This window comes from Colletotrichum chrysophilum, assembly GCF_026319265.1.
Source record: "Colletotrichum chrysophilum strain AFK26 chromosome Unknown scaffold_240, whole genome shotgun sequence".
NCBI classification, from domain to species: Eukaryota; Fungi; Ascomycota; class Sordariomycetes; order Glomerellales; family Glomerellaceae; genus Colletotrichum; species Colletotrichum chrysophilum.
In genome coordinates this window covers 1-53,549 of record NW_026517527.1, presented here as the reverse complement: position 1 = coordinate 53,549, position 53,549 = coordinate 1, and the positions used below count along the sequence as shown (strand labels likewise).

General features: G+C 54.0%; 16 protein-coding genes and 1 non-coding gene across 17 annotated transcripts; 6 read left to right on the top strand and 11 right to left on the bottom strand.

Annotated features, from left to right (window-relative positions):
* Positions 1–4,232: 4,232 nt before the first annotated feature.
* COL26b_013602 (uncharacterized protein) lies at positions 4,233–5,405 on the top strand (the record flags this gene model as incomplete). The annotated part of the gene is made up of 1 exon (XM_053186197.1): positions 4,233–5,405. One exon carries the CDS (start codon positions 4,233–4,235, stop codon positions 5,403–5,405), a length of 1,173 nt encoding a protein of 390 aa, XP_053029873.1.
* A 207-nt stretch (positions 5,406–5,612) lies between these two features.
* COL26b_013601 (uncharacterized protein) lies at positions 5,613–7,471 on the bottom strand (the record flags this gene model as incomplete). Its single annotated transcript, XM_053186196.1, has 3 exons — positions 5,613–6,284; positions 6,332–7,125; positions 7,222–7,471. 3 exons carry the CDS (start codon positions 7,469–7,471, stop codon positions 5,613–5,615), a joined length of 1,716 nt encoding a protein of 571 aa, XP_053029872.1.
* Positions 7,472–8,244: 773 nt separating this feature from the next.
* Positions 8,245–8,829, bottom strand: COL26b_013600 (uncharacterized protein; the record flags this gene model as incomplete). Its single annotated transcript, XM_053186195.1, has 1 exon — positions 8,245–8,829. One exon carries the CDS (start codon positions 8,827–8,829, stop codon positions 8,245–8,247), a length of 585 nt encoding a protein of 194 aa, XP_053029871.1.
* A 1,570-nt stretch (positions 8,830–10,399) lies between these two features.
* COL26b_013599 (uncharacterized protein) lies at positions 10,400–11,488 on the bottom strand (the record flags this gene model as incomplete). Its single annotated transcript, XM_053186194.1, has 2 exons — positions 10,400–11,427; positions 11,455–11,488. 2 exons carry the CDS (start codon positions 11,486–11,488, stop codon positions 10,400–10,402), a joined length of 1,062 nt encoding a protein of 353 aa, XP_053029870.1.
* Positions 11,489–14,507: 3,019 nt separating this feature from the next.
* COL26b_013598 (uncharacterized protein) lies at positions 14,508–15,069 on the bottom strand (the record flags this gene model as incomplete). Its single annotated transcript, XM_053186193.1, has 2 exons — positions 14,508–14,840; positions 14,899–15,069. 2 exons carry the CDS (start codon positions 15,067–15,069, stop codon positions 14,508–14,510), a joined length of 504 nt encoding a protein of 167 aa, XP_053029869.1.
* Positions 15,070–21,814: 6,745 nt separating this feature from the next.
* COL26b_013597 (uncharacterized protein) lies at positions 21,815–24,307 on the top strand (the record flags this gene model as incomplete). The annotated part of the gene is made up of 3 exons (XM_053186192.1): positions 21,815–22,072; positions 22,129–24,046; positions 24,099–24,307. 3 exons carry the CDS (start codon positions 21,815–21,817, stop codon positions 24,305–24,307), a joined length of 2,385 nt encoding a protein of 794 aa, XP_053029868.1.
* Positions 24,308–24,805: 498 nt separating this feature from the next.
* On the bottom strand, positions 24,806–25,699 carry COL26b_013596 (uncharacterized protein; the record flags this gene model as incomplete). The annotated part of the gene is made up of 3 exons (XM_053186191.1): positions 24,806–25,463; positions 25,534–25,654; positions 25,678–25,699. 3 exons carry the CDS (start codon positions 25,697–25,699, stop codon positions 24,806–24,808), a joined length of 801 nt encoding a protein of 266 aa, XP_053029867.1.
* Positions 25,700–26,966: 1,267 nt separating this feature from the next.
* On the top strand, positions 26,967–27,536 carry COL26b_013595 (uncharacterized protein; the record flags this gene model as incomplete). The annotated part of the gene is made up of 1 exon (XM_053186190.1): positions 26,967–27,536. The coding sequence occupies one exon, from the start codon at positions 26,967–26,969 to the stop codon at positions 27,534–27,536; it is 570 nt and encodes a 189-aa protein (XP_053029866.1).
* A 441-nt stretch (positions 27,537–27,977) lies between these two features.
* Positions 27,978–28,072, bottom strand: COL26b_013594. The gene has a single exon. It is a non-coding gene; the product is annotated as a tRNA-Ile (tRNA).
* Positions 28,073–29,153: 1,081 nt separating this feature from the next.
* COL26b_013593 (uncharacterized protein) lies at positions 29,154–30,854 on the top strand (the record flags this gene model as incomplete). Its single annotated transcript, XM_053186189.1, has 1 exon — positions 29,154–30,854. The coding sequence occupies one exon, from the start codon at positions 29,154–29,156 to the stop codon at positions 30,852–30,854; it is 1,701 nt and encodes a 566-aa protein (XP_053029865.1).
* Positions 30,855–31,344: 490 nt separating this feature from the next.
* COL26b_013592 (uncharacterized protein) lies at positions 31,345–33,543 on the bottom strand (the record flags this gene model as incomplete). Its single annotated transcript, XM_053186188.1, has 2 exons — positions 31,345–32,636; positions 32,685–33,543. The coding sequence occupies 2 exons, from the start codon at positions 33,541–33,543 to the stop codon at positions 31,345–31,347; spliced, it is 2,151 nt and encodes a 716-aa protein (XP_053029864.1).
* An 826-nt stretch (positions 33,544–34,369) lies between these two features.
* Positions 34,370–35,833, top strand: COL26b_013591 (uncharacterized protein; the record flags this gene model as incomplete). Its single annotated transcript, XM_053186187.1, has 4 exons — positions 34,370–34,419; positions 34,474–34,693; positions 34,752–35,301; positions 35,352–35,833. 4 exons carry the CDS (start codon positions 34,370–34,372, stop codon positions 35,831–35,833), a joined length of 1,302 nt encoding a protein of 433 aa, XP_053029863.1.
* A 163-nt stretch (positions 35,834–35,996) lies between these two features.
* On the bottom strand, positions 35,997–37,528 carry COL26b_013590 (uncharacterized protein; the record flags this gene model as incomplete). The annotated part of the gene is made up of 3 exons (XM_053186186.1): positions 35,997–36,612; positions 36,660–36,801; positions 37,342–37,528. 3 exons carry the CDS (start codon positions 37,526–37,528, stop codon positions 35,997–35,999), a joined length of 945 nt encoding a protein of 314 aa, XP_053029862.1.
* Positions 37,529–40,431: 2,903 nt separating this feature from the next.
* Positions 40,432–41,670, top strand: COL26b_013589 (uncharacterized protein; the record flags this gene model as incomplete). Its single annotated transcript, XM_053186185.1, has 7 exons — positions 40,432–40,460; positions 40,570–40,643; positions 40,699–40,721; positions 40,783–40,820; positions 40,887–41,024; positions 41,091–41,510; positions 41,601–41,670. The coding sequence occupies 7 exons, from the start codon at positions 40,432–40,434 to the stop codon at positions 41,668–41,670; spliced, it is 792 nt and encodes a 263-aa protein (XP_053029861.1).
* A 175-nt stretch (positions 41,671–41,845) lies between these two features.
* On the bottom strand, positions 41,846–42,911 carry COL26b_013588 (uncharacterized protein; the record flags this gene model as incomplete). The annotated part of the gene is made up of 3 exons (XM_053186184.1): positions 41,846–42,445; positions 42,512–42,715; positions 42,828–42,911. The coding sequence occupies 3 exons, from the start codon at positions 42,909–42,911 to the stop codon at positions 41,846–41,848; spliced, it is 888 nt and encodes a 295-aa protein (XP_053029860.1).
* Positions 42,912–43,481: 570 nt separating this feature from the next.
* Positions 43,482–46,262, bottom strand: COL26b_013587 (uncharacterized protein; the record flags this gene model as incomplete). Its single annotated transcript, XM_053186183.1, has 1 exon — positions 43,482–46,262. One exon carries the CDS (start codon positions 46,260–46,262, stop codon positions 43,482–43,484), a length of 2,781 nt encoding a protein of 926 aa, XP_053029859.1.
* A 3,141-nt stretch (positions 46,263–49,403) lies between these two features.
* Positions 49,404–49,892, bottom strand: COL26b_013586 (uncharacterized protein; the record flags this gene model as incomplete). Its single annotated transcript, XM_053186182.1, has 1 exon — positions 49,404–49,892. One exon carries the CDS (start codon positions 49,890–49,892, stop codon positions 49,404–49,406), a length of 489 nt encoding a protein of 162 aa, XP_053029858.1.
* Positions 49,893–53,549: the final 3,657 nt, after the last annotated feature.

Below are 53,549 nucleotides of genomic sequence, written 5' to 3'. Positions count from 1 at the left end.
TCCGAATATTCCGATGTCGGATTCCAGCGAGAACACACCGACTTTTTCTATCATCATCATCATCATCATGATGGATTGATCAATATATACACTCATTCAATTATCCTCAATGTTGACTGCCTCATACACACTCTTGTGACACAACTCCTCTGAGTCCGTTTCTCATCCCGGACTCCATGCGCATACCACCTGTTTGCCAACCAACGCCGCCTGAGGCCGGGCATAGCTGCATACGTACTATGAGATATAAACTCTTGGGTATGTCTGTGGATTTGTCTGCCCGGAAAGAGCTTGCAAAGGAAAGATGTGAGTACGACACACCTATGAAGACTGCGTAGAAAATGGGTTACAACTTGAATACCTGATGAATGGAAAGGCTTCGTGATGGGCTTGAAAAAGGCTGTTTTTATGTTGTATCTACCTTAGGATTAGTAAACTGCGACAACACCATCAATCTTTTGACTTTAGATTCGGTAGTATGGTTATAAGCTATCTCCAGGCCAGACGCATGACGCAACGTGTACTCGATGACATTGATGCTGGTCTGAATTGATAACCGCAAGATTGAGCAGATGCCATAGAGAACACCTCAAATCTCGCGCGCGCTATTCTTGACTCCCCAGGCAATCTGTACTATACAACAGACTTTATGAATTGGATTTACAAACTATCACAGCCTGAATGGAATAAATCTCATAAATCCGCGACTGTGGGGCGAGACTCGGAGGAGCCCCACATGGGTAGGTTTCAATGTACGGCAACTTCGACAACTTGCCTTTTCCGACACAAACGGGAAAGTGCTGGGCAGTTTAGGAAGTCGACCATGTCAAATGACTCGCCATCTACTCAGGATTGCTCGAGGCCAAGAACGATCGAAAAGTACGATCTACAACAGTCTATTGTTATATCTCGTCGCACTAATTATAGAAGATAGGAGGTGTGGCTTGGTGTTCAAGATATGGCGTTATCTTCCACGACTCGGAGCTGCGAGCAGGACAACAACTATAATAACCACGAAGAAGAAGCATCAATCGTCTCCAAAAAGGCATCCTTCGATCACTCTAGTCTCTCGACGAACCAACCTGACGCCACTCGATTTCATTCCTTCAATACCCAAGAATGCTCTTCCAACAAGCACTTGTTTTTGCCTCCATGGCCCTCGGCGTTTCCGCAGTGTGTCAATCTGTTTCTACAATGTGCAAAGGGATGGGAGGGCTCGAAGCCCGTTTCGACCAAGGATGGATTTGCGCAAGTGATATGGAACTTCCTTGCCTCACTGGATGTATCGCCAACCCGAACAAAAACGAAACTCAGGGCGTGACGGGGGTTGTCAAATGTTGTAAGCCCTGCACGTGGTAAGGCAGTACCCATACTACGAACGTTGACGGCATTCAATCTTATCAAGTTACAGATGCATGGGCAAAGTCTGATAAAAGGTTTCTGCACCCGCCTTCGAGGTTGAAACGAAGAAACGGATCCACGTTGGATCTTCTCGCCGTCACAGATTAGCCCGATGGTGTAGAATAGGGCTGGCCGAGAAGGACCTCTAGTAGGTATTTGAGCGTTGCGTGTCACAGCTGTTTATCAATGTATTCTTTCATAACTTGAACAGTGGCATCTATTCTTCCGGTTGTTCACATGAAGTTTATCGAATCAGATTTGATGAACGATGGTTGGAATTTCATGACTACGCGAAAGTATCTAACAACCCATCTAGGGGCCAAGATCGCTGTCGTATCTTCGCAGCGGCGTAGCTGGAGACGATGGCGTCCGGGTTGGAGTCCCGAACTCGATCATATGTAGCTCTCTAGCCTGTGAATTCGATAGACATCCTGCATAATCACCGCGAGGGCTCCCTGCGGGAGTCATGTACGCCATCTCCGGGAAGGACAACGGTGTCTGGTTGCCAGCAGACTTATCCGACAGCTTTGAGAGCCATCTCCGGGACCCTTGGCTGGAGTTGCGAGAACGATCCGAGCAACCGAGCAGGGGCCTCATGATGGGTATGCAGGCGCATATAACAGCGGAAGTTGGCTCGGCGATGCTGAACAGGACAAGGGGAACGGCGTCGAAGAATGGGTCTGTCGAGTTTATTCCTAAGGGAAGGTTGACCATCCTCACTACTGATATCGCGCCGGTGCTGGAGGACCGCATGTCAGCATGAATCTTTCGAATTGCCATATAATGGACAATTCGCTTACAAGATACCAACGGCAAAACTGGCAATGAGTCCAGCCTTTTGCATCGTCGCAAGTTTTAGACTACCCACAAGAGGGAGTGGAAGAATGAAAATGATGATATCGGTGGCAAGATGTACTGCTGCGTTCACATAACCCCATATCAAGAAAGCGCTTTGGTCCGAGCTGGCGGCGTACTGAGGGTCCAATAGTTTCTTGGTCACGAAGACTCCTGAAAGAAGCATCGATGCCACGATGACGGCGGTTGCAGCCAGCATCACGTCGCAGAATAGTTGGACGGAAGGTAACGCAAAGGCCCGCCGGTACTGGAGTAGAAAGGTAGCTTTGATCGAGGCGAACGCAACTTGATAAGTGAGAACGGTTGTTATGAGGAACTAGTCAAGTCAGTAAAACGCTTAGGATTCGAGCATCAAACCTACCTTGTTATCGATAGCTAGGCGTTCGGGAGCTGCGTCCCACCAGTGCAGGCCAAGAGAGCCTTTTTCCACATCTAAGTGGGAGATGATGTCAGCCTTTATATCGCGGATACCTGACGAGGGAGATTGATCATTACTAAAGTAGACGGGTATGGCGAGACCCATGACGAAAACCTTCACATTGTCAGTCAAAATATTAGGATCCATCTTGGTGAGATTTACCCCTGATAATATGTACGATGAATCATCCCAGCCCCATGCCTTCAGCATAAACCCCCTGATGTAAACTCGGATACCCATGAATATGATAACGAGCGCGAGGAGGGCTGATGTGACCCCGACAACTAGTCCCTGTCGATTGTCATGAGGAAGGGACTCCGGTGAGCTTGGGCTTGGAAACGGCCCTGTTGTTGTAGTGTTGAGCGCCATGACGGTGGGGATTTACGGCCGAGATGCGGTCGGGCTGGCGGCCAAAGGAGCCGTCAGGCCCTGGAAACGCTCGCTCACGACGGGAGCGAAAGGCAGCTGTTGGTCAAGCAGTTTGCTGTGATGCTTGCCAAGGCAGGATTGAGGTGCCAGAAATTAAAATACACTTTTCAAACTGGCAAATCGGACCAATTGACGATAGTTCACAGTACGTATGCACGTTGAAATGAAGAAAGGGGAAAAGAGTCCTAGACACCCAAAAGCCAGGGAGAGCTCTCCAGGTCAACACAAAATGTTCCTTGTGGCGGAATCCCAGTGGCTTGGCTGAGTTGGCGCTACTTGTTATCGACACCGGAGTTGGAAAGCAACCTGCTCTCGCAAACGCACCAGGATCGCCCTCTGCCGGATCCAGACTGAATGCGGCTCCAGACGGGAACGGACATGCCACATCACTGCCTAAAAGTCGAGGACGGTACACACAGCAATCCTCGATCACGTTCTAACGGTCTGGGATGTTCCGCTCTTTGTCCCGGCTTTTGCGAGTCCATAGTGGTCTAGAATCCATTATAGGCGTATGGAAAGAAGAGCTCCCAAGCGGAAGACTTTCAACGGACACCTTACCATTCTGCTGGAAGTGGACTTTTTATCATGGATAGTTTATGTTGAAATCCAGGCTTGAGAGAGCTACCAGACCTCGAGATCCATGTCAATATTGGGCCTATCCCGCCTTCATATGATGCTGCCTATGAGTCTTTGAAAAGAAGGTCTGGAAGCGCTTTTGAACGCAATTCTGCCGCCCAATATGATTTTCAATCATACACGAAGGGGTACAAGTGATAGCTAGATCAGTAAAACTCGACGGATATAGTCGCTTAATATCCATACAAGCACAAATGACATCTGTTATTCATCTTAATACCCATGTAGTGGCCAGGCTGCCAGGGAACAGATGGAGTGCAGCTGTCAGGTCGGTTCAGCGACCAGGGTGATCCCTAGCGCGGGGCTAAAAGCTACCCGACGTAATGACGTGCAGTAGACGAATCTTTAGTGGGATGCACGCTAACTCAAGACCGTCAGCAAACACCTTGCGCCCGCCACCGTCCCAGTCCCCAATCTGACAAAATCATCAACCAACACCCACCTCACGCGGTCGCGGTCTCCCCGCGTCCCACGAAACGATGAACGCGTCCACATGTCCCCTCACGCGCCCGACACTTCGACGACCTCGACCAGCATAGCCTTCGCCGACGAAGACGAGCCCTTTACCCCGAGACCTCTCATCCACGATCTCCTGCGAACCCGCTACTGCATCCCTGGCTCCGTCTTTCTTGTCGAGCAAATTGAGTCGCTTCCTGTCGCCCGTTCGACACGCTGGAGAGCCGTGAGACTGTTACTCGGGGATGGCGAACTGTGCATACAGGCGCTCCTGCGTGGAGAGGTGCATCGGTTCTTGGATACGGGAGCTGTGAGGGTCGGGTGCTACGTCCGGCTGGGCGAGGTGACGGTTCATTTCCAGGACGTCGCTACTGAGGACGAGGGCAACGGGAAGACAAGGCAGATGGTGTACCTCATTGTCGAAGATCTTGTCACCGTTGGATGGCATCGCGCACTCACCGAGCCTGACGCAAAGCCATTGAGGCCTGAAGCGCATTCACCAGAGGAGGACATCATTTCCGACAGCGACTTGGACATTGAAGATTTCGAACCACCGACAACACCGACCAAGGCTCACCAAGCTCCAAATACTCCAGCCCCGAGGCAACTCCCACGCCCTACTCCGAAGCCAGCTCCCAGAATGGTTCGCGAGACCGACGAGGAGGACGACGACGCTGAAGATGGGTTCGAGGTTATGCGGGTATCAGAGACGAAGGCAACACAACGCCGAGCTCAAGCAAGAAGCATGGGAGGACCGGTTGCCCTCCCACGTGACTGGACCGATCCGAGCGTCCCGTTGAAGTTGACGAACCTCAAATCCATACCAAACCTGCCCTTCAAGCAGAATTGGTCCGTCAATGTCCTCGCCGTCGTCGCCTCGCTTTCCGATGTCGAACCTTCACACATGCCGCCGCATACTCAAAGAACCGCACGATTAGTCGACCCGAGCACTAGCAAGCAGGTCATCTTGACCGTGTTTCTGGACGCGGAAAACTTTTGTCCTAACGTTGGTAACGTGGTGCTGCTAGTCGGGGTCAAGAACCACCGGTTCGACGGGGGTTGCTTGAAGAAGTATGTCAGCGACCGGCCTATGCCCGGCAATAGGTGGTGGTTCGAGGAGCCTCGACAATTCGGCTGGTGCGACGTGGACGGCCTGAAGGCATGGTGGGAGCAAAAGCAGTTGCAAGGGGCCGGCTTGGACGGCACATGACTCGAGAGAGGGGATGGTGCAGCAACGTCAAGAACGTCAAAAGCCTTGGTATTGGTTTCAGACACTACGACGGCTAGGCCGTGTTGGATCGGACTTGCGAATCCGACAGAATTCCTGACAGCTGAGGCTGTGCTGTTGTGATGCGACCTAGCACGACTATCACATTACACAAGAGAGCTTTTCCACGGGGACATGATCCGTCAACGTCTAGCTAACCCCCCACGCGCCGAGAACATTCCGTCTACCTTGCGAGGTGTTTCCACCACTCTGCATCTCCAGCCTCTTGACTCGGTTCACTAAAAGGCCCACGCAAACGGGGCCGATGATGGTGCAGAGAGAAATGGCCCAGGTCACGATGAGGAAGAGCTCCGATGGCTCCGCGGGGCTCCCCGAGCTGCCGCTGAAGATGCCTGTGCTTTCCGCGAGAGCGGAGATTAGGAAGCCGATTTCCCCGCGGGCGACCATCGCGAAAGCGAGGATGCAGGCCGGATACACGGAAACCGGCATTTCGGGCTTGGGTGACGCGTTCTTCGGGGTCGGCTCAGTGTGCCGGTCACCCAAGGGCTGGAGGGGGAGGTCCTCGGCCTGGGCCACCCCTTCTCCGGTCTGCGCTTGTTGCGCCGGTTCATTTGGGGATGATTCCGACGCGGCACTCCCGGCACATTGCGCACCAGGCGCGAGCTTCTTTGACTGTCTCTTGCCAGTCCCGGAAACTTTCTTGATGAGGCGTTGGACCGTCTGAAGGGGACTCGCGAATGAAAGCAACCAGATCCCGCAGAGCATCTTGCTGATGATCATGAGAATGGTGTAGACCAGTCCCCGCCACACGGTGGGACCTGAGAACATTCTCGTGATGGGCACAGAAAAGCCGATGGACGCCTACGTTGGTTAGCATAGATGAGAAGCAGGTGAATGACAAGACTCACAAAGAAGAATGGTTTCAAGACTCGCTCGACCGCCTGGTGATAGTAGTGCTCGTAGATTTCGCCCCCCGAGTTTTCAGCCGCCGGCGCACTCTCCGTCGCTGGTGATGGCACGGCACCGTTCGCCTCACGAGGCGAAGAATCTGATTTTACTCCCTCTTGGCTGGCACTCGTCTCAGACTGCTTAGCTGCACCTATTTCAGGCAGAGCTGCAGCATGCGGCACCTCGGAATCCCACCAGCTGACCGTAGCTCCGGCAACATACGCAGCCAACAGACTCGACGTCCCAGCAAAGGTACCTCCAATCACGAGGCCGAACAACCAGAGCGTGTGGATGACAAATGCAGTCTGCCTCTGTCGTAAAAGCCGGTCGACCCTTGACCCAGGAGTCTTCTCCCGGACGGCATTCAGCCATACTGTAGCAGGCTGCACGATGAATCTACAAGCAGCCGGGACGACCACCGCGAAGCCAAGCGACACGAAGACGGGCCGAATGACAGTAACCGCATCGAATCCGCCGCCTCCTCCGCCGAGGTTGGACACGACCTGCACCATGATGAGGCCGACAACGTCATCCATCATGGCAGCGCTGGTGAGCACGACGCCCAACCGCGTGGTCGCGAGACCACTGGTCCCGAGGACGGTGAACGTGGTGCCGAGACTAGTCGAGCAGAGCGCGGCGCCGGCTGCGAAGGCCTGCAGGGGCGAGGCGCCGACGAGGGAGCGGAGGGTGAAGGACAGACCGATGGGGACGGCGATGCCTGTAATGGCGACGCCAGTTGAGAGTAGGAGGTTCGCTTTGAGGGATTTGAAAGATGTAGACAGACCGCCTTATTGCGTTATGCCAGTCAGCGAGTATGTTCCTTACTTTGCAATTGCTGGTTGAGACTCACCTTCATAGACAATGAGAATCAGGCCGAGATATCCCAGCTGCATGACGGCGTTCTCCGTCTCCGCGGACAGCCACTGCGCGCCAGGCGTGCCCCACGCGATGCCGAGGAAGACCTGCCCGATGAGGCCGCAGTAGACGAGCTTGTCGAGGCCATAGTTGACGGTGTTGAGCAGCAGCAGGAAGCCGGAGAGGATGATGATGGTGGTGATGGAGGGCTCATGGTAAGCCAGTGAGGATGCGGATGTTGCCATTGTAAGCCATTTGGGTTGAACGTACGTCGCGTACGTTCGACGCGTGTGTGTTGAGATACTTGCGACGAGGGAGATGAGTATCACTTGCTTGGGCGCGTAGGCGGTCAGCGTCGTTTTTGATCTGTCGATGATGGCAACACGGCCCAGGGCACTGTGTCTGAACCAGGGGTGAAGTCAGGTGAAGCTGCAAAATTGGCGCGTCCTGCTTGGCGTGCCGTTGTTCACCGTGATGAGCGGCTTGGCGAGTGCGCTAAAATCGTTAATGACATGACGTCATACGTACAGGGATCCAACTGAACGGTTGCTGACAGCTCGGAATTAAGACACTTTTAGATGGACAGAAGGCCGATGTCATCTGAAACATCGATGGCTACGAGCGAATGGCTTAACATGAAGAGCAACATGTAACACGTGGTTTTGGGGTTATGAATTCCATCAACAAGTAGCATTTGACAACACATGGGGTTTATCTTCAACAAAACAAGTAACAATCAAAGGAACACAGACGAGCTTTGCGAAAATAAAAACAATCAAATTCAGACTGTTCCAGCCAGGTATAAATCTAAAATCAAAGCAACGCCCCACGGAACCAAAACCACATGCCAATGCAAATCCATAGCCCCCAAACTTCCAGGCCCGCTGCCAAGTCTCGTGTCGTCCAGCCACGGTTTCTTGCCATCGCTCCCGATGAGTTCATCTCAGTCATTTCCATACAGACAGTGAGTCATAGCCAAGCCTCGCTTCCCACATCGTACACCCAAATCACCAAAATCCTAGTGAGACGGCTGTTCATGGCTGGCGGGCAGGATGGCGGGCAAGCTGGCGTTTCTCCTCCTCCGCTTGGTCTTCTTGCCGCCGGGCGGCGGCGGCGGGGTCGCGGTGCCGTTGGCGGGCGCCGCAGCGGGCGGGATCGCGCCGCCGCGGTTGAGGCACGAGGTGTTGTCCGGGTTCGCGAGGTTGATGGGCACCTGCAGGACCTGGTTGACGTCGATGAAGTCCGGGTTCGGGATGTTGTTGAGCTTGGCGATGTCGCAGATGCCCGAGTTGAAGAGGCGCGCGATCTGGCCGAGGGTGTCGCCCTTGATCACCGTCAGGGTGATTGTGCGGTTGGCGTTGTTGACGGGGCCACCGCCGGCCGGGGGCGCGCTCGTCAGCGGCGGGGGCGGCGTCGCGGCTTGTCTTCGCGTCGGGGGCGGCTCCGTCGGGGTGGTCGCCTGGCGGGGGTAGAACATGTGCGTGAGGCCGCGGGTGATGAGGCCCCGGGGCTCGGACTGGAGGTGGGTGGTGTCTGTTGTGGGCGTGGCTTGCGCGAGGCCTGAGAGGCCAGCGAGGGCCAGGCAAAGGATTGAAGATCGCATTGTTGCTGCGAGTTTGCGTTGGTGGTGTTGAGGTAGAGATTGTTGTTGGTGTAAGTCAGCGAATGGCCGGAGACTTGAGCAGAAGTCTTCTTACACACTGAAAGATGTGGGATGCCGGGGAGTTAAGGAACCAAAAGAGTGTCCGATACCAGGGAAACTGTGGTTTAGAATGAATGGCGTGGTCCTGGGAGAGGTGAGACGATTCCCCCCTCGTCTGTCAAGACAACTTTATATCGCACATATTACCACCATCGCCTTCACCCGTAAAGTGGCCGGCCGTCCCTTCGAGACAAGGCCAGACAGCCCCGTCGTCGCAGACGGAAATGCGATTGGCCGGATATTGGGGTTCGAGGTTGACGTGCCTATCCCAGCAGCAGAAAGACCATGTCATATCCACCTCAATGTGACCTGCTTAACAGACACTAAGCCCTGTCGCCCTACGAACCCCCGCGGCGGTAGAAGACAGATTAGCGGGCGCTAGCGACATTCTTCCTGAAGAGACAACGTGGTAGCCATTCTGAGAACCGCAACGTGAGCAGGCCGCCCGCCCACGCCGAAGATAGCGTATGGTAAAGCTAAAAATATGGGGTTGGGATGGACTGAGACGGCAGCGAGCGCGGGGTCGATTGGCTGGATTGTGTTGGTTGAGTCAGTTGTCGGTAGTTGGGTGTTGCAATTGTTGCAGAGTTGACAAGGAAGAGGCGCCGAAGATGGGACAGAGGGCCCAGCAACTTGAGACGGAGCCCACCTGTTCCCAGACAGTTGCACACATACTTTTCGAAAGTTTATCACGAACCACGACGTGGTGAAGGAGCTCTCCGGCCGCCCTTCGCGAGTCATATTCTGCGCGAAAGGCTCGCGCAAGAGGCCTGACTTGGCGCGGGAAGCTCAGGCTCCCGGACGCAGGAGTTCGAACACCACCCACTCCAGGAGGTGATGCCCAACACAAATCGTTGACGAAGTGAAACGAATTCTACGGATCTCCCTGCTTGTCAAAGTCTCTCAACTGTGAGGAAGAGGCTCGCATTTCCTAGGAGATACCGTCTCCTCGGTGGATGAAGCACTGCCACCCAATGATCTGGAATGATTTGCGAATGGTCGGACGAACTAGTGCGTTTTGGTGGCCACACCAATCGCGTGTATGATCTTCGACAGGGAAAGCTTCCTACAAACCTAAATCAACCAAGCCACTCTGCTTGGCTGTCGTGGAGCCCAAAATCTCTAATTCTTATCTGTGTTGCCAAGTTGTTGTCAATCTGGTGATAGAGGAAATGGTCAGCTCACGAGGTATCCATATTGCTGAAACTGGTGACAAAAAAAACATCTCAAAGATTCTTACAATTCGAGTTCGACTCGGCGACTGCGCCTTCCGGTATTTCGGCATCGACACTTGGAACTATGCGTCTCAAATAACTCACGATATCAAGTTGCGCATGCGATGCTGGCAGATGTTCATATTTGCGATGCGATTGCATGAGCGTTGTAAAGACGAGACTCGACTTCAAGGGTTTAGTCATCTGTGAAGCGTTGTTGTGACTACAACTGCTCAGCATCAACGCCCTAGCTAATTCTACAGCCGTTTCGGCCTGGGCTTGTAGGCTCTGTACTTGTTCAACCCCCCTTGGCCATGGTAGCGCGTCGTGACATGAAGCGACCAGACGTCCATGCCGATTATCCATGCGATGCAGCCCTGAAGGAGTAGTTTCTGGTGTTCGTAGTCCTCCATAGTTTCTGTAGTGGGCATGTTCTCAGACAAGTCGATAAAGGTGCTGATAAGCTCCCGGGTCTCCGCCCCTAGTCGATCCATGGCTTCTTGTACTCCAATATCGAACTCGTTCATCATGATCCTGACACCATTATGGCTGTCCTCGCCCTTGGCCTGCTCTTTGTCGAAGCTGTACATGTCATTCTGGTTGATGATAATTCTGAAGCACATGTCCATGAGAGACTGAATCGCAGGCTCCTCCCAAGACTCGCGCCGCACCTCGCACTTGATCAGAAGAAATGCTATGCTCGGATACATGCCAATCGTTTTCTGACGCACGGTCATGTACTCATTCCGGCTGGGTAGTGCAGGCAGTCTGCGGCGAAGGCCCGCCTCCTCAACGACGCCGTCCAAGTAATCATCGAACAAGCCCCTGAAGAGTTGCCAAGACTCATTGGTACCTGTCGCAAGATATCTTTGGGCAACGTCTTTCGCCATCAGCTCCATGGATGACAGGTGGCCCGAGGACGTTGGCTTGTTGTGCACAGCACCCGAAAAGGAGAACGCGTCCTTGACTATCAAGCACTGCCTTCGGACTTCTTCTTCGTCCCCGGTATCCGTCGTCTCATCGATGACAAAGAACAGAAGCATCACTTGCGCGGCTAGAAGGCAGGAACCCTTGTCCATGCGCGCATAGTTGATGCAAGCTATCTCGGGGAAGCTGGCGGCGACGATCTTGTCGACGAAGTTTTCCGGAATTCCGGAGAAGGACCGCATCCATGTCTCGGCCTCATTCTTAACGCTGTCGGAATCTGGATGCAGCTCTACTTGCCAATGCCATCCTTTCTCGGCCGGCCAGCGGGCCAGAAAGTCGGGAATAGTGATCATGGTATCTATTCCCCTATTGTTGAATGTCATACCGGACCTTATCTTGTCGGTGTAAATTTGTGCCATGATGTAAAGTACCGAAATTGAGTATGAGGCTTCGCCGAAGAGAGGATGAATTCAAGTTGCACACAGTACTACAGTTCGTCCACGAATAACAGAGTCTACTCCTGATCTCATACTTATAGGCAACATCTATGGGTAAGTCTGGGAAATGGAACACATGCTCATTAGTTATGTGAAAGCTGTCAATGTTATCTGGTTTCACCGCTATACTCTTGAACCCTTGGAAACGATCCGCACCATGGGCCATGGCCAGCACTTGAACTGCACTCATGTAGCGCTAATTCTCGCGCAACCTTGGGCGTATTCCGAAGAAGGAAGTTGTCATGCATGGACTCAATGATTATTGAAGCGATGCGCCATAAAATGAATGTGCAGCGTTACATTGAGACGGCAATCGTGTCTTCATCAGCCTTCGTCCCGGCGCTAGTACCATGTCTTAGGATGTTTGTCGAGTTAAGTGTAATGATGGTGCTGCGAAGACAAGCATCAGTACGAGCAAGAGCTCCACTGATTATGCTGTTGGTACTTAGTCGGTTCTTCAGCGACTTGACCAATCTCAGGGTTTCCATCGGACAACTAAATCGATTCAAAAGAGACTTGATCCGCGTCGAAGAGGCCGGATTGGGCGTATCTCCGCCTACCATATCACGAAACGATCGGGGCGTCCCACCAACGCGCATGAAGAAACAGGGGTCGGTGACTAGTTCAATTCGACAGAGCTGCAACGCGTAATGTAGGGCGATAACGACGTTACTCCCAAGGCCGACGGATCGCCGACAAAGTACCCAATGAATGTACGTGGACAACCCTCGACAAGCCCTGACAACCTTTCAGGCCCCTCATAAGCCAAGCTACAAAATGGAAGCTTCAAACGTATTCAAGAGTGAGTAGTGTAGTGTTGGTACAAGATAGTCGGACTCTTTTAGTTGGGAAATAGTTTATGTGAAGGTAGCTAATGGCGGTATAAGAGATACTCAAATCAGTACAAGAGATACTAAAATCAGTACAAGAGATACTAAAATCAGTAACTAATCACGTACCTTTACGAAGGCATTCGCCATAGCTGATTGACATTGTGACCGATGATGGGGCATTCCCAAGTAAGAGAAGGGTGCAGAAGTATCAACAGCTTTCGTGAGGAAATACTAACCTACGTGTTGAAAAGAACGTGGTTCACTGTTCCATAAATATGAAATAGACAACTGGAGTACTACACCTACATCTCTATTCACCATGTCACCATTAGGTTGATTGATTGTCACAAGCCTGCCTCCGCATCTCAAAATACACCTCCGAGCGCAAAGCTCTCTTCAGTCTTACGCAATATTTGAGACCGTTCGTACCGGAACTTTGCCACCTCATTGCGATTCTAGTTCTGCACCTTCGGCAATCTTTCTGAATGTACTTGCCTTCCGCCTACTTTGGACTGGCCGTCTGACGAGAGCAACTCAACATCACGATGACTTACCTTTCGTTGTGGTTGGGGGCAATACGATGACCGTGGCCGAGCCACGAAGTTACGTGGCATGATAGATAACTCGAACAATCTGTACCTAGTTACTTAGAAATGTGTAAGCCGGAGTTGTCGGAATCGCCACAGAGGGAGCTTGCTGTGGTTGCACAACATACGCTCACCACACCGCCAAGGCCTCTACCAACCACAGAACAGTTTTTTCATTTCCTGATTATCAGCGGAAAATCCACTTGCCGAAGGCTACGTCTAAATGATGTCTCCTTTCCTGTGGCAATTGCTTGAATTGTGCCATGAAATGTGCGGCTAAGCCCCGGTGACAGACCCCGTGACTGTCGCTGAGAGCCTCGCCAATGGCCTAGGTCACCCACAAAAGCTCTACCGTAGTACCGTACTGAATAGGTGGTTAGTCTGCCTTGCTGCCCAACAAATTCTCAACGTTTTGCAGTAGTCATATTCAAAGGCTTACGATTTGACATTTAAGTCAACCCATACACCCTTGCCGCTTCTTCCAATTTTTCTCACTGCATTCACCAAGAAAAACAAAAACAGTCCACTAATCCTTCTTTCAGAGTTTCCCACCTTGGCAAATTTGTTTCTAAGAACTAAAGGTTTGCCCAGCACGTTTCTCTTGTGCGACTCCGTTGCCAGCGTAGATACAGATGACACACATACTCACGCAAAGACAGGCTTCAAATGACAACTTTCAAATAATCAACATACCGCGCGATTCCGGAAGTACCCCATACGACAGAACCAAACCAAACGCTATGGGTTTTCGTCTCAAGCTAGCAGAAATTCTCGGATCCGAGACTCTGAAGAGTATGCACGACCAGGATCCTTCTGAGATCTTAGACAAAGTCGGCGAAGCTATAACGATGTTCATTTTCTCGTAAAATGGAAACAGTGTTCGGAGGCGTTGGAACACGTTAGGCATGGTCAACGTTCGTTAGGGAAGATGCGCTTTATTATAAATGGCTGATGGTGATGCACATGAAGGGGGGCCACGTGTAAGAGCTAGTACAATCAGAGGATGGAGTTAGCGTCAGTCTTTACCACATCAATCATTTTCAAACGACCTCGATTACTTTGACTTCTACACAACCATATCTGATGTTCATAGAGTTAGGGAGTAGGCTGCTCAAGACTTTATCTAGCCTCGGCTTGAAATGAGTCAGTGGACATTATCCCTAGTCACTTAGGACCACCACACTCAACCGGCTCGGCCCGTCCCCCACAGACCCCGTTTCCGGGTGGAAATCCCGGACGAATCTTTGCTTCATGCATGATCACTCTAGTCAGCTGAATCAGCCTGGCTTCAGTACCTTGGTTATTCACTCGTAGATAAGTTACCATCCTGCAGCCCTCGTCTGATCCAGTATACGTCTGTTTGACCTGTCAAATCTGTCTCACTCAATCCATGCAAGAACTAACTTTGTATTAACTCTCGCACTACAGAAATTTTCACATGCATCTTTTAGAATCGAAATTGACTTGATAATATGTATTTCGCTATTCTGCTCATACAGGCGATCTACCCTATCCAATCGTCTAGTCGGAGTCATCGCCGAGCTGCTCGTCCTCACCGCCCGTGGCACCAGCAAAGGCCGCCGTCGCCTTGCCGAAAGCAGCGGCACGTCTCTTCTCCAGGGCCTCAGCCTCGCCCTTGATGTCGGCCGGAGCCTTGGAAACCATGACCTGAGACAGCTCCTTGCTGGCCACCTCCGTCTTCTCGACGTTCTTCTTCACCAAGCCACCAACCTTGAGCTTGTCAAACTGGGCCTGATTGGCGACCATGGAGTTCAGTTGGGTCTCGGTTAGATCCACGACGGTGCTCATCTGGTTGAGGAGCTTCTTGGCCTCATCGTCGGTAGGGTTGAAGCTCTATTCAGATGTAAGGAGCGCGTCTCACAGAGTGGGGTAAGGTTCAATGGGGACTTACTCCGTAGTCCTTAATGCCTTTCTTGATAGTGTTGCAAATCGAGTTGGACTTGGTGCCCAGCTTGATGGCATCCTTATAGTTCAAGTCGGCGCCCTTTGCGATGATCTTGTTGGACTTCGTGACCTTGCGCTCAATGTCGCTCAAGCTCTTGGAGATATCGGCGAAAGACATGATGGAATGGTGTGGTATTTGGTGTGTGTGATTGGTTGAATAGTGTTTAACTCGATGTTATTGTGTAGATTGCGTGATGATGATGATCTACATTTCTAATTAACTGTGGTGTTGAAGCCCCTTTTATCATTCGAGAAAACAAAACATCGTGATTCACATGCTATCTGATGCCTCGGATGACTTACACCACTTGGCCGCCAAACACAAAGCTGTCCCCTAGAGCATGAACGACCCAAGTCTGGGGTAGCCCTGAGCTATGACGTGTTCCCAGAGCCGCAGCTTCAGGCGCCCGGCACTTCGCGGAGCTGAGGCCAGGGTCCGGCCACGAAACATGAAACAATGCGGAGGCCGCCCAGCGATCCTCCACAGCAAATCGTCCGCAGAGCAGCCTCCACTGCCTGGGTGCTGGTGCTCAAAGGGGTCCAGCCCTTCGGTTTCCGAAAGAAAAGCCAATTCGAGATGGGACCCGAAAAACAGGTTACGTGCCAATGATCACCCAGAGCAGCTTCGAGAATAGAGACAACCTTCCCGAACATAATCATGCACAACAACTGTAATGTGCATTTCTGACAGGGAAGACGCAGGGCATGGATTCGCCGACCACTCGGCCGGCGGTCCATATGCATCGGTGCCATTGCGCACGATCGCATCATTAGTTGTTTACAGTTATTGGAAATGATCCCCATACAAAGTGTTACCCCGCTAATGCTGGGGAAGCTGAAAGAGAGAAACCCTCCTTCCCTGGCAAATGCCTAGCATTGTTTGTTTTGGCGGGCATTGTTGAGCTACTGCTCTTGCTCGGATAGTTTCCTTGGCTGGGGCGGGGCGGATACGTTTCTTCTCTGTAACCACGGTTTTACTGCCTCGGCCTGGCGGTGCTGCTTCACGTGGCTGCGCAACACCAGCCTCAACAATTCGCATTCGCACTTAAACATGTTTACCGACGGTGAGTTGATCTATTCTTAAACAGAAATCCAAATTCCGAATCGAACAACACAGCAACACATATAACAGGAATCCTTGAGTTTTAGCATTATGCCATTGCCCCACTCGTGCATCATCTGCCCGGTAGTTCAGCTGTTCCCAGAAAGGAAATTCAACTTTGCCCGTCAGCCCCGCTGTTGCTCGGAAGCAACTGTTTTGATTTGGGAGATCAACAACGAACAATTTGGATAGAAAGCCACCAATTTCAGGCCCGTAGACAAGTAGTTTCTGGATGCTGATTTCATCTTTACGTCTCTATAGATTCTGATCATTAAGGGAATGTATTGAAGATATCTGGAATCTTAAGATAATCGCAAGTCATGGTGGAGACTACGTTGGAAGTCAGAGTGTTGAAAACAATTATGATCAGAGTGATTGAAGAAACTCCTTCAAATGCGATAGTATAACGGTTTGATCGTTATCATCAACGATCAAAATGTTTCTAGCTTGCGAGCCCAGTTGGATTGTTCTGGTGGAGCCCAAGATGGTCAATAGGCCATAGAGAATTGTTGTCAACAACGTTGTGTACATTGTAACAATTGCTTTACATGAATGTCAACTCAGCTAGACAACCAACTAGTTGATGACTCAAAAGATGAAATTGTTGAATTCTGGGGCACCATGCTGGTTAGGGCGACATGGACTCAACTACTGAGACTTTGCCCTAAGATACGCAAGACATAGCGACCAGCACACCTTCATCTAAACTCTCTAAGTCGTCTCTTGAGTCTTTTGAGCATATTATGGTTCCACTGTTGCACTTGCAGGCAACTTTGCACCACTCACTATTGGCAAGAGAAAGAAAACTACCCAGCAAAGTCAACCGCGCCTTGTTGTCAGTTTATTCAAGATAGTTGACTATTTCTGCGAGACCGTGAGATTCCTTTACACAAATTGTTCTGTTGACGATGGCAATCATATTGGTGATGCTGTTGTTCATCGTCACTCATTCCTACTGGATGCTTCAATATGCTCGTTGTGTACATAGTTTCTTCTGCGCAACTCAGTCATTCTAGAGACCAGCATTGGCCTGCGAAACAAAAGGCAAAACGCCAATTGCTCTGGAACTTTTCGGAACCATCGCAAGGTCCAACTGCCTCCGTCTTGTTCCGGGCTACGGCGACTTCCGCAGGGACTTCCGTTTTGGTGCATGCGATGCGAGAGTTCAAGCGGTGGGGCGATGTTCGGCAGTGACCCGCCGGATCCCGGAGATCGGAAGAGCACATGTCAGCCACGGGGGCGGTGCAAGGCACCGAGCAAATCGGCCGAGGTGGTCGGATCTCGCATTATCTTACGTGAGAATCTACGGACGAATTGTGCTGTACCATTCTGCAGGTGTATGATCATGCTATATATCTGCGAGAAGATATGATCTGACGTATGTCTAGCTTTATGGGTGGGATTGGATTCTCATATATCGCTTCGAATCGCTCAGTTTTCACCACAAAATAAGAACACACTGCAAGAGGTGACGCCTGACGCAAGAAGGTAACTTCAACCAATTAGTAGTGATCTCTGTGATTGATGAACACTCGACTAACCAGATCCTCTCTGTCTGAAGGCTTAGTAGTTGGATTGGTGAGATGAGTCTGAGCCCACTCAGTCAACGGCAAGCGACGAGTGATCACTACCTTGGAACCGACGAAATACAACGTACGTCTACTGCGGCTCAAGATTTGGTTTCCTAAAGTTCTAGCGATACCCTCTCCTCTACGACGATGCCGGTGACCGCTCCTAGAGACATAATCCTCAGCTGGACTTCATTCAATCTGATCCTGCCGTCATGCATTCTTGCAGCCAACTCCGCTGCATTAGACGACCGGTTGGTCAGCGAGCTCCAAGACTGAAATCAGATCAGATCATTTGCCAAGACAAGAGGCTATTCAAATGCGCGGTTGTCTTTTGTTCTTGAAGGAAGCCTTCCGGGAGGCGAGCTGACGCAGGTTTGCCGCATCAGGTGTGTCATCAAGGCACTAAGACATGAATAAGCTCACTCACGTATTAGGAAGTTCGTATGCCTTGATGATGAAAGTCTCATCAAGGTGTTCATAATGAAGCAGTTGGCTCGACGTCGGCCTTCCGGAAGGAGCACTTCCAACACTAGGCAGCAGTGATCCGCTCTCATTGCATATGTGGGAATTCGCTGAGTTCACCATGACAAAATCGCCGCCGCCGATTGTGGCCACTGATCAACGCTCGGTAAGGAGAGGAAGGGCAGTGGCCGCTGAATCACGACAGTCCCCTAAGACACCCGATCAGAGTACACAATCATCGGTGACACGTTACAACACACCACGCTTATCCAGGTACAAGACAACTCAGCCGAAGGAACACATCAAATCCTTCAATCATCAGTCTTGTTGGACCCGAATAGGCAAGTGAATGTAACCCGGGCGTAAGCCGGACAATCGCAAAAGGCATCAACGATTACAGAACCAACAAGGCAAGGCGGGCAGCCGCCGTTACCGTGTGGCAACCTGACAAACTTGACATGTCTCTGATCAACACCAAACATTATCAAAACCGAGCCTCCTATTCGTCCGAACCCCATTCCACGAGGCCAACGCCACCTCATTGCCAAAAGGGCAAAAAAACAAGCTTCCAGCTCCCCGCAAATTGTCACCGAACTGTTCTGGCGTCGGTACGATTTCCAACCGAGGACAGGGTCCCCGCCTGCATCATGCATTGAGACTCCAGATACCCAAGATTACGGAAGCAAGACGGGGGGCCGGGAACCGTCGAGGTGGTGTCGAGGTAGCCACAGCTCGTATCTCTGGGACCGTTCCGTCTCCATCCAGACTTCAGCAGGCCAATTAGGCGGACGTTCTTTATCGATAGACACAGGTCGTGGTTCCGAAATATCCATGATTCTGCACCATCTTCTCTGCAGCTGTTCCGCGGCAGGGCTAGCCCGCATGGCTGGAAGGGATGTCACTCTGGTCCAAGGCGCAGCGCTGAAGCTGCACCGGGCTGGATCCCGCCAGGCTCGCCCACCCCGCGATCATCGGTGATGCTGGGAGCAAGTCCTCGGAGACCGGATATCATGGATGGGGCGACATCAAAGCCGTTCTCCATCTCAGCTGCCATTTTTGTAAGGATTATTGGAGAACATGACTGTCCAGCTCCCGGGGCCCCCATGAGTGATCTTTCTGCAATGTAACTCGCTTGCAAAGTTGCGGAAAGTTGGATTATCCCACGCGGAATAGCGGCAGGTCGCCTGAACAAGCTGATCTGGTCCAATTTACCCATGGGCCGTTACTCGGGACACGCACGCTGTACGGTGTGTGCAGGCGCGACACCGTGCTCGACGCCGTTCCAGCCGGTCCAGCGGGGACCTGGGGAAATGACAGGAGATTTACGTACAAGAATCCGTTTTTTCGAAATGGCATCGATAACCTTAAATCTCAACACTGGGGAACATACCCAGCCTGTTGGTGATGCAGGCTGTCTACAGTTGTCATTAGACACAGCTTGCTCAAAAGACCAGGTCCTTGGTCGGAGGCGTTCAATGGTCTCACTGCGACGAGAAAGATGCCGAGGTTGACGCCCGAGTCAGTGGCAACATGATTTGCTGGGCCGTCGGCAGGCAAAAGTGAATTACATCTTCCATTCTCACCAGCAAACACAACTAGCGGCATGTTTGCGTGTGTTTGGCCTTCGCCATCGCCAACAATCACGCCAGGGACCTTTTGATTGCATGGAAGGCCGATGCACCCAACAGGAAGTTCCAATCGAAAGCGTCGGACGAACCATCCCTCTCCAGCAGCTCGGGTCCAGCTCGCAGGCATGATCCAGTCAAACCAGTCAAGCAGGGCGCGGCTATCAGCTTAGAGGGACGTTTGTTCATGTCTGCAAGAGGGCAAAAGGGCGCAGATTGGGTCTCTGATCCTCTTTGCGGAGGAAGCGAAGGAACTTTTTGAATCGGTTGGTCGGTCTTGTGTCATTAACCTGACAGCCGCGATGACATTCCACCGAGCTGATTGGTGTGTCTCCCTCCGTGGATTCTCGAGGGTGGCTCTTCTGCCGTCCCTTCCGACTTCCTTCCTGAACGGTCGACCAGACGTCCCTGTCTTGCGGTCTCTGAGTGGCCGTCGTCTCGCGTGCCCTTGCAGGGGTTCGTTCGGATGATTAACTGCAAAAAGTCTTGGCCTCCTGGGAGGGAACCAGGCTAGACAGGGAGCTCCCTGGTTCCCCATAGTTCCCAAGGTCCCTTTGCACGCGGCAGATCCACTCGTGCGTCCCTTTGCATGACTTTTTGTTCGGGGAGTGGCGACGGCAGCTAGACTCGCCGTCCAATTGGGGGCGCCAACGGCCATTCCCCGATTTCCTCCCCTCCTCCCCCTCGGCCGTTGACCGTATCGCGGGCGTTGCCCACCTGTTTATCCCCCGACCTTGGTGTTCTTGGCCACCCGTCTTGGGTATTGCTTAACTGTGTTGGTCTGCTGCTTGGTGCTTCTTGGCCGCCATCCCGTGCCGGTTCGTCCTCCGAATTGTCTGCCTCTCCAGCTTGGCGCCCAGCCCCCTTGGCGATCGATCTAGCAGGCGGCTCTCGTTGGCTGAACGGCGTAGTCATTTCGTAATGTTCCTCTGTTGACCTCCGCCGACGTCCGCCGGAATGAGCTGATGGCGATGGGAATTCCGTTCCTGGAGGAGCGACAACGGAGGGCGCCGGCGGGCGGTTGTGGCAGCGGGATGGATCATTTACGCTCATGGTTCCCGACCAACCGCTCCGCCCTTAGAGCGCCACATACCTGCCACTTCTATAGTCGACATAGCCTATCAAAACGGGGTGTTGGTCATGTCATTTCCAGAGCCGAAGGATACCTAGTGGCACTGTGCTCGAGTCGCACCAGACATCGTGCCTCTCATAATATCGTCCAGTCAGCGCAAGCATCCCCCCATGATCCATCCCTATCAGCGGGTGGAGAAACGCGGAAGCAAAAGTCCACCCCCAGAGCACCACCCTCCCACATACCATGCGGCCTGTCTCCAGCAAGTCGGTCGTTCGCGGTTGTCTCGAACGCGGGACTAGAGGCATCTAGCTCTGCAGCGTGGGTGGTGCGCTGCCTCCTCATGCCGGTGTATCCTATCAATCGACATGTTTGTCTCCTCTTTCGGCACGCCCAAGGTCCAAAGTCACCGTTTTCCATCCACCCACCGCCCACCCTCCTTCTAGACGGTGGCGACGAAGCATGTCCATCTGTCCATCTGTGGGAGATAGCGAGCCAGGGGACCTTTTGCGACGAACGATTGGCACAAGCTGGGGGCGATTTCGTTAATCGGGCACGTCAGTGCGCCTGTCAAGGTAAGGTAGTGTAGTCAAGCCAACCCAGTTACCCAACCGAACACCCGCGCTGCGTTGCGCCCAGTTGAATCAAGCTTCCGGGCGCATTTGGCCGCAATATCTAGCCATTTCGTATCGGTCGATGCTCCGCCAGGGGTTGGCCCGCTTCGCAGTGCGACTCCATTAGGCAGGTCAGTATCTCGGCCCACCGACCGCCGATATGGGAGGTCGACAACGGGGTGTGGTGGTGGTGGTGGTGGGAAGGGCAAGGCGAGGCGACCGTAGATGAGCTGCGCATCTAAATACAACTCGACGCGCCGCCCTCGTCGAAGGACGTCTCTTGCTCTTGGCTCTCCAGTTGTCACGGCCAACAACCTCAACCCTCTCCCCCCTTTGAGTTTCTGTCTCTAAGAACTCAGGGCGAAACTCAAGAAACCCACCACCACAACACCAAGCCCAACAGTGAGAGAAACGACAATGGGTTTCAGCAAGTGGCGCGGCAAGGTGTCGGAGCGGCCCATCGTGGTCGACGCCGTCGCGACCGGTGTCGACGTCGAGGTCAACCCCGACGCGGAGCTCAAGAAGTTCAAGAAGATCCACAAGTGGGATCCGTTTTTGGACATTGACAAGCTCGACGTCGCCGAGGAGGCCTTGGCAACCGGCGACTACGAGAAGGAGAAGGCCGTCGAGGAGGCTCTCCACGAGGACTCTCCCTACCCCGAGGTCCGGTCTTCGGTATGCTTCATCTCTAGAAATAACCAAATCGTGAGCTATGAGACTGACTGGCGCAGGTCCAACCCTTCGACGACCCCGATCTGCCCATCAACACGATCCGCGCGTGGGTGATTGGCGCCATCATGTGCACCATCATCGCCGCCTGCAACATTCTCCTCGGCCTCCGTCGCTCCCCCATCATCATCACACAGACCGTTGTGCAATTGATCAGTTACCCCGCGGGTGTCTACTGGGCCAAGGTCTTCCCCGACAAGACATGGCACGTTGCCGGTATTCCTCTCCAGCTCAACCCCGGTCCCTTCAACATGAAGGAGCACACCGTCATCACCATGATGACCGCCGCCGGTGCCACCGCCAGTTACGCCATCGATATTCTCCTCGCCCAGGAGATCTTCTACAAGCAGTTCTTCGGCTGGGGCTTCCAGATCCTGCTCATCATCTCGACCCAGGCCATGGGTCTGGGTATCGCCGGTATCCTGCGCCGCTACCTCGTCTGGCCCGCCGCCATGGTCTGGCCCGCGACGCTCGTCACGACCACCGTCATGAACTCCCTCCACGACCACTCGTCCTCGGACCCAGCCCTTACCAACGGCTGGAGGATTGGCCGCTACAAGTTCTTCCTCATTGTGGCTGCCAGTACTTTCGTCTACGAGTGGATTCCCGAGGTGTTTGCCCAGTTCCTCCAGATCTTCACCTTTGTCTGCTGGATCGCCCCCAACAACGTCGTCGTCAACCAGGTCTTTGGTGGCCAGACCGGTCTCGGTCTCATCCCCATCTCCTTCGACTGGAGCACCATTTCCGGTTTCCTGCTGTCTCCCCTGCAGACTCCTGCCTTCGCCATTGCCAACGTCGGTATCGGTATCATCATCATGATGCTCGGCTGCATTGGCCTTGCCTGGGGCGGTCCTGAGTTCTACCGCTACCTCCCCATCAGCGCCAACTCCAACTTTGACCACTTCGCCCAGACTTACAACACCAGTCTCATTCTCACCCCTGACTTCACCTTCAACGAGACCGCCTACAAGGAGTACTCCCCTCTCATTCTCGGTCCTGCCTTCTCCCTCAGCTACGGCATGGGTTTCGCCGGCCTGGTCTCCACCCTCACCCACGTCGCCCTCTTCTACGGCAGCGACATCATCGCCCGCACCCGCTCCGCCAAAAACGAGGAGGCCGACGTCCACCTTAAGCTTATGCGCAAGTACAAGGAGGCTCCCGAGTGGTGGTTTATGGCCATGTTCGCCGTCAGCTTCGCCTTCGGCATGATTGCGTGCCAGGTCTGGAACACCCACCTGACCTGGTGGGCGTACATCATCTGCATTCTCATCGGCGCCTTCTTCATCCTGCCCGTCGGCATCATCCAGGCCGTCACCAACCAGCAGACCGGTCTCAACGTCGTTACCGAGATGATTGTCGGTTACATGACCCCCGGCCGCCCCGTCGCGATGATGCTGTTCAAGTCCTGGGGTTACATGCTGTGCTACAACGGTCTGCAGTACGTGTCTGACATGAAGGTCGGCCACTACATGAAGATTCCCCCCCGCACCATGTTCGCCGCCCAGTCCTTCGCTGTCGTCTGGCTGTCTCTTGTTCAAATCGCCTCCTACAACTTCCTCCGTGGCAACATCGAGGGTGTCTGCACCTCCACCCAGGCCCAGGGTCTCACCTGCCCCAACGCCCGCACTTTCTACAACGCCAGTGTCATCTGGGGTGTCATCGGCCCCAAGCGCATGTTCGGTGCCGGCCAGCTGTACTCCTGGGTCAACTGGTTCTGGCTCATCGGCTTCGTCTGCCCCGTCGTCCAGTACTTCATTGCCCGCCGCTACCCCCGCAGCATCATGCGCTACGTCTTCTTCCCCGCCATCTTCGGTGCCGCCGGTATGATCCCTCCCGCTACCACCTGGTGGTTGGGACAGTGGGTCATTGTCGGTCTCATCTTCAACTGGTGGATCCGTGGCCGCTTCTTTGGCTGGTGGAGTAAGTCTTATTCTTTTCTCGCTTTCTGGCTCCTTTGGCTAACTCGGCTCAGCTCGCTACAACTATGCCCTCTCCGGTGCCCTCGATATCGGTACCGCCCTTTGCATCGTCATCTCTGGCCTTGCTCTGGGTCTGTCAAACACCGAGTTCCCTGACTGGTGGGGCAACTCTGTGCCGTTTAACAACCTGGATTCCGACGGCGCTGCCGTCACGAAGATTCTTCCTGACGATGGCTCCTTCATCGGACCTTCTTCGTGGTAAACCAGCGAGACGGTATCGCAGTCGGATTAGAAGAGCAACGTTCAACGTATATAATTACTGGTGATGACAGGTACAGGATATCATCATTGCGAACCATAATGTCCTTGTAGCGTAATTCAATCTTTATGATCAATATGCCGCTTCCCGTGGATGCTTGAGTCAGACCGGCACACTAGCCCGAAAATACGGCCCCACATCACGGGCAGTCTAAAGACCCTACCCGGAGGGGATCGGCTTAATTTCTCGTGATTGGAGAAGATTGTCAGACGAGTGTATGTAGTTGACGGCTTGCTTAGCGCAGAATGCTAACATCGAGTTCTTGTCATTGGGAGAGGCGTTGCAATTGTTTCGTTTCTACACCTACTCGCCCAAGACCATCGTTCTCCCAAATCCCATACCATAAATTGATTGTATCAACCAGACGCCCCTTGCTCCATCCAAGGCCGTTCCCATTATTTACACCAAGTGACCCCAAATCCAGCTTGCCTCATATCTTCGTCACCTTAGCGGATCGTCAATCGCAGGCGCCGTAGTCGTCGAGCTCGGTGCCTCCGTCGTAGGCGTCTTCCCTCCACCAACGCAACCCTGATCTTCTTTCAGACCTCCGTAGAAGCTCTCGCGGTACGCCGCGTCCATGTACTTCTGAAAGTTGGCATCAATAAACGGCACCTCCGTATGCTCGTACTTCACATCCCCCAACGCCTTCTGCGCCGCCGCTGGCAACGAGTCCCAGCCCACCAGCGTGCGCCCAAACGCCTTGGACGCGTCACCGTTACCGAACGGGGTGATTGCATTATCATGTATCTGCATCCGCGGCCGCGTGGGCGTGTCGAGCCCGACGCCCGACGCCTCGTAGGTCGTCACCCCCGCGCTGGCCGTCTGCCACGTCGCGTGGTCCGCCGTGAAGGAGAGCCCGACGGGCCACACGGACGTGACGTCCTCGGCGTCGCAGCCCCAGCGGTTGATCCAGACGACGATGCTGGCCCAGTAGTGCCGGTGGCCCTCGTCGTTGCCCTTGCCCCAGCGCACTTTGGGGACGTAGTAGCTGTACATGATGCCGGTACGGTCCTGGCTGGTCCCGCGGCGGGCGTAGACCTGGCCGTTGCCGCCTTTGTCGCAGCCGCTTCGTCCGCCGCCGGTTGGCTTTAGGCCGGCGCTAGGTGGGGATGTTAGTCGGTGGTGACCGGGATGATGCGATGGGGAGTATACGAGAGGGTTCTGCTTACCCGAGACTTCCACTGGCGTCGACCGCGGGATAGATGTCGCATCCTCCTGAGATGTAGAGACTGGGGTTGAATCGAAGTTCGAGTTGGCCTTCCAGGCCGGGGGAGGCGTTCTGGGTGAGGGCTGGGACTTTGTCATGACCCAACCATTGATGTCCCCCAGGATCATCGCCCGCTCGCGGTAGGAGATGGGACGATGCGCCGTTTGAAAAAATGATGCAATAGCTCAGAAGGAGTGGAAGGTTGAAAGAGAGCATAGTGTCCAATGGCATAAAGAGTGACCACTGAGACTGAGAAATCAAAACATGTAAAGAGAAACTGGGGCGCAAAGAAGGAAAACATTCGACTGGTAAGTGGTCATTGGGGGCCTTTTGAGAACAGGTTAGTTATGAGAAGGCAACTAGGTGGCCGATTCTACAGCCTGGCCGGTTGTCTTTTGCCGATCAAGATCGAATCAGAGCGGTATTACCGAAGATGTAGCCTTCCACATGGCCACGGTTGTACGACGGAGCCTTTTCTCCTTAATAAAGCCAAATTTTGGCAGCCTTATTAGGCGAAGCCGGATGATTCAGTACAGTCACTGGAGATTTGCTACACTCCATACCTTACCAGCTCTAAAAGAAATGAACCCACCAAATCAAGTAGAGACCAGGGCGGAAGACTCAATTCGTCACAATAACCCTAGACGCTCGTAGGCACTTATAGGACCGGTATCCCACTTAGAACTATTCAGGGATCATGTTGTATACACTTGATAACGAGGCCAATAAGCTATTACCGCTGCACCTCGGATTCGGGTGGAGATTCGGCTCGCATAAACGTAACATCACTGCCTTGCAAGAGTCTGGCCGAACTTAGAAATATTGTCCCGATTGTAAGAAAAGCGGCTGCAAACCTTAATTGTTAATAGATCGGGCCTTGAGTCGTCTGATCGCTGCGGACAGGTTGCAGGCCACCCCCCAGCTCAAAACACTGCCAAGCTTCCCCCAAATGATTAGTTCGGCAAGTTCGACGCGTCAAGAAGTATTCCGCACATTTTGCACTGCCAACGTGAACCCTTACCCTCGGGCGCATCCGTTGTCATTTTCAACGAGACAGATTGGCCATACGCAAATAACTCAAATGAAGGATGGCTGGTCTGGTCATCATGTCGGTAATTCCGTGCTCATTGTTGAATACACTGCATCAAGAACTCATGAGAGATGCCGGTGGGCAGACAGATTTTGGCTGTTGGTGACAGGATAGGTTGCTAAAATAGGGAAATAGAGAAGAGAAAAAAAAAGAAAGATTATGACTTAAGTACGCCCCTCAATGATGATCATTTTGGACTTTCCAACTGAACTTGATCATTCGGCGCTGAAGCCCTCGTCGAGCCCCTCTCGCACCTAATTCTTACTCAACTATACACTCTTTCAGAACACCAACACTCTTTCACAATGAATCTTCTCCACCTCTTCCTCGCCTTCCTCACCTTCCTATCCATCACCTCCGGTGTTGTGATAGAAGAACCCCCCGAGGATGCGCTCGAAGAGATGGGCTACGGCGTCGACAACGCCGGCACCGAGTGGAAAGTCCGCCGCAACGGCATGGTCGTCGACAAATTCACAATCGACACCTTCCTGCGCCAAATCACCATCAAAGACGCCTGGAACGAGCTCGACACGAAGCCGCGCCTGAAGATGCGCGAGATCATGGCCCTGGTCTGGGCGCGCGCGGGGATGCCGCTGAGCCAGCTGTCGGCGGTACGTGTCGAGCGCATCGACAACGACGAGACGAAGGACGCCATCGCTGCGGCGCGCCTGAAGACGGGGTCCAAGGTGACGGAGGATATGATCGTCACGCCCGGGGAGAAGGGCTGGGCAGAGCTGACGGATTCGCCGTTCTATCTGTCGGTGGCCAAGTTGTGCCAGGAGAAGCCGGAGTTGAGGGGGAAGGGGGTTGAGTCGATGAGTGTGCCGGCGGGAACTGAGGGGAGACTTGATAGGATGCTGATAAATATTGATTAACCATCATTCGGATTGACTCACAATCGGTATGCCGTTGCATCTTGAGAATAACTTGAAAGTTACCAAGCGGTGGGGATGGATGCATGTATTGACGCTATTACTACACGAACTCTGAAGGCTAGAAACGGGCAGCAGGACACATTCCAACCGTGCGGACAACATGAGCGAGCGCTCCCTGCCAAAATAACAAACCAACAGACATAAAGACCATTGCAAGTGAGTGGGATCTGGCATCCGCACAAAACTGAAACGGCCCGGTGGCTTGTATGATATGGCTGACGAGACGTATTGCCATCTACTCTGTGAACGGTGGGGGTCAGTGATCTTATCTTATCAGCACCACGCACACCCACCGCCAGCCACCCTCAGGTCCAAAAAGCCAGCTCTTCTCCAACGCAAAACCTTTTCGTTACAACCCTTCTAGGGGAGGGCAAAAAGGGATGATCAGTGGGAGGCTTGAACTCCCGGCCTTGGCATTACTAAACATGTCAGATGACATATTAGTACCACGCTCTAACCAACTGAGCTAACCGACCTGTTAGTTGATGATCCGCTTCGGGAAAATGCCGCACATGGACCCAGCGGTGGAGTTGCGAGTCGTGAACGCAACAGAAACGGAGCAGAGACGATGCTGATAGGTGGGTACAACCAGAGAAAACACTTGAACACGGACTATTTAACAGAGTCTAAAGCCTTCGCACACTTCGGACGAATGCGTTGTCTAGACTGGGACTTTTCCGCCTCGTCTCGTGTTTGGCGATCCTAGTGGAACGCTTTAAGCTTTGCATTACGGTTGTCTTTTCAGCTGGCATCGTCCTTTCACAATTTTCCCGTCATCAGACGAAATGAGGGATGGCGTTTCTTCGGGAAGTCTCCATGATACCAGACAACATCTTTATCGTCTCGATAAGAGTTTTTGAGAGACTATCAGCTTCTCCTAAATCTCAGTGGGCATGGGCTTGGAGACTCTGGTCTTGTGGATGTGATATCCGGGATCTATGCTAGGACGCTTACCAACTCCACATCAGAAGCGCCTCTAAACACAAGGGCTTAGCGCAACATCTGTTTCAATCTCGCAACTTCTCTTCGTCATCATTGAACCACCCAACCGCGGCAATTCTAGAACCAGCGGGCGGATCACGCCAACTCTATTCACGATAGGATTTGTTTGAGATGACTGGTCAAACGATTAGTGACAGCAAGCGGTTACTAAATACAAACAGAGTTGCTCCTCGGGCGTTTCCCCTCCCCGAAACTCTCTCAGCTGGCGAAGGCCATATCCCGGTGAACTCTAATGTCTATAGCCCCCAAGCGATGGTGATGGCCCAGGTGGGATTTGGAGTTGGGCTCCAAGTCGAGTTTAGTCAGCCGAATGTGTTGCTCCAGATTCCGGCCCCCTCACCTCTCCCCCGGTCGTCCCCCCGGAAATCTCTCCTGAGTCCATGTCGTGGCCCCATTCACCCAGTCCACTATTCAATCCCAGGCATTAGCGGCGGTGTTCCAGGCCTTTCACTCGACTCCATTTTCACACACTCTCTGCCGGTCTCTCGTGATCATTGTCACTGGCCTCTAAGCTCACAAGTCGAAAGCCGCCGGTGTCCCGCTACGCCCGCCGCAATGCCGCGCCGGCGAGATCCAACAAAGCAGGTCTCTCGCCGGAGCCACCGCGGCTGCCACCGCTGCCGGCTGCACAAGATCCGCTGCGACGAGGCAAAACCTCACTGTGGGCCGTGTACCTCCCGTGGCTATCCCGACTGCGTGTACGCGCAGATCCTCAAGTGGGAGACGGACTACGTTGGCCGCGCCTTTGGGCGAGCCGGCGTGTGGTCCAAGTCTGGAGCCGCCAGCGGCGCTGCCAAGAAGAAACCCGGCGCAACAACGCCGCCGACCGCGCCGGACCCTTCGTACTGGAGCCTACCCACCCGCGTCCACTCCTTCGGCTTTCTCAACACCTTTATCACAGATTTCGAGGGCGAGGAGTCCTCGTCGTCGTCCAGTGACGACAGCTCCAACGACGACCGCAAAAACACGGCGCTCACGCTCAGGCGCAACATCAGCCATCTCACGCGGCCCGTGACTTACATCAAGCTTGACAGCAGGGCAGAGTCGCATTTACTATCGTACTACCTCGATCGCATCTGCCCGATGACGGTGCCGTGCGCCAAAAACGAGTCACCCTTTTCGGCCCTCATTTTTCCCTTTGCCGTCTCATCCGCCTCCCCTGCTCTCATGCACGCCCTCCTCGGCCTCGCAGCATCACACCGCGCGAGGTCAGACGCCAGCTTCCAGCCGGTGGCCCTCAGCTACTCCGCCAAGGTCATCCGCTCGCTCCGCCTGACGCTGGACAGCAAATCTTCAATCGACATCGCCGCAAACTCGGAGATCCTCGTGTTGATGATGCTGTTGTGCCAGCTGGAAATCATCGCCGAGTGCGACAAGCGCTGGGTCACCCACCTACGCGGCGCGCGCGATCTCATCCGGTTCCGGCGCCAAGGCCTGTCCTCCGACGCCGCCCGCGTGGCGGCGCGGCAGCAGAGCCCGTGGGAGCAGATCATAAAGTTCACGGAGCGCTACTTCGCCTTCTACGACGTGATGGGGCGGACGGCGTGCGGCGAGGAGCCCATCTTTGGCAACGACTTCTGGACGACGCAGGAGGACGAGCTGGACCTCTGGATGGGCTGCTCGCCGCACCTCGTCAGCATCATCGGCGAGATCACGGAGCTCAGTTTCAAGTACCACCGGCTGTCGGCGTCGACGGCGGAGGACTGCTGGCAGGACCTGGAGAGGCAGCGGATGCGGCTGATTGCGATGCTGCAGCAGCCGAAACTCAAGTCTGACAGCGAGGATGAGATTATTCGCACATCCGTTGAGATGAAGCGGTCGACTGTGGAATTGTACTTGCACTCCGCCCTCAACGACACGAACCCCGCCACGCCCGTTATTAGGCAGAGCGTGAAGAAGATACTGCGGCTCGTTGCGACGCTTTTGAGAGCGGACCTCAAGGCCGGGCTTACATGGCCTCTTTTCATGACTGCTTGTCAGCTGGATCCTACAGAAGAGCTAGAGTGGGCCGCGGAAGATCTTGGCGATAAAGAGGTGCCTCGTCACGCACGGCCTTTCATCTTGTACGCTCTGGACAAGCTGTCGGATTCCCTCTCAAACGTCACAAGAACAAGGTTCGTCATTGAAAAGGTGTGGAAGCAGCGAGAGGCTGCGTCGTTTCTATCTTCAGATCGACAGCTGTCGCCCAGTCCAAAAGCGTTCAACGACTGGGCTCGTTTTGTCGCGCCGCACTGCCATAACATCAGTCTCGCCTGAGCGTGTAACTCAGACTCTTCTATGTGAACTTTGGTCTCAATTCTGGAAAGGGGCGCTTTGCGTGGAAAATAACAGAAGATTGTGCACAGTTTCGCCTGTTTTTGTCAATGAAAGCGTTGAAATTCGTGGGAATCGTTATATTAGGAACAGAGTACGAAGCTGGAAAATGGGTATCTGCGTTGCGGAAAAGCCTGGTTTTGTTCAGCCCCAGAGATTATAGGAAAATAAGCTGTATCGAATAGCAAAAATAAATTTTCTTATGACCAACTGGCTGGACCGAAAGTGCCGTTGGTGGGAATCGCTTTCAAGGGGGTGCCTTGGCCGTCGATCGTTGATTTATTCACGTTGTTCCCCCACCAGCTGAGGCTGATGCCGGGGAACACGAGGGCGAAGAAAATGACAATCGCTGATATGGCCAGGCCGGAGTCAAGAGCTGCAGATAAGACGTAATTATACTATTGGTGTATGGTTAACACGGGTCAAAGTACACTCAACCCTTGAAGTGCGTAAGAGGACTCACCTTCGCCCACCACTGCGGGTATTTCCCCTTGAGCCACTTGTTAAAGATGAATGATACCGCGAAAGCTGACGTGTAGTTGAGACCGGTCGCTGGAGGCACATTTCCAGTGCCGGCGAAGAAAAGGGGCCAGTGGAGGTACTGGAGGAATTTGTTGTTCGGAAACCGTTTCTTCAGGAAGAAAGTGACGATTGGAAGCAAAGCACCAATCCAGAAGAGGTGCAAGAACCCAGAGTAGATCTTGCCGACGCTGTATAAGCGAGCCGGTCCAATCGCTCCCCAAACAATGCTCGACGAGAAATTGACACGCCCCTGCGGGCAAGTATATCCGTTCGGCTGGTCTTCCTTGCAGATTCCATTGACGTGGTTGAGCATCCAGAGAAGAACCGCGTTCTGCGTCAGCGAGCCGACGACGCATGCCGTCAGCTGCGCGATGAAGAGCGTTCGCCGAGGGATCTTCATGTACAAGCCAAGCTTCATGTCCGAGGAGAAGATCATTGCCTGGCTTAGGCCAGTGTACGCATAGAACTTGAAGATGAGCATGACGATCGGCTTGCCAGGGATGAGATACCCCGAGATGATTTCGCCTAGAACGGTCAAGACGTTGCTGTTGAGGTTGGCCACCGCGTAGACGCTGCCCGTCGGGATGAGGTAGACCATGGCGAGGCCGAAGGCGACGAAGATGCCCCAGACCGGCATCTGCGTCTTATAGACCACCTGCACGACGATCGAGAGGACCAAGACGATGACAGTCAGGATTGCGTACCACCACCACGGCGTGTCGGGGTACTTCTCGATCAGGCGGGCGTGGATGTCCTTCTTCCTTCCCGGGTTGAAGGCGCCGATTATTTCCTTGTAGTGGTTGATGAAGATGTACGTCGGGACGCAACTCATCACGGCGAAGGAGATGCCGTAGCTGAGGGCGAAGGTGACTGGCATGAAGAGGGGACTGTATTTCTCGTACTCCTCGACGATGAAGTTTCCATCTTTGCCGACGACGCGGGTTGCGTTGTAGATCTTTCCGGTGTTGTCGTATGTGTCGGCGCCGGAGAAGGGCAGGTAGGCGGTGTACCAGGTGTTGGTGTAGTAGAGGATCGGCGTCACGAGGGCGAAGAGGATCACCCAGCCGGCGAACACGTTGGCCTGGGCCCAGAACGGAACGACCAGGGGCGAACCGTTATAGGCGATTTGAGACCAGTCGAATGTGGTGGGCAGGTAGGCCAGACCTGTGGACATGCCGAATAGATTATTGACCACCACGTTATCTAAGTGAATTAGCAAACTTCGTTACTCAATGATGAGCATTTACACACTTGGAGCCGCCCAGCAGATGAAAGCGAATGTGCTTAGGCCAGTGAACAGGTACCCAGGGAGCCAGTACCAGAAGAAGCCACCGATGAAGACATACAAGAAGAAGCGATACCTCGAGATCCTCCAGCCGTCAGCAATGGGGTTAGCCCTTCCGTGGAGAGTCTGAAACAGCGCCGCGTTGGCCAGAGTCGAGGGCCAGATCATGTGAGGCGGCTCTACGATGAAACGGTACGCCAGTCCAGCCATTCCAAGACCAAACAGCTGCATCGACAGACCGAGCAGGAACTGATACGAAACCGGTGTGTCCAGCCCATAGAACGCCGATGCCTTTTGCGCCTGGATGATGTCGGTAGCCCACGACGGTCCGAAGGACAGGTTAGACATGATGGTGATGACCGCATGCTCCTTGATGTTGAAGTAGTGGTCCGGGTTGATGACGATCTCCCGCCCAAAGACGCAGACTTTCTTCACCGGCAGGACGCGAGCGACGGCGCAGCCGACGGGATAGGCGACGAGCTGGGCGACGAGGGACGAGATGGTGACGCCAGGGTAACGCATGGAAAAGAACTGGTTGATGCCGGAGCCGACCATGGTGAAGAGGACCCCGAGAACCCACATGCGGAGCGTGTTCACCGGCATGGCGACGTCGTCCGTGTTAGGTACGTTAGCGCGGACCTCTGGGAAGGGCGAGTTGTCCGAGTCGATGTCGAAGTGCTCCTCGATCTCGCCGATGGCGTAGGTCATAGACTTATCCGGGTCCTCCACGTCGACGTCCTGCGGTGCTTGCGCCTGCTGGAGCGAGGGCACTGAACGCGCCTCGGCCAGCTTCTCGCCGGACTTGTCTGGCGTTGCGGCGGACATGGCGAGCAAAGAGTGACTGGCGCAAGAAAATAAGGCGCAACGAGGGACTGCTGTTGAGAAGGGGTCGAGATAACACGAGGGCGGCTTTATGTTGAGACCCTACCGCGTAGAGTTGGTCATTTGCCGAGGTGCTCGTACAAGACGCCTGAACAGTGTGGTATCCTTCGTGAACGACCTTCCCCAAAAACCACCGATCTGCAAAGTCATCCGTTTATCATCCCCTCATACCCGCGAACACCACCAAAACTAGACCCCGCAGTCCAGATAACCATTTTTCCCACTCGTTTCTCCATGATACACACTGGAACTACCCGGGTGATGATGACCAGGGGAAGGTCCAAGCTATCTGCCCAGCATCCCGTAGTGGATCGGGCAGCACGTCTTCAGGGTCCAATTGCAGTGGGAATCGCGAGTAATGCGGGCCTGGAAAGCTTGTTCGCGGGTCAGGGTCCCCCGGAGTTTATCTCCGAAGCCGGTGACGGTGAGGAGAAGAGGAGTCGAAGGGGAAGGTCCAAGCCGGCATTGCCCCCTCGAAGATCAGCTGTTTAGACGCGTGGTCGGTCGCTAGACGCTCCAATTACTCGATAGTGTGAGCTTTTGGTGACTGTGCGTGAGGGGAAAGGAATTGAACCAATCACAGTATGATTTTTTGACATAACTTGACCTTGACAGCGTTGGACCATATGTGAGTCCGTATTATTTTCGGGCCTACGTCTTCCTTGGTACGCAATTCGGTGTGCGTGTGACTCGGACATTGCTGCAATTGCATCTTCATAATCTCATTTTGTTCTCTTTGCCTCAACGTAATCGTAATCATTCGTAAGCCATGGCGGAAAGCCCTCTGACGAAGGACTCGAGCATCGTCATCATTGGCGCGTAAGTTGCGGCCCTCATGATTCGGCTGTGAAGGAACTAACACTAGCAATGAAGAGGCACATTCGGCATCAGCACTGCATACCATCTCGCAAAGCGCGGCTACACCAACATCAGATGCATCGATCGCCACCCCGTCCCGAGTCTGGACTCGGCAGCCTATGATTTGAATAAAATTATTCGAACCGAGTATGATGAGCCTCTTTACACCGAGTTGGCACTTGAAGCCTTGAATGCTTGGAGACAACCGGAGTGGAAGGGAATTTTCCACGAGACTGTAGGGCATCTCAAACTGTTGCCAGATATGACGATGTTTCTCTAATTACTGTCTCAAGGGCCGACTCATCACAACTACAGGAGACCCTCAGGCTGAAAAGCACCTCAAAGAGTCCTACGAGAACCTGAAAAGAGCCGGGCAATCTGGCAGCCTTGAATTTGTCGAAAGCAAAGGCCAAATCATCAAGCTTGTCCCTCAACTTGCCAACGCACACGGAATCGAGGACTGGAAGGGCCTGTGGAACAGCCAGGGAGGATGGGCGCACTCGAGAAAGTCTCTCGAAAAATGGGGTATAGAAGTCTTAGATCTTGGGGTCAAGTTCATCTCGGGCGCTCAAGGCACGATGACTGGGCTTCATCTCGATGGATCTGGTAGACTGGACGGCATCCAGGTTGCGTCTGGCGACATCGTTCGCGGAGATCGATACATCTTGTGCACGGGCGCTGCGTCTCCGGAAGTCCTGCCCGAGTTATCGCAGGAGCTGTGGACTAAGTGTTGGACTCTGGGACACGTTGAGCTCACTGAAGAAGAGGTTTCCCAGTGGAAGGGCATTCCGGTTGTCGACAACTTTGAGTTGGGCTTTACCTTTGAGCCCGATCCTGAGACTAGTGAGTTTTGCTACCTTACAGAGAATGACTCGCATCTAACATGGCCACAGGATGGATGAAGATTTGCGACAATAACCCAGGTTACCAATACCGCCTCGGTACGTACACGGATCCGTCTGGCAACGTCGAACAGTACTCCATCCCCCGATACGCGAGCACGCATCCCGAAGACGGCATTCCCGAGGAAGCTGCCAAAGCCATCAATCGCTTCATCGACGTGGTGATGCCGCAGTTCTCGGGGCGACCGCTTCTGGGCGCGAGAGTGTGTTGGTGCACCGACTCGCCGGACGCCCACTGGCTGATCGACAACCACCCCAAGTATCCATCCCTCCTTTTGGGGACTGGCGACTCGGGCCATGCGTTCAAGATGTTTCCTATCATTGGAGACTATATTGCCGACGCGTTGGAGGGAAAACCAAGGGGTTTGAGAAAGGAGTGGAAGTACGGAAATAGAAAGTCGAAGCCAGTTGCAACGCGACCAGACACAGAAATCAAGGATTTGAGAGACGTCCTAGACTTAAAGGACGAATAAGAAGAGGCTTTAGGTATCGCTGGAGCCTATACAATTCAACCAGGGAATCGCTCCATAATGTTGAAAAGAGACAGACAAAGGAGAAATCTATACGCTAAACGCAGATATATGTCCTGAATGCTGAATCCGCGTCCATACGTCTTCCTTACTCCACCATATTAGATCAGGTCTTCTCATAGTCAACCTTGGTTTCAAGTTCCGTCGTGACCGTGATACCATGAAAGCTCGCCATCCTCGTAGGCCCCTGCGACCCCTGCCGCGTGCTGCTTCCCTCAGCTGACATGATCTCCCCCGCACTATCGATGCTATTTGCATCCATATCCATCGTCTTGGATTCGATGGTAGTCAACAACTGGCTCGTACGGTCATTCCGGAACGCACTCCCAGACCAAAGCTTCGTAACGTCCTCATCCGACCCGGCCTTCGGCATCTCGTGCGACGACAGCGACAGGTCGTCGTGCGAGTGCAGCTCGTACGCCTCCGACTGCACGTTCCGCCGCTTCCTGTTGTTCTCCACCGTCGTCGAGTAGGGCATCGACGTCTGGTAGTTCTGGTAGTTGGCGTTCGACTTCTTGCTCGAGCCGGTGATGTGCGAGTGCACGAACATAGGCAAGTACCGCATGAAGAAGGGCTTCAGCGCGGGGACGGACGCGCAGATGATGCCGGCGTTGACCTCGACGGAGGCCCAGTTGAGCTGCTTCTCGACGTCGCGGGTGAAGTCCTTGCTCTGGAATAGGGGTGGGAGGAGGATTGTCCGTCGAATGGCGCAGAGGCAGACGCTGGGGGCGGGTTAGAGCGGTCGGACCAGGGGGTTGCGATGACTTACAAGCCACCGGTTGCGAACAACGCGATGAGGGACCACTTTTGGCGCTTTGGCATTTGGAGAGGGATGATGATCTTGAGGGGGAGAATGAGGCACACAATGTCCATGATGATGTTCGTTGCGGCGAGGACAAGATACAACGTGTCTTTGCTAATGCACGTTGCACCTTGTCTGGCAGAGAGATCCCATGATGCCTGGATCGGTCTGCAACTGAGCAATATTAAAAGTAGGTAAGAGATGGCGTATGCTGTGGTGAAACCGATGAAGGTTATCACCACTATTCTGAATACACGGTCTGGTGAGAGACGAAGGTAGAGAACGAGCAGCGACATCTTGGCTGTTGTGACGCTGAGCGAGTAGACGGCTATTGCTATCAAGCTGTACTGCATGGCTACAAGTCAGTCGACAAATGCCCCTGTTCGAGGTTGGCTGGGAACGCCAACTCACGAGTAGAAACCAAGGCGAGTAATCCGCCCGCCTAACCTGCCAGAGGTGAACACCGACGCCCAATTCGCATACTAAACGGTCAGATCTCAACGCACAGCAAAATCGCTATCGGGTCACCCACATTCAATCGACAAGCCGTAGAATACAATAGCAAGTGAAAGAGAGACGGCAATAAAGTCTGGTAGCCAAGTGTTAGCCTTGGCAAGGACGTGCGTCATTCACCGGCCCCAAGACTTACAATCGTCGGCACCGAGCGACCTCTTGACCAGAGATAGCCTCGTAAATATCCGCAGCCCGACAAATATGACCGAAATCGACGTAAGAACGCCGCCCAGGACCAACGCGCCCGTCGTAATGGTCCCGGCATCGAATCGACCCTGGCCGTCTGGCGCATCGGCCATATACTCGGGGTCGGAGGAAGCCATCTGCTCGTCGTTGGCGACGACCCAAGCCCGCGGAAACCACAACAAAAATGAGAGGTGTATGAATGGGGACTCGGGAGAGAGTATGACGGTCTCGGCCGGGATCGTGTTTGATTTATTCATGGAAAAGGCCAATGTTGGGAGGGGTGTCTCGGCAATCGAGTGGAATGCGCAGGTCCACAACAAGCATTTGTGACGGCATGAGACCGGGGGAATTTCCGCGCTGACAGGAAATTGACAAGTAAACGGCACTTTCAGGTGAATACGTAGCTGCATTCCAGTTCTGAAAATGAATGAGAGCGTTTGCGCCCAACATGAGTGGCTACCATCTTCACATAGTCCCCGCTTGGGATGTGAGGGGCAATGAATCTGATGGGAAGAAGCAAATTCTTGGTAGCGAAAAACAAAATGTCAGCTAACCTCAGATGAACTACTAAATTGAAAAGTGACAACTGACATGTGCGGGTGGGGTTCTTGTCGTTCGCGAAGAACTGAGACTCGAAAAGTAGGCATATCTGGACCTGTCGGGACAAGAAAAGCAAAGAAACAAATTGGGTGCAGCTTCCCCCGTCGGCAGGCATCCCGGAGATCTTGGCCATCTGCCAGACCCAGCTATGTCCGTGGCCATTTTGAGACGTCGAGTCGGTGTCTTTTTGATGAAATCCCCACAATCCTGCGCGTGGCCGAATCAAAGCGACGGTGCCGACGTGAGGAAAAAGAAAACATCGTGGAGATCCAACAAACAGATTGTGTCCCCGGGCGCAACTAGCAACTAGCGCCTAAGGTTGCGGCCGCCCATTTAAGTGGCCTAGCACAAGTCTGGGCATGCAGCGGCCGTTCGATTGAACCCATGAGACCGCCTAATTTTCCTGTGCCTGCGCGGCTATATTTCCTGCGCACTTAAACACCTCTATCGAAAACGATAGTAGTGGTAGCTATAATAAGGACGAGGACGAGGATCACTATAACGATAATAATAACGAGGGTAGAAGTAACGACGATGATAAAAGGAACGATGAAGACGAAAATAAAGACGACGGCGACGAAGACGACAGTAATGTAGATAGAGTATGGCCACAGAAAAAGTAGTCGGTCTAGCAGAGGAAAAATAGGCGGTGTCAGAATCCATTTGCTATTAGAAAATTGTTTCTGGGATACTTCAAGACCAGACAATCAGCCCGGAAAATTGACAGTCCGTCGTGAGAAACCTACGAAGTCGATTCCAACGTCGATGTTCGAGCCTCTAATGATATGTGCCGTGGCTGTCAAAACCGCACTTCATCACATGAGTGATATTGCGCGCAATGCTAAAATACCGGTTCTGATGGTACTTGCGCCGCCAAGGACAAGGCAACCGAGGGCTGCCGAGCCAATACACGAATTCCCGTACTCCTCCCACCGGACGCTTGCCGACGACATGTCTCGATATCTACTTCCTCCCATTTGACAGGCCAACGAAGGCCTCATACCCACTATGCTAACAGCTTACGCCCATATCTTCACCAGCGATACCCGAATTATACTAGACTTTGCGAAAAATATTTATTTGGACTTGAAATGAACGTCAATTACGCCTGGAAACACGGTACACCCCGCTGCGTTCTTAAACACTGAGATACCTTCAAAGGCTGTCGAGTGAGATGCTGAGGCGCCAAGACTTTGGGGCCAAGCTTCACAGCCAGGAAATCACAGTCTCAGGGAAAGCCGCAGAATCTCGTTAGACGGGGGCGCGCATATGCACAGCCATGAAGACGCTGGTCACAGCGATTAAGGTATTAGATTGGCCAGTAGGAGCGTGTGTTGATTAATGTCTCATTCGACATCTATCTTCCTGGCACATTGGAAGAAATGCTAGTATTAAAAATCTGCCGGTTAACAATGCAAAGTCTTCAGCAAGCCGCATCTATAAAAAAAAAAAAAAGCGGCTGCAGGAGTTGAGAAGGCCCGTTCACATTGGATCCAAGCCGGCGGGCCGACAGAGTGGGGCCGACGGCATCGGTACTCCACCCGGGGAACCGAGAGTCTCGGGGCCACCGGATGAACCAACATGAGGTGACAACGAGCGCAGACGGCCCCCATTGAGCTATCCCCATCTTGGCTGTTTGTTCGCCTTCGATTCAACGGCGCTTAGATAAGGGCCCAATTGCGTGCGCCATTCGGCCCCCCTTTCCTCCCGGCCCGGTTGAAGATGCTTAGAGACGTTGGAACACCCCGCATGCATGCGGCGCAGTCCAACCACAACCACCATCGCGCCCCTGTACACGAGCGGGGTGGCGCCGCTGGACGGCTGGCCGGCATCCTTGCAATGGGAACTCTCCCTCCGAAATATAATGGGCACACCCATCTCAATCGCGTTTCTTACCCCTCCTCGCGGCCGAACTTCTTCAGCGACCTGCCTGGCTTGACGTACTGAGCTCGTCTTGATCAGACTGACTGCTGCGAATTAGTGGTGAAGATGGCCGAGGCGCTGGACTTGACGCCTTTGGAGCCTGTCAGTTGAACCATGTCGGTCTGCCCTACCTTCCTTCGCTAACGTCAACATGGCGATAACCAGGCGAACGATGATAATCGCTTGGAAACGGCATCCGAGTCGGACAGTGTAAGCTGTGTTGATATCTCCACGCCGTGATGGGGCTTGTCTGACAACAGAAATTATCTCAGACCGGCTCATCCCTCGCATCCTTGAGGTCCAGCATTCGTGAACATCGGCGAGAAAACGGCCGTAGATACCACTCTCTCAGTGATGGAAGTAAGTAACTTGAAAGCCAAGAAAGACAGCGGAATGAGAGAAGTCATCAGCTCTATAGACTGACAATTTTGTCTTGGTGTCCCAGCATATGTTCTGCCCAACGACGAGGTGTGTCCGCCCCGAGATTGAGCCACATGATCCGGTTGACTAACCCCAAATGGCTTTAGCAAGAACAAGAGCGCCTAGGTGAGCATGGAGAGAGCGAAGGGTTGACGCCAAGCACAACCCGGCTAACATAAACCTCAGAACTGAGCCATCGAGTATGGGAGCTGACTTGGCAGGGCGATCTGTGCAGATGTCCCAAGAACAAGTCCGCCAAACGGGTCCTGGACTTGGGAACGGGCACGGGTATCTGGGCAATCGAGTTTGGTAGGTTGTTGTCAGGATCAACACCCAGTCGCCTCTCCAGCTGACAAAAGCCCAGCGGATGACCACCCTGAAGCTACGGTTTGACACGCCACAAACTTCTCTTCAAACCATAGCTCACAAGCACTCACCCCTCTCTTAGGTCATTGGCGTTGACCTGAGCCCCATCCAACCCGGCTAGTAAGCAAGGCGCCTTTCAAACTGCGGATGTCTCTACCACGATTCTGACTCCTCTGTTCTCAACAGCGTCCCGGCCAACTGCAGCTTCGAAATCGACGACATCGAGAAGGAATGGACCTGGACCATCCCGTTCGACTTCATCTTCGTCCGGCAGATGAACTCCTGCTTCGCAAGCTGGGAGAAGATGCTCAAACAAGCTTACGAGTAAGGCCTCTCCACATCCCTTTTTGTTTTCCCATTCCACGCCTCCAAAACCAACAACGCAAACAGCAACCTCGAACCAGGCGGCTACATCGAGCTCGTCGACAACAGCTTCCCCCTCGACTGCCAGGACGGCACGCTGGCCCCTGGCTCAGCCCTCACGCGGTGGTCGTCGCTCCTCATGGAGGCCTGCGCCAAGATGGGCCGCCCCGTCACCGTGCCCGCGCGCTTCGCGCAGCTGCTGCGCGACGCGGGTTTCGAGGCCGTCGTCGAGGAGCGCCGCGTGTGGCCGCTGCACGAGTGGCCCCGGGACCCGCACCTGCGCGAGCTCGGGTATTGGGTCAACGACAACGGGCTTGAGTCCGTCGAGGCCTCGGCCCTGGCGCTCTTCACGCGCGTGCTGGGCTGGACGCGCGAGGAGGTGTTGGTGTTTTGCGCCGAGGTGAGGAGGGAGCTCAAGGAGAAGAAGGCGCATGCGTTCTGGAATATGTAAGTTATGTCTCTTTCTCGCGCCCGCTTGAGGAGCGCGGTTTGTATGATACTAGGTACTGAAGCTGATCCCTTTTCCTTCTTTTGCAGATACTGCGCGTATGGACGCAAGCCATTGAAGGAGCAGACCCCCGCCGAGGAACAGACTCCTGCCGCATGACTGGATAGTAGCATGTCACCTCGTGGCCGTTGCAGTCGAAGCATGAGATCGGGTGTTTTTTCTTCTATGTGATATTGTAACTAGCGATACAGACTAGCCATACAGATATCCAACCTTCGTTGGCATGAACTGAAGGGCAACGCAAACTGAACGTTCGTCCCAACCCTGTCCACCTTCAATAAACACCCGGCACAATAACCCACCTCTTCCCAACCTTCTCCTCCCCAAACCTCTCCACATACCATCCCCTCCCGCTCCTCGCCCGCGGCAACATCGCCGTCACCTCGTTCACAAAGAACGCCCGCCCGGGCACCCCCCACCCGCTCGCCATCCACCACCCAAACCACTCCACCCACTCGAGGAAGTAATGCGGGAACAGCACGTACCGGAACAGCAGCGCGTCGGGAAGCCGGTAGTGCTTGTCCACGCTCACCTTCCCCTCCAACCCCTTGGCCCTCTGCTCCTTGACAATGCGCTCCTGCCGCCGCATCTCCGCGCGGCGGATCTCCCGCAGCTCCTCGTCGTGGAAGTAGTTCCCCACGAGCCCGACGTAGAACAGCCCGATTCCGGCCACGAACTGCGCGACCCCGAACGCGCCGAGCTGGCGCTCCCACGCCGCCGGGGTGGTGGGGCCGTAGGCGGCGAGCCAGCCGCCGATGCAGGTGGCATTGCACAGCTGGAAGCCCAGCGCAGAGAAGGCGACGGCCGGGTGGATGGGCGACATGGAGGGTTGGATGAGGGGGTAGAGCACGGCGCGGTAGCAGTAGTGTATAACCTGTAGGTTTCCCACATCGTCAGTCAAGCGTGGGTGAGAGGGAGGAAGATAGAGAAAAGAACATACAAACAGCCCAGCGAGGACTTTGTTCTGCCACGGCAGATCCTCAACGCCCATCTTCCCCGGCAGCGTGAACATGATGTACAACAACGTCGTGAACCCCGGCGCCTCCATCAGGAACCACGCGACGCGCCCGGGTATGTTGAGCCTGCTGACGACGGACGTCTTGCCCATGCCGTACCACGAGATGAGGTACTGCATCGAGCCGATCTGCAGGTCACCGACCTCTCGTTAGCCCATTGTGTCTCCTCTTTCAACAGGAACCATGCGTTCCACTTTCCATAGACCTAGAGTGTAAAACGGGCGGAAGGGGGAAACGTACGATCGGGTAGGAAATCTGCCACACCGTCGAGAGAAGCTGCCAGTTCTCCCGCGTGGGAGGAAGCCACCCTTCCACGATGGCCATGGCTGCTGCTGCTGCTTGCGGTTCGCGCCAATTGAGCGATACTAAGATTATGTCTTTGTCGCCTATCGAAATGCAAAGGGAAATAGGGCTTGAAGGGCGGAACTGAGCTTGGTTTGGATCCCCGGTGTTGCGCTTCCCCGCCGTGGAGTCAATGACGCGGTAGGAATTGAGCAGGAGCTCCGGCAAAAACATGGGACGATGCAACAAACATTACGCTCTCGACCCCTGCATGTCTCCGACCGCCTTCCTATCCCAAATAAGAGGAGGTGGGGTCCAGCTGGCGTGCCCCTCAAATCGGGAGCTTTCCGCAGAGCTCCCCCCTGCATCGAATCCCGCAGGACGATCCCGTCACTCCGATGGAGCAGAGCAAATCAACGCATGCTATTCATAACCTCTTCAATTCATGACCGTAGTGCCTAATTATGGAATCCAACGCCGCCCGCTGAGGAAATTGTGTTTGTACAACAAGGGGCATGCAGCCTCGCGTGAGAATCGCGAGGTGCCAATGCCTGCGTAAATATGAATGACACCAAAACGCCTCCATTCATGAGTGCCTGTGGCGCTTTGCCTTCACATAACGATGCAGTCCCGTTCCCTTCCGCCCGACGAACTTCCTACCACGCCTCCAGGGCCCATCACCCGGCCTCGTCCACCGCCCATAACCGGCCGACCGGCCGGGAACGACGGACCAGCGCCACTTCCTTGTCGTCCGGCCACCGGGCTGCTGGCGTGGTGGTGCGGGTGGCCAGGTGGTGGCTCGTACTTGGCAGCCGCCTGTGCCTGCTCATAAGTAGGCGGTGCGTCCTCCAGTCCCTCGTCGGCCGGTCGGTTCACCCCCTGTCGACGGACAGGAACTGTTGGAGGAACGAGTGGTCGGATCATTTGCGGCGGTTGACCTGGCTGACGACCCGAAGTCGGCGGTATTGACGTGTTGCCGTTCGAGTTGCGCCGGCTGCCCTGCGATGACGCTACGTTGCTCGTGCTTCGATTCACTCCTCCGCGGACGGCCGCCCTCGTGGCCGCGCGCCTCGTTGTGGGCCCTTGCTGGACACGAGCTTGCTGTTCAATGAACTGCTCGCTAAGCTGACTCTCTCTCCGACGCGCCGCTTGCTCCGCACGATGCCGCTGCTCTTCCTCCTCCTGAAGCTGAAGCGCGAGTGCAAGATCCCGATCCTCCTGTTCATGGTTCGGCGACAAAGGGGTTTCGTCAGCTGCTGGCGCATCAAGATTCTTCCGTCGGCCGCGGCCTTGTACCGTAGTCCAATCGCCTGCGTTGCTGTGGTTGGTGTTGATGGTTGGCCGTCCCTGGCTGCGTTGCCCCCCGACCTGCGGTCCACGAGAGGTGCTCTGAGCCTGCTGGCCACCAACGATGCGGAAATCCCCGGAGTAGTATTCGGTCCGCTCGCCATTCACATCTGCAAGGGACTCCCAGACAATCTCGTCGTGCGAGACATAGCCTGCATCTGTGACGAGGACCAGAAGTTGCTGGGTCGAAGGGTGCCGATACAATGTGGAAAAGTGATCGTTTCGGAACAGAATGGCCACAGATCCAGGCTTCATGGCCTTCGTAATTACGTCTAAGCCACAGGGCGTAAGCTGGGTAGCAGACGACTCCAGGAACGCTTTGATGTACTGTATATCCGAGTACACTTGCTCTTCCTCTTCTGTCAACGAGCCAAGCTTCTCTTGCAGTTCTTCGTCAAGGAATAGCAGCGTTTGAACGTCTTCAAACGAGGCAGCCTGGCGCTCAAATGCGCCATACGCCGGATCAGATTTGGGTGGTAGCCAACCGTGGATTAATGGGATGGCGAATGCAGCATAGAGCGCCATTTCGGTGGTGTCCTCAAACGTGCCAGGGATCAGGTCGTCGCGCTCAGTTGGGTGGAGGTGGGTGAGAGAAGTGCGCTTGAAAGCCTTGACGATCTCGGGAGTGGGTATGAAGCGAGGATTCACGTTCATTCCCGTGTGCAGCCCCTTGAGAAAGCCGTACAGCTCGGAAACATCGGGAAGGGAGGTGTCTTCATGGGTTCTTCTCTCCGACATGAGCTCGTCGAACACCGCGTCAAGCAGGTAGCCCAGGCTAATCTGTTCACGCGAGCGAAGTACCTGCACAAGCGCCGTGTCTGATACTGACGCCGGAGTGGTGAGGGTCAGCGCGTTCACCAGAGCTACGAGCGGACAAGGGCCATTGGCATTCTGGACCAGGATTGGAGACGTTCGCGGATTCTTCTCGGCACTGTGATCGAACCAGTTGATGTTTTTGATCTGATACGTTTCAGATTTGCCGTCGACTGGGCGAGGTGGCTGGCGTGGTGGGTGTTCCTCGTCATTCCTTGGGGGTAGCGCAGGAGGGGCCTTTTCAGCGGGTTCCGGCTCATCCGTGTCAATTAGTTTGTTGTTTGGTTGCGGCTTAGGTGTAGCCGCCTCGATAGGTTTCGAAGGAGGAGCCGGCGCCGGTGCGGGCGCGTCAACGAGGTTCCAGTCGTCGATTGGACCATCTTCGACGACAGCCGCAACTGCGACGGGAGCAGGAGCCTTTCCCTTGCCCTTGTTCTGTGCACCAAGGTCATCCCAGGCGTGCTGCTCGTCGGTGGCTTCGTTCATGACCTCTTTCGGCCCTGGCGGGGGTTGCGCTGGCAGTTTAGACTGGTTCTCGGGGAGATCGTCCCAGGCCGGCGATGCAGGTTCCGAAGGCAAGGACATTAGCGCCGGCGAAGTAGAGATCGGCGGGAGCCGTAAGTCTTGAGATACGGACCAGGCATCGTGCTCGGCGTCGGAGCTGGGTTGAGCTCGGAGGGGCTGTTGCACGGTCGAAGCGACGGCCTTTTGCTCGCGTTGGAGGGCATGCTGGTCGAGCGCTGGCTGCCACGGGTTATTACTAATTTCCCCGGTGCTCACCTGAGACAAGGGCTGGGCTGGAGGCATCGGCGGTGTTGTCTCTTCGGAGCCGGCGCGGACGTCCTTCCTCTTGAACGGGTTCGTATCGGACCGTGATGGCGGACCTTGCGGGGGACCGGGACGAAGCGCCAAGGGAACATCAACAGCATCCTTCGGCTTGTCGGCTGTCTGGGGTCTGGCGCCGTTGACATCGTCCCAGACGCCATTGGTCGTCTCTGCGCCGTTCATCGCAGCGCCAGCGCCCGGCTTCAAAGAGTCCGGGAAGTCGTGATGGGCGGGTTGTTGGTTCAGTGCCGCAGCGCCTTTCTGTTGCGAAGCGTCATCCCACACACTGCCAACGTCCGAAGGCGAGTCGGTAGTAGCACTCCAGAGCTCCTTTCGCATGTCTTGCAGCCGGGGCGCGGTGTTTGTGTCAACGGAGGTGTCGTCGGGAGCGGGCTTGCGGGTGACCATGTCGACGAGGGTCCCGAGTTCTCGGACTGGAGGCGGGCGGGGTGTTCAACGTATCGTTTGGGGAGGATGCAATTCGAAGGACTCGGTCGCAAGCAGAGGAAAGCAATCGGGGTTTCGGCGACGTCAAGAAGCTGCTGTGGCAGGCAGCTATGGGAGCTGCAGCAGGCGACGGGAAGGATGTATGTTCGGCGGCAAACGGCTGGAGGTTGGGAGCAAGGACGGTGGTGGTGGTGAAGCGAAGCGAAGCTCCAGCGGGTGTCGTCATTCGGTGGGTGGGCTGTTAATACGACCTCTGAATTATTGCAGGCAGGGAACGAAAAAGAAGGACCCGGAAGGATGAGCCAGGAAACGATCGCAAACGGGGATCCCGGGACCGTAGCGATTCTTGGCTGCAAGAGTGACAGGCCGAAATAAAGGATGGAGCGATGTTGTTAGGAGGATGGTTGTAAGAGATTGGCACAGTTTTGGTTTTGGGAAAGAACGAGAAGCAGCCGGGTCAGACAGAAAGAGAGAGCGAGAGAGAGGTCTGAGAAGCACAGCACAGCAAGCTTGCCAAGACCACCTCAGCTGTGCTGCGCGTTTCCAGGTCGGGGGTACCTTCCATGCTCCCTCTCCACTCTGGTCTGCCCGCCAGTGGATGCCACCTCAGGTGCTGTTGCCGCCGACGCACCGCTGCTCTGCTGCTGCTGGACAGTGGTGGTCGCTGATGAACGCTGAACTTGCCCGAACCTGGAAAGTGGCGATGCGCCTCCCCCACCACCAGCGAGGAAGTCGCGACGATACGTACTCTTACACTCACTTAGCAGCCGTACCTTAGACTTGGTATTCGTATCTCTAGCATTCATTCTCTCACTTGCAACAGCAGCAACTCGCTCAGCGGCTCAGAGCGGGCGATCCCCTCCACGGGTATCCTCTCAGTGCTACTTTTGGGTCACTGCCGCAGATGCAAGTGGGACCTCCGCCCGGGCGGCACAAGCACGACGACTTACGCGGACAGGGAACCGCAGCAGCGGCTAGGTGCTCTGTCTCTGTGTCGGCGTCTCTCACGCTGTCGATGACTGGGAGAGCTCCATGTCACCACCATGTCTGTCTGCCTCGGGGGCGAGCACCAGCCAGCCAACTGCCTGGCCAGCCCCAACCAACTACTCCCTCGCTGGCCGAACCACAACGTGGGAAGATCCCTGACGACCTGAGTCGGGTTCAGTATCGCCAGGCAACAGCATACGGGCAATGCAGGAATCAGATGAGACCTGGCTTGCGAAGAAGATGGGCTGCACGGGCAAAATACTCCATTTGCTCAATGCCATGTCCCATTTGCCATGCGCGCGTCCGACGATAGGCGTTGGTTAGCCACCTGGTGCTTGAAATGAACCACACGCACAAAAAGTATGAACACGGCTGACGGCAAGCTTCGCAATGGCAGGAACCCCGGAGGTTTGGTCGCATTTGCTGAGTGACGACGACGGCTTGGCTTACTGGACGACGTCCGGAAAACCGTCTTTGCTCTGCAGTAGCTGCCAAAGCAGGTACATGAGATAAGGCACGGATGAGATGGAAGAGTCGGCTGCTTGAAGAAAGCAAGCTTGCGCGTCCACTCTAGCTGCTCGCACCTCACATCGCCTTACATAGTACGTGTATCCACTGCAGATGCATTGGCGGTTGCGGTTTGCGATGGCGGGAATCGAGTGGCCATGTCGCCGACGCCGCCGAACTCCATCCGTCCAATCACCAAGCCGAGGGTGAATCAGGATTCAGTAAACATCAAACGTTCGGTAAGGCTGTTGGGAGACACTTGGCCGACGGTGAAAGAAGCAAAGACAGAAAAAGCAGGGAAGCGAAGTGGCCGTGGAACATGTACCCGCCCGGCCGCTGGACAACACAGGTGTGGCTGAGACGCAGCTGCCTGCTTGCCTACGCCACACAGCACCCGAGGTACGTATCTGTATCCCCACCTCAGCCCGTATCCCAAAGTGGATCCACCAAAAATGCTCCGCAGCCACTCACCGTCCAGGGAGCATCCCCCGCGAAATGACGCAACGCACCGCCCGCGCTCCGTGCCCGTGACTCTCCCAGCAGGGACGCTCCCCGCCCCCGCCCAACGCAGATGCAGCCTCAGTCAACCGCCGTCTCCAATTGTACACCGAATGCCTCACCTCGGAGATAGACCTACTACGCCCATACCGCCTTTACTGCATAACTAAGCAAACATACACCAAATTCCTTTTTTTATACCACGCAGTGAGTTGAGGCTCGGGCCTCCGTTTCATGACCGATACCACGCCCGCTTTAGCCCCGTTCTCCAACCCACCTTGCGAAGAGCCGCCTCGAACTCCCACTGGCATGAACATGCGTGGATTGGGCTTCAAGAAAACGAAGGAAAAAGATTGCGGTCCCATCTTCCGCCCTATGTTGTGTCTCCCTATCGATTAATTCCTTGGAAGTTACAACCTTCTTCACGTTGATGTCACGCACTTCCCTCGATTCGGGATCTCGAACACGCCCCATATCGCCTGTTCGCAGCCACGCATGGGACGGTTTGACGCTAGAAGAAAAAATGTGCTTTCCGCTTGCTATGCCTCCTTCCACACATGAACCCTTTTCCTGCTTCTCATCTCTTCACCTCTTCAGACCAACCTTTTTCACCTCCGAATGCTTGGCAATGTGGTCAGCCCTCAACTCAGAGACACGCCGACAGCCTATGATGCCCTTCCCATCTCACCTGTCCCGAGTAATGCGCGCACCTTGGGACTGCAAGGACAGCGTAGTGAGCCCAGCTGAGGCCTCCGCCAGGCCTGGTATTGAAAAAAAAAAAATATCCCATCCCAACTTTCCGTTTCAACGCGCCTTTCTGGCATATCCTTGAGTCGGGGGGTCCAAAGTATGTACGGCATAGGCACATATGCGCTAAAGCTGCCATGCCAATGGGCGGTATGCGACGGGAAACTCTGAGGGGGCCCTGGAGCAGCTGCTCCAACTCCATAGATCAACTAAACTCTATCACGAACTCTTCTCGGCGAAATTGCGTTCCGGGCTTCCGGGAAATACGAGGTCACGGGTTGACGGGTCGTGTGACTACCGACAATCACCCGTGGGCGGAGATGGGAGGAACCGCGGTGCTCGGAAGCTCGGCGCCGGAGAAAACTAGCCTTTGCCGCAGCCGCAGTCTTCGTTCCCCGCCGTCAAGCTACTGCCGTTCAAGTCGTAGCTCATCAACCACTCCCCAGCCCACTCATGCTCCGGCAGCCCCAGCGCAGGGTTCCGCCTATTAATACCCCTCGCGAACAGCACCCTGGCGTACGCCGGGTCAAAGACGAACAGCGTCTCGCCGGTAACAGCATCTTTCACTTCCGCCGTGGCCGCGAGCTCGTCAATGTTGATGACAGAGGTCGGGCCTCCTGCCACCGACGCCCACTCGATCTGCGCCTTGATATGCTTTGCAGTATCGGGGTCGAAGCGGGTGTCGATGAAGTATATGTTGTTTTTGCCGGCGGCCGCGACGTAGGGGGTGTCGGGCGCTACGATCTGAGGACCGTGCCAGGCGTCGATGAATGTTGGTTTGTAGTCGCCGCTGCGATATTCCTCTTGGAAGGTTGGCGGGCAGGAGGAAGGTCGGAATGGGTTTATGAGCATGGCGATGAACGGCCCAAAGATCATTGCAGTGAGGAGAATGAGGGTACTTGAGCTGCGTTTCACGAGTCTCTTCTCTTTTCATTCTCGTGGGAGATCCGGGTTCCCTTATATTTTCTATGAAGCCAAGGAACGACACATGATTCGGCCGTTGGTTGTCATGATGAATCCTTCAAAGGGAAGGTGCCCCATCAGGCTAACCCTATCGCAAATGCAGAAAGCTGACCATGCCGTGACAAATCCAGATAGTGACGGAATACGAGGGCCCGGGGGCTTTCTCTCATCGACCAATAGTCAATACAAGCTTTAGCCCCATCACAACACCCAGTCTGGATTACCAGAAGGGAAGCTCGATACGAGTCGAAGCCAACAACCAGCACAACTTCTCGGATCGAGCGGCACAATCGAAGATGTAAAGATATCCCCTTCTGTATTAGGCTGCAACTCCTGAAGAATATTGACACACTCCGAGTCAATCGGGAAAGGTTACCGCCAATGGGAGAACTTCAAAGGCGCAAAGGAAGTCCAATGGAAGTTCATTTCGCGTAAAGTTCAACTTCCCGGGCATAGAGAGTATCCACAGAGCCAGGTTTCCGTTCCTCCATTCCGTTTTCTGCTACTCGCCCTGTTTTCAAATGTAGTCAGCCAATCAAATATTGGAGGTTCCTCCCGTTCTTCGACTCCCTCGTTTCTTCTGACATCTGAAGACTATGCAATGGAGGCGAAGATTGCAAGGGCAATGGGAAAATGACCAACGTATGCGATGACAACCACAGAAGAACCAGCATTCAATTCAAGAAGCCATAATCCGAAGTGGGGCATGCAGGCGCACGACTTTTCCTCTCTAAGCCGTGTGCTTGATGTTTGCGGTTTGATACTCATGTCCAACAGCTAGCACAGGCTCTTCGCCTGATATTTCCCGCGTGAACCCGTATTTGATACGCATTTCCTTAATTTTGTACGTGATATCGGAGCCGTCCATCCAGGACATATTTGAGGGCAAGTCAATGTACCTCGAGTTTCGGACTACTGTCGACACCGATCCAAGAACCTCGGGCCCATCTGCTAAATGAGTGAAGACGACGCTCCTGACCCCTCCGGGTAGAAGAATGAGTGACGAGAGGAGACAAAGCCCTAACCACAGTGTTGATATAGTGAAAACATCCGAAAGCTCGCTAGATTCCCCAGAAATTGTGATGTTTGGCTCAATGGCATTTCCGTTACTGCTGCCATTGGTGATCAAACCTGAGAGCTGGCTTAACGAAATATAAGTGTTAGTCAGCTGACTAAGACGTATACCAACTTGGTGAGGGTCGAGATCGCCCAGATGAACCTCGGCCCCGGTTGAGACATCTTCAAATGTTGGATCTTTGAGATAGTAGATCGACGGGTCGAGCACCCCACCAGTTGCTTTTCCTGTCGTCAGGGGCAACTCCCTAGAGATGAAGTTGAATACTCGTGGAGACGACAATCGTGTTATGAACTCGGAGGCATAGTTCTGTTGTGAAGGGCGTTGCGCAACAACCTTGCATAGCCGCTGACCGTTTGGTCGCAAGCAGCTAACTTTTGACTCGACGTATTTTTTGTGCAACCTGGCACGTATACTCTTCTTCATCGAATGTGCGCTTGATCCAGTCGTCTTGTCTGAGACCCAGTTTCAGGAGAAGGTTGGTGGAAGCGACCTCGATGCCCGTTTCGTTGGCCATTTCTGCTGGAACCTTCAATCTCTCTGTGCCGTTCGACCAGAAAGAGTCGATGAACCTGTCGACTGCAATGCACCATTGTGCAGAGCTAGCTCTTCCTGTTCCTCTCGAATAATCATACCCGTACCACGAGCCGTTGGGATAGACACGGTTTGCGGTTGAAGGGCTGGTCATGTTACTTCTCGAAGTTCTCAAAGGGCCGTTGGGGCCTATGGCGGGGAATCGAGTGACGTTGCGACAGTCGAGTTGGATGTAGGTGGATTCTAGGGAGAAGCTGGAGTTTTCCACATTGCCATAATCTACTGGCACCCCAGCCAGAGATGAGTGTCGAATGTCCAAAGGGTCGGTGGAAGTATTCGCCCAGCCCTCAGGGACAGCTGGGTCCATGAATAGAATCCTTAGGTTTCCCCAAGGGTCCATGGAGTCGATTTTAACCGACTTAGGCGCGGTGACCAGGATGTTATAGAGGATAGCCAGGTTTCTAAAGATATTGCGATTTATCCCATCGTCGCTCGCAGTGCCCTCGAGGTATTCGACACTGTTTTTATACGTGGCTCGCTGATCGTCGAAGTAGATTACGCTCACGGGATGAATCACACTTTCGAGCCGAGTGTCTAGCAGGCGCAAAAATTGCTTGTGCACCAAGAGAGGAGAACGCCCAGATAACAAGTAACATAGCGGTGAGCCAGTTGAAAGTTCGCAGTTGAAATATAGTAGTTATAGTAGAACCGACTGTCCGGCTGGATAATAGTTGCTCGAGGAGTCCTATGGACCCACCTTTCTCAAGCTTCCAGCGGGCCGACTCGAACATGAGACGCCCGACAACAGAAGCGAAAAGGATTGGGAATGCGGTTGCCAGCTGTAATAAATCATGAGAATTAGTGTATAGTGCTCTTAGTCCACAAGCTCGTCATTGTAATCGGATAGTTGAAGAAATAACACTCACTACATTAATTACATTGCGCCACGCAGAGAGACTGTCACCAACCTGTGTGCTGTCGAGTTTCCAGATGACTATAGTAAACACGATGCACGACAGCGGAAGAAGGATGACCGCACAGTCCGTAAGGATCGTGATCACAGTGTTGTTACTGTTGCGCCAGGTGGCAACCTTACATGTATCTGTGGGGACCTCGTCGCCAGCTGTATCTGAACTACCCTCCACGAGTTCGGCATCGTTGCTGAGTGAGAGGCGTTCTTGGTTAGAATTATGAGCGCCGTCACCCGACCTTCCATGTTCGGATTCAGCCTCAACAGATTCGGATGTCTGAATTGCCGGCTCTTGGGTGTGATTAGAACCGCTTCTTGTGACTGTCGGCTGCTGGACTTGGTCAGGAGATTGGACAGGAGGAAGCTCTGGTGACATTGAGAGAGATAGTGATTAGTTGGTCCGTCGAGAGACTTTCAATGGGAATTCTTGTTGAGTTGGTGAATATGAAGGTGTAGGAACGGAGAACGAAAAGGCGAGGGGGGAGAGGACAGATTGCGTCTTGATAGGTAGAAACAGGTGACACGGGACGTCAGCAAATCCAATACAAGACGCACGTCTTGTCTTGATTGTACCCCCATGACCGAGACAACAGCTTTTCATCGCCACCACACAAACTGGCATCTTGGCACCAGAGCCTCGTGTACAGTTCAGCTCACATTGTTACTCAACTGACTAGACCGGTAGAGACAAATTGCTAGGTTAATCTTTCAAACCAAATAACCTGTCGCCTCTTGAAGTCCATCATGAAAGTTTACATATTGTAACTCTTGTTATCAACTTGACTTATACTCCAAAAGGGACCTGCCCGTCTCCTTATGAAATGAATGTGTCAGAACTAGGGATCCCCTCGCTTATATGAAACTCACCGCTTACAGTCATTACTCAGTTATCTACATACACAGGCCAGGATTGCCTTACAAGGGATATACGCCAATCGTTTATATAGATCTACTGCAGGACCAGCAG